General features: G+C 43.3%; 3 protein-coding genes across 3 annotated transcripts; 2 read left to right on the top strand and 1 right to left on the bottom strand.

The window, feature by feature from the left end:
• Positions 1-14531: 14531 nt before the first annotated feature.
• On the bottom strand, positions 14532-18729 carry LOC133921553 (probable methyltransferase PMT15). The gene is made up of 6 exons (XM_062366476.1): positions 17623-18729; positions 16307-16517; positions 15931-16228; positions 15434-15826; positions 15230-15307; positions 14532-15144 (listed from the first exon to the last, which is right to left on the bottom strand). Exons 1-6 carry the CDS (start codon positions 18352-18354, stop codon positions 14922-14924), a joined length of 1935 nt encoding a protein of 644 aa, XP_062222460.1. The 5' UTR covers positions 18355-18729; the 3' UTR covers positions 14532-14921.
• Positions 18730-46559: 27830 nt separating this feature from the next.
• On the top strand, positions 46560-52228 carry LOC133921552 (F-box protein PP2-A13-like). Its single transcript, XM_062366475.1, has 3 exons — positions 46560-47558; positions 47811-47931; positions 51465-52228. Exons 1-3 carry the CDS (start codon positions 47213-47215, stop codon positions 51967-51969), a joined length of 972 nt encoding a protein of 323 aa, XP_062222459.1. The 5' UTR covers positions 46560-47212; the 3' UTR covers positions 51970-52228.
• A 5504-nt stretch (positions 52229-57732) lies between these two features.
• LOC133921551 (lysophospholipid acyltransferase 1-like) lies at positions 57733-65046 on the top strand. The gene is made up of 8 exons (XM_062366474.1): positions 57733-58150; positions 61613-61668; positions 62232-62452; positions 62528-62924; positions 63507-63592; positions 63928-63991; positions 64109-64221; positions 64691-65046. The coding sequence occupies exons 1-8, from the start codon at positions 57849-57851 to the stop codon at positions 64829-64831; spliced, it is 1380 nt and encodes a 459-aa protein (XP_062222458.1). The 5' UTR covers positions 57733-57848; the 3' UTR covers positions 64832-65046.
• Positions 65047-72089: the final 7043 nt, after the last annotated feature.

The following is a 72089-nucleotide window of genomic DNA, read 5'->3' as shown; positions in this document are numbered from 1 at the left end:
CGGCCCGGGCACGATTTTGGCCCAGCAGCCCGGTCGGCCCAACGGGCCAAAATAAATACATAAATATATAGAATATATATATATATATAGAAAAAATATATAGAAAATAGATAAAAATAGATAAAAATAGCTACAAAATTAAAAATATATATATAAAATAGAAAATAATCGGGTATTTGCGTGCCGGGCCGTGCCCGTGCCGGCCCGACTCGACCGGGCCGTGCCGTGCCGTGCCGGCCCGTCGTGCCGCGCGCTCGGCCCAAGCACGGCCCGTGGCCTCGTGCCGTGTCGGCCCGGCCTGTCTCGACTCGGGCCATGCCGTGCCTGGGCCGTGCCTACAGTGCCGTGCCTTGGGCCGGCCCAGTAGGCACGGCCCATTTGGACGTTTTTAGAAATGAATGTCCCAGTTGGTGAAGCGAAAGGGGGCCCGAAGCCCATATCATAGTAGAACCACCCCTTCAGCCACCTGGTATACCACCGGCTGTTAATGAACTTTGTCAAAAACACGTCATGAAACTCCTACTATAGGAGCTAGAAGTTCATGCTGCCGAAGTTGAGGGCCTTCGTCACTCCCCCCTCCAAACGAGTCTACGGCTGGCAGCTTGCTACTTGAATGGTGTCAAAAAGCTCTGCTCGTCCTTTGAGGAGCGGCACGGCTAGGAAATCGAGGCCCATTTCTAAGAAGGAATCAAAGACCATGGTCTTGTGGCCCTGCAGGACCGGGATCACCCCTGCCAAAAATGCGAGCGACGATGCTGATTCCACCCGATGGGTGGCGGCGGTTGAGATTGCCGACACGATAATAAGATTCTTGGATGGCGTGCGGTCCCCCGTCGGGGAACTAGCTCTATCACGAGTGCCAGAGCGAGTCATGAGGTCCCTAGGATGCGACGAGAAGCGCTCATCGGTGATGGAGGCTGGGAGTGCTAGGCCCAAGGGCGCAGACACAAGGGCAAGAGCGGAAAGGAGCAAGGATGCCAGATAAGGATCCCGCCCTGCCAAGATCCCTACCTCATAGACCAGGGGAGGAGTTGTCATCACTTCGCTCACGGTCATGGGTAAGTAGAATCATTCTCCATGACCCTCCAACGCCGAGATGCCACGTGTGCCATTACCACCTGGTAAGACATGACCGCACCACTAACCACATGTTTCATTTAATACCCTATCTCGCATGTGATGTTGGGCATTCGGTTGAACCGTTGGATATGCACTTGAATGACTCTAAATAATTAAAAACCATGGGGCCCCCAGCGATGGAGCCAAGAATTGTCGGAGGCCATGCTTCGAGGACCGTGGGGCCAGCCGCTCCTCTAGCCACCCTCGTGAGGGACTTCTATTGAGGGGTCACATCAAGGACCATTAGTGCTATTAGGCTCTGCCAACCTAAATCTGAAGGCCACCATGATCAAAACCCATCCAGAGAACCCAGGCTTCAAGTTGCCACAAAGACCCAAGTGTCCGTGGCCAGCAGACCCCTGAAGGCCGCTAACCCTCAGAGGCTTGGGAGAGCGATGGGCCACTAGTAGGATTAGTGAGAAAGGGACCCACCAGCCACGTGGTATTTGCCACAAAGTGACTGACATTTAATAATGATGTGATTGGCGGCCGATCTAACACATTGGATAGGACCGGTGTCACAATAAACGGCTAGCCAAGTACTATAGCCGCTTGTCGTAACAGTCACTATCACTTGCTATAACAATGTTTAACGAGGCTTGCCCTAGGTCCCGAGTAGGTCTAATGGATGTAATACATGAATAAGCCATTGAAGTGAAACTCAAGAATGTGGATCAGGGGTGTCATTTATGACATCAATACCATAGGATAAAAATCTCTTGTACCGAGTTTGCTCTCTCTACCATTTTTACATTTCCGTATTTATATAGTTGCAATCTTCCCTTTGTATTTTTACTTTTCTAGAGTAGTTGGTTAGGAATGACTATAGGTTGTAAACTTTTTTAAATGGTAGAGTAGACATACTACATAAAGGTAGAGCATATTTAGATAGAAATTAATATATATTTATTTTGTAAAAATTTTAGAGCCAATAAGTTTTGAGTATTATAATCCACCTCCTCTTAAGATGTCACCAAAACTACAACTCCGTAGAAGTATGCTTGTACATTTATACTCTAAATAGCAATATAAATATATTGACTTATAGCCACCACGCTAAGAGATGAATTTTTCATTATTCAAGTATCTCTTTCTCTCCACATCTTTTCCAAACAAATCCCTCCAATAAATTATCTCTCGCTACACTTATTCGTTTAAGTCTTCTTCCACCCCTACAAGGATGCAACGCCTGACGAGCCAGTGACGTTGCAAGTGCAGTATTCTGATCCCGCCATTGCCGTTCTTAAAATGCATCATTGTTAATTAATGCCGGCCGAGAAGTTCAAACCACGGGTGTAGATTCTTGTAGATGTCGATGGAAACAGAAGGCCGGTAGAGTCATCGGTGGCAATCGCATGCTCCCCAACTACCAGATAATCGTAACAAAATGGATGAAATATATAGTTCAGATGACGACAGAGGATTCACTGCAACTACGGGGAAATCTTTGATCTTCGTCAAATGATTTGGCCGGCCACCGGATCGATGCCACTGTTGCATCTATATCCTCCCCACAAACAATTGCTAGATTACATTCAAACTAGTTGTGAACCAAGTTTACGCTCAGCTGGTTATGGTGCTTATGGTGGAATATGTTCATTCTGATTCGAGTCTTAGCCTCGACATATATACTCATATTTATAAAATAACTATATATATCTTAACGTTTTGTGGATATAAAGACCAAAAGTTATATTTCTTTTATTAAATAACTTGAGATGTCTAGCAAGCCTTGAGACCGTACGAGACAACTAACAACACATGGTGATCGGCACTCACTGGCATGCACAACCGGATGGTTGCACTATGTAACCATAGCCGATAGGTTGGTGCATGCCTTGGTGGAGACCGTGAGGGAAAATACAAGCTTATTGTTTGCTCGAAAAGAAAAATAGAAGCTTACCTTCATTTAGTGTGCTCAATGGGGGTTCTCTGCATTGACATGCGTGGAGCCTTATAAGCATCGAGTCTAGCTTAGTTGGTGAGACGTGTGAGTGTATGTTCCAACCTCTTAGGCTCATGCAGCATTTGGTTTGAATTTGAGTGCATAGCTTTTCTTTATAAGAAATTAGGCGGATTCGTTTTTTAATAGGGCATTAGTTTCACTAATAATTTGTCTTTTTCACATCTCGCACATACCATTGAGCTCATTGTCAATATTTTGATGAAATGTTTATAAACTGCTATCCATTACATCTGATTCCTTTTTTACACTTCAAAAAAAAAAAAACCGACTATGATTTTCACCAAATTAGAATTTTCCCACGATGACAAATTAAGGAGCCAGTTGCCCATGTGGTTTAGTTTACGTCTGCATATTATCTTGTATGTATTCTCCCCCGGCTAGACAGTTGAAGTGAGAATCTGCACATTATCTTGTATTTATTCTCCCCCGGCTAGACAGTTGAAGTGAGAATCTGCACATTATCTTGTATCGATCCTCCCTCGGCTCCGCAGCTTCCTCTGACCGGTTGCCCATATGATTTAGTTTAAGAACTTACGAGATCTCACGGCTAGATATATATGAGATAAACTAAGAGAATGTGGGTGTGCATATTTTACAATATGGGGGGATCATTCCGGGTTACACACAAATCTTGCAGATATTCTGCGTATCTGAACTCCAACCTGTCGCGGATCTCCCTGCGAATAAGATGGCTCAACGAAGTTAAATTCCTTTCATTGACTACAAAGCTTAAGGAAAGGCTCAGCGAAATGGAACGTGGCTATATTTCGTTCGGATCTGCTTGACACCATTACCTTTACATCTACCCTCCAAGTCGTAGGTAGCTACGTACCAAGTCGATAGCAGAGGCTGGAGTTCGTAGGCTAAGCTAGAACGCAACTACCGTACAACTTTCACCCCTCTCAACGCGGCAGCAGCCAGGCTACCTGCATGCATCCTCCCCCATCGTCTCGGAGATCCAGCTCGCACGGCTGCAAGCACACGCAATTAACAACATCTCTAACTATATTCTTTTCGTTTCATTCCATTTCCAATTTACCTCTTCATTTTCATTTCTTTTATTTTCTCTCATCTTTTAGAATCCTATTCTGAAGGAAATGACATTAGGAATCTTTTTGTGACAGAAATCGTGAAAAAAAATCGTTATAGTGATGAAAAAAAATGAAAAATCGCTTCGTAAAGGAATTCTGAACCCTGATGAAAATCGGTTGAAGATGGTCTAAACTAGCACTTAGATTAACCTCATGTTTGGATAGTTTTTTTCAGCTTTTCTCTGAAAAAGCCAGAAATTGTTCAAACGGCTAGTTTCTGACCTTATCTTCTGGTGACTTTTGACTAGCTGAGAAAGCAATTGTGGATAAAATAAATTAAAAATTGAGAAACATGTTCTGATTAACTTTTCTAGCTTCTGAGTGTGCTAAGAAACTAAAAGTTTATTATAAAAATTAACAACTAAAATTTAACAGCTACAATCACTTCCTCAGCTAGTCAGAAACTTCGAAGCTACAACCTATCTAAACGGGCCCTAAGTATCATGCCAAAAAACATAATCTACCTAGCTAGCTAGGCACTACCATGTGCCGCCATAGGAAAACCCACGCGCATATCAATTAATTCACTTATATAGGTTACCAACACACGATTTTGCAATTGATGAGGAGTCGGGAGAAAATTAAAAGAAAACGAAATTGTTGTTAGGAAACCTGGAAGTTTACAATAGAATTTGGGTCCACCTCGATCTCTAAAGATTTGACCTTCTAGGAATATGTCTCTATCTCTTGGAGATTAACTCTATCTCTTAGGGGTTTTTAACATTATATATATATGGCAGTACCCCTCATTATAAATACAGATGAATAAAGAATAGATATTTTTTTCCCTACATTGTGTCTCTCTTTTGCAATCGTTCTCTCGTAGAATCACTAGACTACACTCGGTAGCAGCAGTTTCTCAATACGTTATCAGCACGAGACTCTACCCGGATTGAAAGGATCGGATCATCTCGCTCGCAAGGATTGAAAGGTACGATATGTTCGGTATGTATACTCGCTGCTACTGTTTTCTTGCGTCAAATTAATCTGTATCGCATAAACAGTAGCAAATACGTATGAGCAGTAGCAAGTAAATAGAGAATATCGCATGAACATGTCACAGTATAGAATTGAATCATGAACAGTACTAGCGCAATGAACAGTAGCAGTGAGGTCAATCTGCACAACAGCGTGAGCACGGCTGGTGGGGCCTACAGCCATCACCTCGCCGTTGGTCGGTACCGGCGACCACCATCTCAGCATAGATCCATAAAGAAGAAAGGATTTGGAGCAGGGCGATGCATCGCAGACATGAAAACTGGCAACCTCCCAACTATGTCGCCGATCTGTTCTGCACCACCATGCTTCGACGGTCGAGTCGCCCGGATCCGGCGACTCCCTCGCCTTGCCGCGCCCGGCCCCGTCGCTCCCGCATGAGCGCCGCCACACACCATGCCTCCCACCACCGGCCCCACCACTCCCCCCGCTGCTCCCGCAGGAGCATCGGACAGCACGCCGTCGCCGTCCCGATTTATGGAGGCGCCACGGGCCGTACCAGTCCAATAATCAAAGAAATCTGGTAACAAGAAAAAGGAAAGGAAAAAAATTCCAAATTTTATGTTTAGACCCCTAGTTTTTCCTTAATTAAGCGCAAACCTAAAATTTTGTATTTAAGCCTCTGGTAGTTCTGAAAATTATCCAAAAACCATGTTTTTGCATAGAAATACCCCTGGAATTTGACTTTTGTATTTATTTTAGCATTTATGTAGTACTTAATTCTGTTATTATTGTTTCTATGCTATTAATTATTGTTTTACTATTTTAATTACCTGTTATGCGTTTAAATTCAGTAAAATTTGAATAACAACATAGAAAATATAAGAAAATTTGCACTAATACAATTTAGCAATATGATGCAACTTTACTAGTAGTAATGCTTACGTTATTAAATATGTAGATGGCTGCCATCACAAATAAAGAGTTCGCTGAGCTAAGTGCTGATGGCCGCAACGATCTCACTTGGGCATCGGATGTCCGGATTGTACTGGGAGCGAAAAGATTTCGCACTGCAATTGGCCTAGGAACAAGTAGTGCAATGGTTCTCACGGAGGATGAGAATGATAAGGCACTTCATTTTCTCTTCCACTATCTCTCTCCCACTTTAAAGGATGAGTATATGGCAATGACCAGCACTAAGACACTATAAGACGCACTGCAGGAGCATTTTGAGCGCCTTAAGTGCACCATCAAGCCTCTCGCAGAGCAAGAATGGGTCTGGCTCCATTTCTGTGACTTCAAGCATGTCAGAGAGTAAAACTCCGCGCTGCACCGTATTTGCACATTATTGTGTCTCTCTGGGAAAAAGATCACATAAGAGGAGAAAATTGAGAAGACTCTCTCAACTTTTCACCCGAATGCAGCAGAATTTGCACACAATCATCGCCAATCGAATTATAAGAAGTATTCTAAATTGATTGGTGTGTTGCAACTCTATGAAGTTCATGATGAAGTCATAAATAAGAATTTCTTATCCTAGCCGTAAGGGAAGAGCAGTGTCCTAGAAGTTGATCACAGCTCTTTCAAAGCGTGCAAGAACCACAATAAGAGGCAAGGGAAGGGAGGAAAGAAAGTGATGACAGATAAAGTCAAGTCTAGTGATGATAATGGGGGAAAAAAAAGAAGTCAAGCCATATGATGAGTAGAACCAAACATGCTATAAGTGCGGTGTTTGGGGCTATTGGTCTCGAATCTACAAAGCACCAAAATATGTTGTGAAAGCATACCGAAAAAAGAAGAAGGAGCAGCCAGAAGCACACCTCACCATTGCAGTGGGGATGAAAGTGGACAAAGCAACAGTAGTTGAAAGAGAAGCATCTCACATGGAAGTTAATGACGCTCCCACACTGGCAGTGAAAGACCTCCCAATAAAAGATGTGGAGGCCTCTACTTTACCCTCCTCCACTGTCATAGATGATGTCGTAATGGATGAAGCGGAAAAGAAAGCTATTGAAGATGAAGTGACCGGATATTTCGCAGACTCTATCTAGAATTAGAATAATTAGCCATTTACTTAGTTGCTGAATTTGGAAGGATTGAGTGAATAAATATAAGCTCTAGAAGAGCAATCTTAGTTACAAATATTTTTTTTGATAGTTAATAAAGCATTTAGCTTGTTGCTACTTTCTCACATGTGAATGATTGAATGTTTTATTTATAGAATATGTGTGACGCCCGTATAGAGGAAGTGTGTATTGTGGATAGTGAAACTACAAACATCATCTTAAGAGAAAAGGTGTATTTTTAGTCTATTAAAAATAGCTCTGAAAAGGTAATGACTGACACTGATAGTGATAAATGTATAGTAGGTTTTGGAAGAGCCACAATCATACTACCTATAGGAACTACTTTGCACATTGAAGAAGCATTGCTATACCCTGAATCTATAAGGAATCTCTTAAGTTTTAAAGACATTCGCGCTAACGGTTTCCATGTAGAAACTGGTGAAGAAGATGGTAGAGAGTACCTATACATCACTAAGCGTGATAGTGAAGTGAAAATACTAGAAAAACTTTTCTCCATGAGCAGTGGCTTGTACTATACTCGTATTAGGGCATATGAAGTGTTCACTATCTTGAAGATTGTGTTTTGTAGTACAAAATTATTCTTCCTATGGTATGATAGATTAGGTCACCCTGGTCTTAGAATGATGAGGAACATAATTACTAACTCACAAGGTCATGGCATAATGTGAAGAATTTCCCGAATCATGAAGATTTTGTATGCCCTACATGTGCTACCGGGAAATTAATAATAAGACTGTCTATCATGAAGGTACAAGATGAAATCCCTGCATTCCTAGACCAAATCTAGGGGATATTTGTGGTCATATGTATGTCTATTATCTACCCACAACCACGCATTTGCAAAGTTGATCCTGCAGGTCATATAAATCAAGAATAATTTTTTGGATCATTGAGTGAAGTCCATTAGAATGGACAATGCTAGAGAATTTACTTCTAAAGCGTTTCATGATTATTGCATTGGTATGGAAATTAAAGTTGAACATTATGTATCGCATGTCGACACTCATAATGGACTAGCCAAAGCGCTGATAAAGAGAATAAAGTTCATTACTAGACTGTTGTTGCAGCACTGTAATTTTCCTGGGAACATGCAGTCTTACATGTTGGGAACATGCAGTCTTACATGCGGCAGTCCTCATTAATTATAGACCATCCTCCTACAACATTCATTCACCTATGCAACTAGTACAAGGGGTAATTCTGAAGATTTTTCATTTACGCAAATTTGGATGTATAGTTTATGTGCCAATACCGTCACCACAACGAACCGCTATGGGACATTTGTGGAAAGTTAGAATATATGTCGTTTATGAGACTGCATCTATAATCCGATCTTTAGAACCAACAACTAGAAATCTGCATATGGCCTGCTTCGTTGACTGCATTTTTGATTAAAATAATTTTTCGTCATTAGGGGGAGGAAATATACCCTTGGATGAAAAATATCGAGAAATTATATAGCAGGCTAAAGTAATTGCAGCACATGATCCTCGCACGAGTGAAGCAAATGATGAAGTATAGAAAATCATTAATTTGAAGAAATTAGCAAGCAACTGCCTAATCATTTTTGTGATTTGAAGAGCGTGACTAAGTCGCATGTGCGTGCACACAATGCACCGGAGAGGGTGGAAGAACCAATAGAAGGTATCACTCATCTTGTCCTAGGAGCTCCGAAAAACAATAAAAGGACAATAAATTCGGTTTCTCAAGTCCCAAATAGCCAGAGATGTCTAACAAAAGTGGAAAATAAGAGCTTACCACAGCCGATCACAAGAGTGTCCCAAAAGAAAAAGAAGAGCCAGTTGAGACTTGGCGATGGTATGAAACCTCAAGAAGTAGGTGTTGGGTATCGGGCATTCTATGCTAGCCTAAAATAAAAAATTTCTACCGCATTCAACCAGGAAACTATGCTAGTAGGAGATCATAGATCGTTACCTCTCGACGCACAGTGCAGCGCAAGAAGAGTTAGAGTAGACCAATCCAACGTCAGGCGTGTCAAACTCCTCGAGCAGCTTCTCGATCAGATCCGTGACCAGCCCAGCATAGGTGGTCATGCTCCCCGACCAAATCCGAACAGGTGGTTGTGCTTCTCGACCAATTCTTCAGCCAGCTCCCGATCAGGTCTGTCACGTCCTCGACCAGTTTTGAGTGGTCATATCATGCTATCCGACTAGATCCGAGCCGTCATGTTGTGCTTCACAATCAGACTAGGAAGACTGACATAAGGCAATAATAGCTGAATTGTTGTCCCTGAACAAAAGAGAAGTTTTTAGGCCAGTATGTCGCAAACCTCCTCACATCAAACCAGTAGGATACAAGTCATTTTTGTTCATAAGAGGAATGAAAGAAATAAAATTGTGAGGTAAAAAGTATGACTAGTGGCATAAGGTTTCACTCAATGACCAAGCGTTAATTATGAAGAAACATATTCCCTCGTGATGGGTGGTATTAACTTTAGATATTTAATCTCAATGACAGTCAACCTGGAGTAGAAAATGAAATTGATGAATGTTGTTATCGCATATCTTTATGGGAGCCTAGATTCAGATATTTATATGCAGGTACCTGAAGAAATACTATTGCCAAATTAGGATAGAGAAAATAGACACCTTTATAGCGTATAGTTGAAGAAGTCGCTATATGGGTTGAAACAATCGGGTAGAATGTAGGACAATCATTTGAGTGAATTTCTTGAAAAACGAGGCTACCCAAATAGCACAGATTGTCCCTGTGTATTTATAAGAAGATCCCAGAATGGATTTTGCATAATATCTATATATATAGATAATCTGAATATCATCGGTACAGAAGAAGAAATAGAAGAATCAAGTTCATAATTGAAGTTTGAATTCAAAATGAAAGATTTGGGTAAAACCAAATTTTGCTTGTGCCTGCAACTAAAGCATGTGGCAGATGGAATCTTTATACATCAATCAAACTACACTCCGAAGGTGTTAGAGTCGTTTGGTTTTAAAAAATTATTTCCCGCTAAAACACCTATGGTCGAAAGATCATTGCAAGCAGATTAAGATCTCTATAGACCTAAAGAAGAGATGGAGGAAGTATTGGGACCATAATTCTCATACTTAAGTGCAATAGGTGTGCTAATGTATCTAGCTAATTGCACTAGGTCAAACATAGCATTTGCAGTAAACCTACTTGCACGATACAATACAGAGCCTATTAAAAGGTATTGAAAGGGCTTGAAGGATATTCTGTGCTACTTGCAAGGTAGCAAAGATCTGGGACTGTTCTACAGAAAGAATCAAGACCTAAGTCTTGTTGAATACACAGATGCTAGGTACCTATCAGACCCACATACAACAAAATTACATACTAACTATATTTTTCTATGTGGTGAAACTGCAATTTCCTAGAAATCATCAAAGGAAAGTCTTATATCTACTTCAACAAACCATTCAAAAATAATAGCTTTATATGAAGTTATATGGGAATGCGGCTTAGAAGAGTGATTAATCATATCCAGCAATCATGTGGTTTGAACACTACTAACACCCCTACCATTATCTATGAAGATAATGCTGCATGTGGCACACATGTGCAATCGGGATATGTGAAAAGCAATTTAACGAAGCATATCAACCATAAGTTCTTTTATACTCATGAATTGCATAAGATGCATGAAATAAAGGTAATGCATACCAAGTTATGTGAAAATCTTGTAGATTTAAATTCACCAAGTCTCTCACTGCATCTACTTTTGAAAGATGTGTTCGTGGTATTGGGATAATGAGGTTTAGAGAGTTGCACATTTTAGGGGAAGAATTTTCACATAATACTGATATGAAGAACTAAATCTTAGTCAAGAAGATTAAGTGCCTAAAGTTAATTATGAAGATTATATGAAGCATTTTGGATGAATTATACTCTTTTTCACTTAGATGAGTTTTCCTGAAGTTTCTAATGTTAAAGTTTTTAATGAGACAATTTTTATGACCATGTCGCAAGCTATATACTCTTTCTTCTAACTTTTTTCCACTGGGTTTTTGAGGAGTTTTGGTAAGACATATGACTTTTGCGAGAAGTGCCTAAAGGAGTGTTAGAAAACCTGAAAATTTACAATAGAATTTGGGTCCGTCTCGATTTCTAAAGATTTGATCTTCTAGGAATATATCTCTATCCCTTGAGATTGATTCTATCTCTGAAGTATTTTGACACAATATATATGGGATAACACTTTTCATTATAAATACAGATGAATAAATAATAAATAATATTTTATCTACATTATGTCTCTTTTACTATTATTCTCTTCTGTAACCACTTAACTACGCTAGGTAATAGCAGTTTCTCAACAATTGTGTCCTTGAGCCAAATATCACCGGTCTTACGCTATCTCCTTGCTTAGCCGCGTCGGTAAGTTCCAGTCAAACAATCAAAGTCAGCCCATCTGTTCGTAGGTTGTTGCCGGTCAACAACGTACTCAGCTCGTGTACTGTGTAAATATATACGTGCAGTGCACTTCAAACGACCAACGTGCGTACGCCGTGGAGGGTTAAGATTGCAGTGCAGCATACAAAGGCATCTCCATGAAAGGGCATCGCAAGAATTCATTGTGGGAGAAACCGGGCCAAACAACACCAGAGACAAACAGGGGCAGACTCAGGAGATGCCTAGTGAGGGAACAGTCCTCCCTCAAAATCTTGTTTTTATTAAGTGGACTTTAATGGATTTATACTTTTTTTCATAAAGTTACAAAGCTCAGTCAATCATTAGTGTACTCTCGCTCAATTTTTCAACTAGTTCCGTCCCTGAAGACATCGATAGCTGGCATGCACGTACAGCACACTACAAGCATCAAACTTTTTTACTTACTAGTCAGTAGCAAACATGACTGGATACTGGATACTGGATACTGTGTGCTGCTCGGCGTACATTGTCACCTAAAAGTTAATGCTTGCCGATACGCCAGGCTGGGCTAAGCACGCAATGACAAGACGACATCTCTGAACTTCTGAAGACACGTACTGAAACTGTTGAGTTAGTAAAAAAAAAAAAGTTTGGAGCTTGCAATGGCTCAAGTGACAGTGTGACACAGCACACGCATATAAGGGACCATACAGACTGATTATTCATGCTGGTAGAACATAATTAGATTGCCAGAGTTGTCACTTGTGACATGTAGCTAAGACTAGCAGACAGCTGATCTTTGTTGAATTGCTAGTGTATCAGTCTATCAGACCACCCTGCAACATGCCAACACATGCACCATCCAAAAGTTAATCTGCCAGGATAGTCTCTCCATGCACCAGCAGTCAGTCCAGTGTCAAGTTGCTCAACCCATGGATGCATGCAAGGTGTATTCTACGCTATGGCATTCGGCATTGTGGGCACTGCCGAGTCTGGGCTTACAAGTGACAGTATATAAAGTAGAAAGATGACAAAAGATGTCCAAGCTGCTTTTAGATTTCTGGTCTCATGATCCGTGCGCAAGGTGGCACTAAACATATATACACTTGAGAGGGATTGATATATATTTGGTTGGGTTTTGTTGCAAGATTCGTCAAAGGGAACCTCGGATGTGCTTGCTAGTGAACCAGCCCCGAGAACACGAAAACTAACACATGGTCGCATGCAACTTACATTTAGATACGTACATGTTGTTATTCTTTTCCCTCATTTGACTAGCTAGGGAGATGCCTAATGCCTTGGATTCTTTCACCCATTACCTAGATTATTTGATCGATCAACGCATATTATTGAGCATGCGACCAGGCATTATACACCAAACAATGTTCAGTTGTGCACTCATGAAACAACTAGTAGGATAACTTTAGGCAACGAAGCCATGCACAACTGCAGACACTGGGCATCGGTTTGCCGAACAAAGCATAAAATTCATGCATGGACAGGGCCGTAACGACATAGATGTAGGCAATTGATCATGGTGGAAGGAAATTCTACGAGATCTTTCATAAAAAATTCCTATAAGATCTTGATCCATACTTTTTTTTTTAACCAACGGCTGGTACATGCAACTAAGAGAAAGAAAATGAATATGTGATATGCACAAAATAGGATATTTCTGTGAGACCGGATTATAGAATTTTCTTCCATTGATCATGGCTAAAACTTTTGGAGGTTGTCAAGTGACAAGTTAGCTAGCATGCATCTTTTACAAGATACTGTCCCCTTTGTCCTTTCTCTGAATGCTCAGGGTCTGACAAGTAAATGCTAGTGTTCCAAAGATCGGAATCATCAGCCTGTTTAATTGAGGAAAATAAAAGACCAAGTGAGAACTTGGATCTTAACAAAGGCAAGGAGATCAGGCGACTTGTTAGATCGGACTAGTCGTGTTTTCTTTGTTGATACGATGTAATTTCTCCCCGCTAAGCGTTCGCAGGGCTTTTCACTTTATAAACAACTCTCTTTTGCTCTCCTGCTGTATAATTTAAGAGGCATCCCTCTTGCTTCAGTTCAAAAAAAAAGTGTCTGACAAGTGACGAGTGCAAATTGCGAGGCCGCATGATCTGCAAGGGATGGATTGACTTGATCACACGGATCATCGTTCACGGTTGGTTCGTCGAGAGATTGGTCAATTCATACCTCGGACGCATCGTTCGTCTCACAGCTCGAAGCAAGCAGGAACAAGTGCAACTTGCAGGTGAGTGATGCCAGTAGTAGTCTGCAGGTAGTCACTCACTTTGTGCAATTTGCAAGTTAGCCACTCTTTGAGTAGTAATTATCCTACTGGAGTTTTTTTTCTTGGCTGAAGAAATATTTTTTCCATTTGACCTTCCCCTTCGACTTCGCAAAATGGTCACTTTTTCTCGGTGTTTCGGCACTGGATGGTCTGCCGGACTCGTCAATTTAGTGGGCGAGCTATTTGCCAACCCAGTGACTTTACAAACTAACAGACATACATGGGCCGAATTTGAGAAACGAGATAACAGCTTTCCCATTTACTAAGGCTACATGAGCCTGAGAAAACCGGCCCAGTAACTTCACCTCAACCACACGACGTTCCAGCGTCACTGCAGGTAACCAACAATGACTGAATAAATTAACCTGTTCATATACTACTGCTAAACCTACTACTAGTATAATCTTGTGTAGATCTTGGAATCATCTGCTAGTGTTCCAGCTCTATAAAGTAGCAACAGGCGAGTTCAGCTATAAGCAGTTGGATGTTTCTTCGTACGATCCAAAACATGATGAATGGGGAAAAGGATCTGAGATGAGATCTGTTAAGAGGGCCTACTGTCCTGTCAATGTGTCTGTACCAATTCAATTCGTGGCCCAGGTACCCGTCACTACGGTTGAGATATCTGTGTTTTTTTCCTGCTTCCTATTCACAATTTGGGGCCAGAGTAGGAGAGTAGTGACCTTTCATATCATAAATAGATCTGGAATATCGAATCCAGTACAGGGTACAGGTTACGAAAAAGGATTATAGAGCAGAATTGTAGTTGCATGAACCCGGGTTCTGCTCATCCGGGATGACTTACAACAGTAACTTCTATTTACCACTTGGCACAATTCGGCAATTTCAAGTAAAAAAAAAAAACTTTGCAGGGGCCAGGGGTTTTACCCTTCCTTCCATTTCCCCGTTTTACACCTTGGAGATAAAATTTCCTATCTGAGGATCACCATTTACTGTCCCAAAAGGACTGTAAAGAACGTAATCAAGAAGCTAGAAGATGGTGATCCAATCATGAAAAATGTGCGTATCAACATACAGAAATTTACTTCACATTCCTGCTACTGGTCTTGGTCCTGGGCAGTCCAGTACGTCTTTACAACCAGGAGGACCTTCTCCCTGACGAGCGGGCCGTCTTCGTGGTCGACGATCTGGCTGTCCCACCTCATCCCGTCCGCTAAGCTCTTGACCTTCACCAGAATGTCCACGTCGTCTCTGATGATCACCGTGCCCTCCGGCCTCAGGATCCGGTCTATCTCCAGCAGAATGCTCTCCATCTCGCACCTTGCAAAGCAAAGCAGAGGTGAAAATTGTCAGGCCAGATATGCACTGCCACTGTCTCTCTGATGCAGGTTTGGTTGTTGGTTACCTGTTCTTGTACAGGGTGAACACCGAGTCCGCGTGGATGAGATCGTAGGTCCGGGGGTAGGTAGACATGCCCTCGCACCTGCGGTTAAACGCAGTGAGATCGTAGGTCCGTTGACAGCCCAATCATGCCACCGACACACCGTTGCCATTCAATCACCGCCACTGATCATTGAAAGGACCATTCATGCATGCGCAGCGAACTCACCAGTCCTGGTAGCTTCCGATGAGCCCGCGCTCGTAGATGGCCCCGAGCGTGCTCGTGTTCCCCACGGTCGGGACCATGTTCATGACCCACAAGGGGTCGTCCGCCAGCGCGGCCGCGAAGCCGCCGAGGCGGGCGTTCATGTCGAGCACGTTGCGGTACCGCCCTTTCTGCTCGAACTGGCTGATCACCGACTTGTAGTGCCGGACCCGCTTCCGCCACAGCTCGGTGTCCTGAATGAACGCTTTGGCCGTGACGCCCCTGATGCTGCCGCTGGAGACCCTGGGCGGCACGGCGGTCAGCCTCTGCGGCCATTTCTTCACCGCGCCGCCGGCGACGTCGTTTGCATCGGAAACCTCCGGGAGCGGCGTTATGCAGGCCTCCATCTTATCGTACCTGCGTACGTGCAAATCATAATCGATTACAGCTACGCATGTACACAACCTGTATATTGACTTAAACACAGGATAATGACTTTTGATGTATGGTATTGCAATTACCATGCTGCGTCGGGATTCTTATGGGAGCAGAAAGGCGGGGACTTGGCAGCCTTGCGGGAGGCCTTGCAGTTGATGTGGTTGGTGGGTTTCTGCCAGACCGCGATGTCGCCGGTTTCCTTGACCTTCGTCCAGCATAGGCTCCTGGCGACGGCCTCGATAGCCTGCTGCTCGGCGTTGAGGTCCTCCTTGGTCCTCTCCCATCCCTTCCAGTACTTCTTCCAGTTGATCGGCGGTCCGGACAGGATCCAGTACCCTCCGGGCCGCAGCACGCGGTCGACCTCGATCAAGTACAGTCCATCTGCACGTCGGCACGTATTCCTGCGCGTCAGAGGTTTCTCACTGGATGTGTGTTCAAACAGAGAGAGGGAGGCTGTACCGTAGAGTTGCCAGGGGATGAGGCAGCGGGAGCAGTGAGCCATGTCGAAGGCGCGCGCCGGGTAGGTGAGGCGGTTGGACGCGAGCACGCCGATCATGGCGGGCACGCCGCGCTCCAGCGCGAACTGCACCTGCGCCTCGTGGGAGTCCCGCGGCGCGAACGACATGGCCAGGATGTCCCGCGACAGCAGGTACGCGCCCCAGCTCGCCACCTGCACGGCGTACGTGCGGAATAATCGCACAAATTAACAACCAGATGACCAGTACACGGGATGTTCCATGGTAAAAAGAAAAGGTGGATTTTTATTTTCCGTGCATTACCTAGCAGCATATCGTCATTTGTGCATGTGAAGACAGAATGCTACTTTACAAGTACGATTGGGCACTCGCGCATATGCACTACCATGCAAATGTATAGTCAGCGTTAACATGACTGAGAATGAATCTACATCACATTTGAACGTTGTAGGCAGCTGTAGTTAAAACGGTTTAAATGGGCTGTAGCTAGTGAGTCAGCCTGGAGGCAAAACCTAGGCATGGGGCACGGCACAGATGGGCATATCCTGTCCCGACACACCTGACTTGGATATTTTCTATTATATATATATTATTTAATTTTCTAATTATTTTAATCTATTTTCTATATTTTTTATCTCATTTTTCTATATTTTTAATCTTACTTTTATCTATTTCTATATTTTTTAAATTTTATAGCTCTTTATTTTTTATTTTTTGGTTAGCCGTGCACCGCCTAGCCAACTAGGACGTCGTGCCGCAATCATGCCTAGGCTGACATGGCACAACCCGTGCTGTCCCAGCTCGACAGGCTCATTTGGACACCTCTAGCTATAGTCATCTAGCAGGTACTTACTATACAATCTTGAAAAAAAAAAATTACTGTAGAATCAAGTGAGCAGCCTCGAATGTAGGTGACCACCAGTTTTCCATTTTACTTATGTAACCTCGGATAAAGAAAAAAATTACTTAAATTTATTTTAGACAATTGCATAATAGTACATTCACATATCAGTTCTTTAGGGAAAAGCAAAATTTCCCCGATCCAACTCGACCCTATCTTGTCAAATGACAAATATGTAGTCAAACACACATTGCTTAATTCGGTTATGTCCTAAATGCGTCGTCCTCAATCTGATTGAGTTAACGAAACCATCTAGATCGATTTTGACCTCCCAGTTGGCCATGAGTAACCGATTTGTCATCCAATCTCGCCAGCGCTAGTTGCAATCTAGTACCATCGTTCTAAAAAAATAGTTGCATTCTACGGATCCTAATTAGTTGAGCAAGAGGCATACGTACCCCGCAGCCGGTGTCGAGCGCGGTGCGGATGGAGCCGTCGTGGAGCGGGATGAGCTTCCCAATGTCGTCGATGTACGCGTCGGCGCCGTGCGGGAACATGGTCCCGCCGCCGGGGAACCGCAGCTTGTCGCCGTCGACGCGGATCCAGTTCTGCACCGCCTTCTCGACGGTGAGCTCCTTGTGCGGCACGTTGGCGAACCAGGCGACGTCGCGGCTGGCGGGCCACGGGAACGGGGTCCGGTACCCGGCCGGCGCCGGGACGAGGCACCGCAGGCGCTCCCGCCCCGCGAGGCAGTGCCGCTCCCGGTACACCAGCCGGTCCCGCGGGTACCGCAGCGACCGCGCCACGTCCTCGCACGGCGTGTACTCGGAGTACTTGGCGGCGCACGCGCGGTACCTCGGCGGCGCCGCCGAGGAGGAACCGGACGAGGTGTCGGCGGTGAGCGTCTCGTCCGCGGCCGCCGTGTGGTGCGAGGAGAAGTCGAGGGAGGGGGAGCGAGCGGAGGGGGTCCTCTTCTTCAGGGGTGTCTTGGTGGTGCAGGAGACGGCGGTAGTGGCGATGGAGACGCCGGGGGACTGGGAAGGGGAGGCGAAGAAGCCGCCGTGGTGCCAGACGCCGAGGAGGTAGGAGGCGCAGCAGAGGAGGGCGACGACGACGAATGGCAGGAAGGTGGAGCGCCGGGCGGCGGAGGGCGGGATGTGCAGCTTCGTGGCCGCCGTGCGGACCCCCATGGCGTCTGACTCTCGCTCTGCCTCTGCTGCTGCAGTGCTGCTCCTCCCAGTGGGCTTACAGAGCGTGCTCTCTCTGGCACGGGGCAGTGTGGAAGTGTGGGTTTTAGGTACCGAGGCGGGGACGAGTGTGAATGGTGCATTTGATTTGGCTAATGGCGGTACCAGTGCTAAATTGGGCGATTAGGCTGACGTACGTTGGGTGTTTTGGGCCAACATAACATAGGATTTGCTTACACGGAAGAAAGTGTTTACGTAGGCAAATTACTTTGACCATGCATGCCTAGTGCTCAGCGTGGTGCTCTCTACTCTTGTCAGCCGGAGTGGAGAGGTCCAGCTGAGTACAACGTTACTGCCACTCCGTACTTCGCAGGGCGACATGAGCATGGAGTCAACAGACCGCAAAAGGAGTAGAGGTATGCCTTATATGCGTAGATGTACCTTTAAAGCTGCATCGTGTTTGCACTACCATTGGATTCTCTTTTCTGTCTCTATTGAAGAATGTTAAGCTTAAGCCCGTGGCGCCATTGAATCTCGGTGCTCATGTGACATGCCGCATCTTCCTCACGTTTTGCTGTTTATCTTTACTGACCACTTCATATAAAAAAGGAGGGTGACGCTAGTTTGAAAACATTCCTTGAGGTGAGGTGTAAACAATGGCTAAATGAATATCTATGTAAGAGTAGCACGGGCACGCATATGCGTACGCATCCTTTACATACTAGAGAGATGGTAGGGTTCTAGACCTCAGTGTGCTAGTGTATCTATAACCTAACCCCGGAGATAATCACATCTAAGGATAAATCCAGGCGGAGGTCGCACCGTCGGCGACCGTGCCAATGAGCTATCGCTGGATCTCTGTTTGGTTTGATTTTGATCCTGGGATAGCAGAGAAACGATGCTGGATGCACGTGGGTTGGCCTGGTTCGCGAGGAGCAACACTGCAGCAGCACTCTGTTCCAGCCCTGCACCCACTGAACGGTACTACTACTGTGTATCACTGTGCGCTGCCGTGCATATCTAGGTGCCTGGAGGTTTGGATCTACGAGCTCTTTTTACTGCTCCACTATCGTACTATCTCTGGAAAGGCAATAGCCCCACAGTAATCATTGAGCCGATGCGCATCACGTAGCTCGACTGGAACCCAAATGCCAGGAAACCGGTGGACCGTTCTCAGTCACCTACTAGCTCGAGGTCTCACGGGCATCACCATCCCTTGCCATCTCCCTTCAGGTGCCCATTTGGAGCAAAACAGAGGCCATCCTTATCTGTTGCATTCAGTTGCCCACTGGTGTTGCTTGTTCCTTGCTGCTCGATTCAGCAAACACGGTAACGACTAACGAGAGCCATTAGTAGTTTAGGTAACCAGTTCCACATGAACCTGACCTTGAACCGTCCTGGGCTTAAGAAGCACGTGCACCGTGCACGGCGCCCCATGACCGGAAGAGGTCAAAATGGAAGTCCTGCCTGCCGCGGAACGCTGTCGGCACAATATTTTACTACACTCATTCGTTCATTCCTTCCATCTTCGACTTGAGCCGTTCGGACGAGACGAAGTGATATCCGCCGACCGATTTTTCTGCGCGACAGCCCGTCATGTGGCGAGCGGCTGACATCGAGTTCTGGCCCAAACGCTACCGAACGTGGAAATTAGCATAGCCCAGTGAGCAGGAGATTGGTGGAGGTATGGGCCCTCAGGAGGAAGGATAGAAACGAAAGCGAGGCAGGCGCCCACCGCTCCGGGTTCCGCGCACGCAGCCGAGCACAGGTTGTATCCTTTATCGGAAGGACGTCGTGTACAGGTTGTATTTTCAACGAGTGACAGCAGCTTATTTTTACAATTTTTCAAACGAGGACGTACTTTTGTATTTTTATTTTTGAAATATAAAAATAAAAAAGCTCGAGCTTTTTTAAAAATTTGAAAAAAATCACTAATATTTTTCTTACATGATTGACTAATTTCTAAAATTATTTCCAGCCCTAGGTTATATGGTGAAAAAGTGAGTTCTTTTGTAATGCTTTGTTTATATGTTTTTTTATTATTTCATCTGTTATTCTACTTTTAATTCAATTTAAATTAAAAAAAATTCAAACATATACAAAATTTAGTAGTTGGAAATATATCCATTGTAAATTTTTTTATGTATAGGATGGAAATATTTTTTTATTTATAGGATGGAAATATTTTTTATTTATAGGATGGAAATAATTTTACAAAATTTCATGTGATATTTTTTTCACCATATAACCAATGATTTGAAATAATTTTAGAAATAGTCCATCATATAAAAAAAATATTAGTGATTTTTTTTCAAATTTTTGAAATTTTATTTGACTCTAACAATTGTTAGAAGTTATAAAAATAGACTTTTTTAATTTTAGTTTACATTCTAGTGAGGTTTTTGGATGAATCCAACTAAAATGGGTTGTACTTAGATTATGAAACATTTAAAAAAAATTAGAATTTTTAAAGCAACAGAAAACTACTATTTTGAATAGAGCATACGAGAGAGGAAATAGAGTCATAAATATTAATTTTGACAAGTGTTTATATGATAGCTAACCGCGCTTTCAAAAGACGGTAAGAGTTCACGTTGCCACAGTGATAGAGTTAGATTGCTTGCCACTCACTCAAAGACGGTAAGATTTAGCCGGCTCATAAGAGGACAGTAGACGACGTCTATTTTTACAAATATTTCTACTATAAATTTATTTATTTAATATTTTAAGTTAGAAAATATATTAAAAAAACTCCCCACTTTCCTTTCTATCCTCCCCCATGAGGGCCCAAAGAACACTTACCCACCTAGCGGCTGCAGTTCTTTGCTGAGGCCCATCTGTTGGTCTCAACAACGCGCCGAGGCGGCCGAAGCCCGATACCCCGCCGCGGCCCAAAGCTCCGAACGTTCGTGGAGAACTGGACTGGAGGGGCAGGAGAAAGATTCATTGCTTCGTCCAGCAAATCAGTGCCCAACGGCTACGCATGCGCTCGAATGCTCGATCGCTGGCATGCATGCTGGCCGGGTGCCGCCGAAGTCCAGACTTCCAGTGCTCCAGTCCGAATGTCCTGAACTCCACTTTGTCCTCTGAGCACTGCTTGTGTAATCTGTAATGGCTCAACTGCCAAAACTGGTGACCAATTATGCGTGCATCTGCCCTTGATCAATAATCATGTACAGAAGGGTCCTTCCGTTATTATGGATTGTTTTTATGTGGTTTTCACCAATTGCACTAGCTCCATCATATGTATGTGCTACATTTATGATGTAATTAGTTGTCCGTATGAATAAATCCTGACTCGATATATATCTATAATATTAGAGAAAAATATGTTTGGTTGTTCGTTTACACTGTTTCAGTCTAACTCGACGGATGTAAAGTCATGTTTGGTTGTTTGTATCATAGCCATTATGACCTTGCCCGTGCATATATTCCTGTGGAGAGGATTGTTTGGTTGCCTATATGTATTGTTTCTTCCTGTATTTACGGATACAATTATACGGTTGGAGTCTAGTCCTGTGGATACGCTTGAATCGAGCTTCTATATAGAGCCTAATCCGGTGGATGCATTGCATCTGCTACAGCGACGTAATGGGCACACTCGTCAGTCTCTGGTGCAGAGTCACTGCATCCGCCCATACAGACAACCAAACAGCTTCACATAGTTATTACATCCATTCAGTTTACTTCTATTCACCCAGGATATACGTTGTAACTCTATAAAAACTCATATTAGCAACCAAACGCACCCTAAATATACGCCCGCAACCTGTCCGCCCGGTACTTTATCCGCTCATGTAGATGGATTCATTTATCAATGTTACAAAATCACTTTATACAAGTAAACAATCAGAATATCAGTTTGTATATCTGCTCATGCGATCTCAGATTCAATCAACCAAACAGAAACTTATCTTAACTTGTTCAGACAAATATAATTAACTAAATACTCTTCTTTACAGTAAATATGACTTTGTTTAACCTACTTCCCCCAGCCTGCATATATGATCTATACGGATAACACCTATGCTCACAATCAATTACACCTTTAATTATTTGATTATTTCTCCTCTAGTCACATCAAGAAATAGATTGCAGACGCGGACATTGTAGTTAAATGACAGAATTGCAAATTCTTTGCCGAAAGAAAGAAAGTTATCAGTGTGTCTGCTTACAACTGCTCATCCATTTGACTTCCATGTTCAGTTCCAGAAGTTCCCATTTTTTTCCCCCTTAATTTTCTTTTATCTGTGAGACTGTGATCGCTTCCCTCTTAACGGTCAAACTTGAACTACGTTTGAAGCAAATAAATTAAGATATCTCATGCATCACAAGACTTTTGATGGCGCAAGCAAAAGTTTCCCAGTTCTGGGTTTGGAGCGTGCTAAGATTATGATATTAGAGCGTGAGAAACGTGTTTGCTTTTCTTGTATTCTTGTTTGATCCTAATTGAGATCTCGTTCTTGTTTGGTCCTAACGAAGGTATCGTTCTTTCCCATTCGAGTCTTAATCTACTGTGGTCCAGACCGTCATCACCCAACACATGGTGACATTTTGTTGTCTTCGTGGGTATGCTCGTAACATAAAGCCACCTTATTGCTGTCTATTGTCGTTTCCCTGTACGAAGGGTCACAATGACAACAACCCAATGTTAGCAAAAATCCAAAAATAGACAACAAACGTCATCTATTACTCAAAATAGACAATATATCAACATATTTATAAATCTAGCACCTATATTTAACATCTTAAATATAAAAAATCGATTCAAGTATGTGAGGCATCGAAAAACAATAGATCGGACCTGTATTCGGCACTTGAGGAGCCGAATATGGTGAACAGTGCCGTATTTGACACCTCATATGCCAAATATAGGTCGGTCGTGCTGTTTCGTCGCTCACGTCGCGTCTTGTCGTATGTCATTTCGGGGCTGAATAAAGTACAATAGCACAACTTTGTTTCATTATAGCACGATAAAGAAAGAAACTTGATGAGTAAGTGTGTGTCATATCATGCCATCTCTGTGCACAAAGTGCAGTATCTACTGATGATAGTGGGGCTGAATAGAGTGTAGTAGCACAATTTTGTTTTATGAGGGCACGAGCGAATAAATAAAGAAAAGAACTGGATGAGTGAGTTTGTGTAAATTTGTTTGAACTTAATCTTGTCGATATTTTATTATTCATTTAATGTATTTGTATAGGTAATTTTTTAGTGAAGTAACGTTGGGAGGATACAAATTCTAATTTGTCGAACAATAATAGTTATGAAGTACGATTATCATATAACTCGGTATAGATATTACATATGCTGATAAACACTACATAGGATATGAGATTTTTTGTCGCTATGCAAATAGACTCTAACCATAAAAAGATGACGACAAGGAATGTTGGTATGTATAATACGCCTAAACACTAACTTAATAGTGTATCGTTGCTAAACCAAACATGCCTTAGGGAATGAAAATAGACCGAATTACAATAGATGCTTTCTACCGAGTGCACTTAGGATATTTAACCTTTTGCAAGGCATCGGGCCCTCCGCTTTAGCGTGGCGGGCCCTCTCCCACTTCCTTTCCCTCTCTGCTTCGCGTGCCTCAGCCGTGGCACGCTCTTTCGCAGCGTTCCTCAGACGCTCCTCCTCCTGACACTTGAGCCATAGTTCCTCCTATTGTTGCTCATACTCCCGACGTTCGTACGATTCTCTCCTCAACCGCATGCTTATGTCGACACACCGCTTTTGGTGCGTAGTTTACTCCATATCTAGCCATTCCATGAAGTCAAAGAGAGGTGGAGAAAACTGGATAAATAAAAATAAGAGGGGGATTAGTAAGATAGTGCATGAAATCGTACAAAAAATATCACATTAGTGATATACGTCACTATACCAGTGGGTACTCGTACGGTCCATATCGAGGCTTGTAGTACTAGTAGTTTGCACACATGAAGATGCGTAGGCCATAGGTATAGGAGATGTCCTGGGACTCACGAAGCTTACAAGGGTCACCGCAAAAGCACATCGGTGGTTTGACACCCTGGGGATGAAAATCCTTCAATGTTTCTTAGGTGGGCTTGGTGGAGCTGAGGGAGACATTGCAATTGAGAGAGCTGAGGAAGAAGTGACCTATCCACGGATGAGGGTGAAATTATTTATGGTGGCTGGGGCTGTTGCATGGAGTGAGTGCATGGGCTTGGCTTGAATAGGATTCCCAATGAAAACTGAAAAACTTATAGCATTGATGCTTGACAAAGATTCCCTATAAAAGCTGTTGTTTGGTGCAGCTATTGCATTCTGCAGAAGTTCAACAATGAGTTATTATTGCCTCTACATGGAGGCATAGAATCCTATGAAAGCTGTTAACTTTGAGTGAGTGTAGAAGTAACATATATCCTTTTGATCTTAATACAAAGTCAAAGCTTGTTTAAGCATTCATCCTAAAACAAGCATAGCCCGAGGTTGAACAGTTCATACAATCACATGGTTGATGCTAGAGCTGCAATTAATGTTAGTCTCCGAGGTATTGATGATACAACCCCAGTATATGCCAATCCCCGAGGTGCTCGTACTACAACATTAGTCATAAGACTAGCATAAATATTGACGTGTCTAAAGTCTGAGTTCACAAATACTTTTCATATGTTGGAAATAATTGTGCTTGGATAGTACGTTAATATAATAAACTTATCATCACATTGATTAGATATAAAGTTCACAAATAGTTCATAACATAGTACGTAAATATAAGACACTAACCATATACCTATCGAACTAAACTAATGAAATAGAAAGGTAAACAAAATAAATAGTCATGCCTGGTATTTGCATAGTACATAGTACATAGATGTTGAATACCTACATCATCTCAAGATGACGGAGAAAAGTGATGACTAAAATTAGTGAAAGAATGCCAGCTATGTCAGTCAATGCTATCAGAGTAAGATGGTTGTCGTCTTCGAGATGGTAATAGAAAGTTGTAAGGATAGGTACCAGCAAATCCACCATTATTTTTAGGGTCATCAATGTCCTTCAAAGATGGAGGCCTTGGAGGGAGGAGTCATTGTGGCATGAAATCATCGTCGTCGTCGTCGTCATCTTGAGCTATCACGGTAGTAGCACGTTCTGTTTCCTTGTCGATTATATGCCATCTCGATGTGGTGCGTGAACATCCTCTTACGGTGATCATTGAATATTCTCCTGTATTGCTGCTGGAATGTTGAGGCATTTAGGGCATGAAATCATCATCCTCATCATTTTTTGGATGAGTAGTCGAGGGCGCCCATATACTCCTTAGGTTCGCTGATCGTCATCGTCTACGACAAACCTCGTCGAAGAGCATATACATCACCAAGAAGTTTGTAATGTCTTTGTTGATCAACTTTGCGTCTTCCGGGAACACCTAACGTAAAAGAGGAGCATTTGAATCAATAGAAAAAAAAGTAGGGTGAGCACATAGGAAATTACGAACCTAAATATGGGATGTATACCGGTTGGGCAACATCACTATCGTTCTTTGCCTCTGAGAGAAAACTAGAACAGAAGGATGGTCGGTCAGTTTGTGAACCCTGAGATACGTTTGACGCTGCTCGTGCAAGAGGGCTCTAAGGTCCTCGGTGGTTACATGTTGGAGCGGAATGGTTAACGCAGAACAGAAGGATATTGTACGCAATTTGGCCATAACTTAGATTAGTTTGTTTTCCTTGAAGGGATCATTCTTCCCTTCGTGCACAACTTGCAAGGAGGCATTAAGTGCGATATGGATTGTTGTAGGTGTTTATGGAAAGCTTGTACTCAAAGATCCTGCTATAAAATTATTGATCCTTCATTGCAACGTTATGCCTCTACACCAAAGCACGAATCCCTGATTATTTAAGAAATATTAAATAAGTATTAAATATCATAATTAATATGTAACAAAGTTTAATAAATAACTAACAAATAAAGTTATATGCTAGAATTATTTGACAAATAATACATAAATTAAAAATAATTAAATTAATGATATAGTGAATAATATATAATAGGAATGACGACGATAATAAAATAAAAAATGTATGCATCATTAACAAGTACAAGTGCACCGAATAACTGCACTGATGACTCAACGACACCGACACCGACACCGCACGCAATCCCCATGGTGTGTGGCCCTTATCCCAGTGGCCTGCGCTGGCCCCTGCCACGTGTTCCCTTACTCGTCATCATCACTGTCCTGCCTTGTGGAACCCCCAGTGAACGTGTATCTCACCCTGCTAACTTTGCCCTACATACCATGAAGAAGGATCCTCATGCGATAGTGTGTACACCCCTAGAACGTGCTCTGACGAAGTCCGATGAGCTGAAGGCTCGCCCTGCTGGTACCACTATGAATCCCCAGGTGCATCGAGATATTGGAGGTACTGTGCCCTGAGAATCTCAATGAAGCTTGCAGCCTGCATTGCAGTAGCCCAGTCAAGATCATGCATGCCGCTCCGGTCAGGCGTCTGCTACATGCAGTCAACGACTTCCTTGTGACGGGTCAATGCTGCAGGTGGAGGTGTTAGCATAGTCTGAGGAGGTTATGTCCACTGCGGGGTCTGTAAACCCAGTGTACACTATTTGAGCGCAGGAGCCTGCGTGTACTCCTAGCGATGCTCCGAAGCCAAAGGTGCCTCTTGCGATTGTGCCTGAGTGGGTTCATTATGGGCACTGGACGAGCGCCTGCTATGGGAGGCACATGACAGATCCATAGCTGGTAGGTCATACCCCCTCCAACGTGGTGCACAACCATCTAGACCACGTATAACGGACATGAAGCGGGACCCTCTCGTCCTCATGTAGTCCTAGAGAGGGTTTGATCCCTCTGCGTTGATTACCCACTTGTTTCCCCACAAGCTTGCTCTGCATGCGTATGCATATCATACGTCTCTTCGGTTTGTATAAGATGAGGGTCATGTCAGTAATACAGAGGTTTAACCAATCAAAATTGTTATAAGGACCGTATCACCTATCACAACATGAAGAAGGCGGGCACGATTCTCAGGGAAGGGTCTGGGGTTGGCTCTACAAGTCCACTGAGTAAGGTGGTACGCGTGCGCGGACGGTACCATGAAAGATACTCCCAGTATGTGGCGTCGTCGTAATATTCAGCAAGAACGACGACATCCATCGCGGCTGACTCCTTCCACCTCTGTAGGTGCTCGGTATTCATGGATGCCTAGTCTCGCATGCCTTCACCCCCCTGTGCGCTCCTCCTATACGTGACATAAACAGTTATAATTTATTAACACAGATTACCGAATATACTTATGCTACCTACAATAACACACTTACTCATACGCCCGATCAGTCCCACATAGCATCACCTGTCGGTACCCGAACTGCCTTTGTACACACTCAGGATAATATACTTCCATGTTGTTCATATACAACAAGAAGCATCTGGTCATCTATAAGTCTGAGTCACACCGACAATATGATGCGATGAGCCCTTCAGTCATAATTTCAGCCACTTATGCTATACGCCATGGATCCCACTCCACAAGATCGACGCTAAGAACGTCTAAATCACTGATCACCCGGGAGTAGCTACCATGGTCTTGCTGTTGACTCAATCTCAGCCTGGCATGCATCCACCAATACCCATTGTAGGTCTCATGTCATCTGCAATTCTATCAGAGATGGGGACTGGATAGTAACTCTTGAGCACCGAGACCGACAAAAAGAGAGGTACTCCTAGCTCCATAGCTATAAGAGGTGTAGGCAACCTGTAACTAATCCCCCCTTCTTTGATCGCTGGGTTGCATCACACAATCTTTTGTACGTGGTAGCTAGCACAGCAGATCCCCAATTGTAAGATGTCAGCTCAAAAGGATGTGATGTGAGTTGATTCGCTAACCATACAATATGGAGGACGACATAATCATCTGTCGTGTTGTAGAACATGATGTCTCTCAGCAGAACGTACAAGTACACCTTATAGTGATATAAAACTATAGCTTTATCGGCATCCGGTGGACATGAATCAAACTGTGGTAGCCCATAAATCTAGGACATGGAGAGACTAACACCTTTCTTGTCCTATTGCATACCAAACCCACAATATACAGATAGTCAATGAAGATTGAATAATACTACAATATTTTAAGTGCATTACATAACAAATAATCACTTACCCTCAATATAACCCTTCCACTACTCATTTGTTGATCGTGAAACTACTAACAGGACATCCCTGATTGGCAGCCCAGTCAGCATGACCATATCTCTCAATGTTACAACCATCTCTCCAAAAGAAATATGGAACATGTGCGTCTCAGTAGGCCACCAGTTGATTAGACCTGTGAGCAGTAGCTCCTCAATTAGCGAGAGAGATGTCTTGCCACCATCTATCATGGAAGCTCTGGCCATCATGAGAACGAAAGATAGTAGTTCTACCCGTGTGAGTAGCTTATGGAATCGAGAGTCTAATTCTTTAATCATGTGGACATTTTGAACTCAAAATGAAAACAACTGTAAAAGGTATCTAGTACATGAGTTTCTCAGTACCATGTTTTTTAAAAACTACGACATTCAAACATGCCTTTAATCTTTTGTTGTGTCATTCCGCAAAACTAAGTAAGATAGAAGCAGCATACAATTTCATACCAAGGACTGTACTAAGCAATGCACATTAATTAGATTTGGATCTATTTAACTTTTTCATACCAATTTCCTGCTCTCAAAACCTTGTGAGAGTTCATGAAAAAATCAAGACGTATCGGCATTCACCATGATCATTTTGCAAATTATATCTTCCACATCTGAACGATAGTTTATTAGGGCCAGACCATCGCTAAATGCATGTGGAGTAAAATTCCAAATAAATCAAAATTTATCCCCCAAGTACAGGAAACAAATCAATCATGCAGATTTCCTTTTTTCTGAGTGGATCAATTATATAGACTTTCAGTTCCATGCATACCTCATTTTGGAGAAGATGCCGAGTTGACCAGAAGTGGGATCATGAGCCTCGGCAGGGTCAAGGAGGATGACAACGTCGCCATTGATAGACAATACAGGTGCACGGTAAGGGCCCGATGCACTGCCGCCATCATTCACTGAAGCAAGCACATCCATCGTCAAGCTCTCCATGAGCTCAACGTCTCAACCCCTCTGGCAAATGTGAGGCTTGTGCCTCCCAAAGTTTGCCTCTGGCTCCAGCCTGGTGCAAAGAGACTCAATGCCTCAATCCATCATAGGATCCAGCCCGTAGCGGCCTCGACCTCCCCTCATCGCCAAAGCATTCCCAAGCATGGCGGCGGCAAGGAGTTGAGGAGGCTCGGGGGGCATAGCGGCGGTGAGGGCAAGGGCGAGGGCGTCATTGTGGTGAGAGCAAGGGGAGCAGGGGTAGAGCGTGGTGGTGGGGAGGGAGGGAGGGATCCGAAAAAGGGATGGTCCTCTACAAGAGGGGATCAGGGAGCGAGGGAGCAAGGGCCGCGTGAGAGGATGTGGAGGGCGGAAGATCGGGTATTTTTGTTTGGAAGAAAGTGGGAGGCCGATTTTTCAGTTTAGAAGAGAGGCTGGTTTTTTTAGTTCATTAAGGTGGAAGGACAGAAAGATATATCAACATATGATGAAAGAAAAGTTATATATTTTTTAAATAGTAAAGATTAATATATATTTATGTCACGATGGACAGCAAGGATCCTTCTCCGTTCTTCCATGTTATCACGTTGACTAAAATGGGTAGAACACGCTCGCTCGTGCAGTTTTCATCTCTGTTTTCCTGCACAAGAACGCTACGGGATGTGTCCAGCCTGTAGCTGCCAACTGTGCACTGTCCTTTCCCTCACATCTCAGCACCAGCTGAATTATATATTCACCGCGTGAACCGCGCGCGCGTCTGATTCCACGGTTCCATTTCATGGATGATGGATGGAGAAACGCTGGGCCGGCCTCCTGTCGAAGTTGTCGATCATGAATTCATGACTGGGGCGAGCCACGCTGTGAGTACGTGGACGGAATAATCTATGGAACCCTTTGCGGCAAACACATCGATCCGACGTGGTCCACATGACTAACATAATAGTGTACATATAGCACGAGTAGTAGTTGTTTGTTAGCAGCGTTAAAAAATCCGAGTAGCGAACCGAGTGATTTGCTACGCAGTTTCCAAGTCAGCATGTGTGATGTCAACTTGTCCTTGAAGAAGCAAGCGTACCGTCTTTTAGATTCAACGAGTCGGTAGCACCAGCAGTCGTACTATTTCCTTTTTTATAACCGAGAAACGCTTTGCCCAGCTAGCTTTATTAGAAAGATCCAGCGCTTAACTAGCAATCCAGTGGTTGGTTTGGCGGTTCGCAAAGTGGATTAATGCCGATTCAGTGGCAGACACCAGGCCACGCTGCAACCCTTTTTCTCCCTTCCTTGCAGGGGCTTACACATCTAATGAAGCTTAGCCAAGCTTTCGGTTACTCCTAGTCTCCTACCTTCTTCCTCGAGCAGCTGTTGCGTCCAACCTTCGGTTGTTCGGCTGATGGGTCTGTGAGAACAATTCACACGATGAATCCACATTCAGAAGCTAGATACTGGCTTGGAATGTGCCGAAAGATCTGGAGTTGAGAGAACAGGAGAAAGCTGGGATTGGCCCTTGTGGAGAAACGAGCAGTGTTTGGTAGAGTGCAAGCGAAGGGACACTTGTGGCGAACGAGTCCGTCTGAGGCATCGAGTTTTTTTATTTATAAATATTTTTTTATTTAAAAAATTACAAATCTATATGCATGTCGCTGTTGGATGTGCGATGAGAATATTTTACCTTTCCAACGAGCAACATATTTAAAAATTAAACAAAGAAGACAAACACTATCAAAATAGTAATGAAAATTTCTAAAAATATTTTTGTTGGATCAAGAGTGATGATCAGAGGGGGTGAATAATCACCTCAACAAATTTCTTACGAAATTGATTGTCTTATCCTATTTGAACATCCAACACACCTCTATAAAAGAATCACATCAGAACACAACACAAAAACGCAGTAGAAAAACTACACATACATAGAAATTCTGAAAACTTCAAAGAAAAATCAAAAACCAAACTAGAATATTAAAAAAAAAATCTCATGGTTAGAATCGAACACTAGTTACATAGCAAATCAATCCATAACTCATCCCCACACAAAAGTTGAATCTTAAGAAAAGATTACTCAAGGAATGTCGTTATCTACAAAGATGTTCTCGCTCATCTCCTAATCACCTGCACACTTAAAGACAGAACTAGCACAGGGGTTGACTAATCAAAAGTCATATAACAGGATTCCATGACGGTATTAATGAAATTGTAAACATTGTAAGCATGACTATGAAGAGAATATACTAATAAAATACTATCATAAAATCACGTCTCGAACTTGTCAAGATTGATACGCTTTAGAATGAAGCAACAACACCCAAAAACTCTCAAACCTTTGGCTTCCTCCCAAAGTGCAACTCATAAGAAGTCAAATTCAAGATCAAATGCAAGAAAATCCGATTTGAGATGTAGCACACTGTGCTAATAGCCTCAGCCAAAAACATTCTAAGAGTCCTATGCTCATCGAGCATTGTTTTAGCCATCTCAACCAAAGTCCTGTTCTTTCTCTCAACCACGCCATTCTGCTAAGAAATGCGTGGGGCAAAAGACTGAAACTCAATGCCATGCTCAAGACAGAAAGTATAAAAAAGATAGTTCTTGAACTCGATGCTATTATTACTGTGAATTACTTTTAATGCACTAGGAAGTTTCTCGAACAATCTCAAAGCTAAACTCTGAAAGTGTGAGAACACTCCATCCTTCCTCACAAGAAAGAAGGCCCAAGAGTAGCGAGAGAAATCATTAATAATGACATGAACAAATCACTTCCCACTCGTCGAACGAACCGAAGAATGACCAACATTGCCCATACGGAGAAGTTCTCGTGGTCGTTCAATCATAACTAGATTAATTGATGGATGAGAGGCAACAACCATCTTGCCATATCGACAAGGAGCACAAACAAGATTCTTCTCAATCTTGAGCTTAGACAATCCTCGGACTAAGCCTAGGACACTCAAACGAGTAAATAAATCAAAACTCATGTGCCCTAATCTTCTATGCTATAATCAGAACTCAGAAGAAGGTTGAGCAATCAAACAACGAGAAGAACCAAGAGACTCAGAAAAACAGCTCCAAAAACTCTCCTAACTTAAAAAATCTTGCAAATCAAAGTGCTAGAGGTATCAAGAACTCGAGAAGTATCATGTTCGAAATACACTTTCAAGTCCTCATCCAACAACTGAGATACACAGAGAAGGTTATATCCTAAATGCTCTACCAAAGCTACATCCTTGAGAGTGAAACTCTCATTCACCCTTACTATACCTTTGGCATTCATCTTTTCTTTCCAATCATCCCCGAATGTGATGTACTCGTGTCGCTTCACGGGTGTGAGGCTGGACAACTATGATCAATCTTCGGTCATGTGGTGCAAACAACCAGAGTCAATGAGCCACTTGTTCTCTAGGCCTTCGCCTACCACCTATATATGAGAAGAATAATAGGTGGATGACTCAGTACTGAGGTTAATTAAAAACCTCTTAGGAATCTAGTATTGGGTCATCCACCTTGAAGTGGTAAAAGCAGGTGTAGGTAAAACATGTCTAGTCCACTGAGAGTGAGTACCATGATGAGGAAAATATGGTCCCTCAAAGCGCTGTGACTCAAAGCCTCTTACATGTTGATCAAAACCATATGAGTCATGACAGAATTCACACCGAAAAATATCTCTAGAAAGAGACTGAAAAGCGCTAGAGACTCGTGGTGGAAGCGAGAAAAAGGCTCATCTACACCAACAGAGGGGCGGTACATGTCCCAATTGCTCCACTCCCACTCAAGCCGCTCATCTTTCCTACAATGAAAGCTAAACTCAACCAAGTGATCCTCTCTCTAGCAGTATATAGGCTCTCTCATCTTAGGCTGTAGAACTCTCTTGGGCTGTGGTGCAGGTTTTTTCTTTGTAGGATGACATATGAGTTTCTTGATGGATTGTGTTGTGATATTGATTTTGGGCTTCTCAGCTTCTAAGGTAGTAGGTGTGGTGAATACAGTCTTACTCTCTATATTGTAAGCCACCCTCTCAAAATCCAACCTATGAGCCAAATCCACCTTGTCAGCACATATCTTGGTCTTGGCCAAGATCAAATTCATTTTCTCTTTGCCCTCTGAGCACTTCTCCACCAAAGAAAGGAAATACTTATTCTCAGACAAAAGCTTTTGAACTTGCCCTCTAACCTAGCTGAGTTTGTCCTAAAAGATGGTGCAGGTGGAACAATTTAGCTACACATCATTAGAATTCCCAGCACTCTCCAATCTAGACTCTAGCTCCTTCAGGCGCTTGTCTTTCAGTTCAACATCCTGTGCAAGCAAAGGGTAATTCTTACAAACACCTAAGAGAGTGTACATCATGAAGCTCGGCAAGTTCAACCATGATAATCAAGAAACTCTCACACTCCTCAACGTCGGGCCTAAACCTAAGCAATACAAGTTTAGTAGAGACAGACTCATACTTAGATCTAAGATCCTTCAACTCTCACACAACTTTCTTAAGTAACCTATCCTGGCTAACGAGAGTATCATTTAAGGTATTAACTTGGATAGAAAGGTAGTCGTAAGAAGGCAATACCCCAGAAGGATCCAGCTAAGATCGCTGTCATCATTGTTGTCGTCTGCCATGAAGCAGAGGCCAGTGAAGTTATTGGCCTTCTTCTTGTTCTTTACTTGCGGTTCATCCTCATCTGAGCTCTCCTCCTCGCTGGAAAAGGTGTTGAGGTTGCTGAGAGCTGCCACGAACACTCTAGAAGTCACCTTGGTCACCTTCTTGGCCATCTTGTTGTGATTCTTCTTAAATAAGAGCTTCTTGTTCTTCTTCTTGTACTTGTTGTTGTCGTGGTCGCCATCCTCCCTCTTCTTGAGCTTGGGGCAGTCCGCCTTAAAGTGGGTTGTGTCACCACACTTAAAGCAAACATGAGAACCACCCCTCATTTGGTCTCGGTGATTGTTGTAGAAGCGGGTGAATATTTTTACGATCAGCGCAAGATCCTCATCATTCAACGTGTCCACCTACTCCTTTATGACAGAAATCAAGGAAGACAAAGCAAATCACTCAATGAAGTGTTAGCACAAGAAAAACCAACTACAGACTAATTTCCACCACCAGGTCCAAAAACCAACGCCATGTTCTGAGACAGAGGATTTTCGAGACCGATTCGAGCTGTCTTGGCTATCTTGATGGACTTGAGCTTGCTGAAGAGCTCATCAAAAGTCATCGTGTCGTAACTTGGAGATTTTTAAATGCTCGAGATCTACATTTCCCATATGCCACGGTCAAGAGCATAGAGAAGCTTAATCGCTCTCTCATGGTTAGAATAGGGCAAAATACCAATTGATCGAAGATTTCTAACAATCCCATCAAAGCGAGCAAACATCATATCCAAAGACTCTCTGGGGCCTTGCACAAACATTTGGTATTCTTAGTTATATGTGCTTTAGCGTCTGGCCTTAATATGATTAGTGCCTTCATGAAAGACACTCAGAGTATTTTAGATCTGTAAAACTCATTCCGACTCAAGCTAGTGAACAAAATATTTTTGGCCTTGTTGTTGACCTTATACTGTTTAATTTGAACCTGAGTCATGCGAGTAGCAAGGATCTCAGAGTTGGAATCAACTACTTCTCATATTGCACTTTCTTGGTTTAGAAAATAAGCCTCCATGTGCACATTCAGTATCACAACCATCAAATAGTGGGATCTTCCCACTTCACTCCACGTCGCCTGCGGATCACAAAACCGTTTAAGGTCAATAAGTGATCAAACCGGCTCTGATACTAATTGTTGGATCGAGAGTGATGACTAGAGGAGGGGTGAATAGGTGCCTTAAAAATTTCTTTCAAAATTAATGGCTTTCTCCTTTTGAACACCCAACGCATCTCTACAAGAGAATCACAAAAGAGCACAACACAAATACGCAATCGAAAAACTACACCTACCTAGAAATTCCGAAAACTCTGGAGAAAGATCAAAAACCAAACTAGAAGATTCAACAAAAAATGGGTCTCATGGTTGGAACCGAACACTAGGTTCCATAGCAAATCAATCCATGACTCATGCTCACAGAAAGGTTGAATCTTGAAAAAAGATCACTCAAGGATCCAGAGATGAACACCGGGTGAATAAGATCTCCAAGATAATGGTCTAAAGGCAAAAGAATTCAAGACCATATCACATATGCATGTGTATATAATTTGATGCCTTTAGCATTAAGAAGAACAACCTCCCAAGGTGTTAAAAATTTAGCTCAAAAAGTAAAACGAAAATCAACACCGAAGAGGAAAAATTTACACACAAGGCAAGGGAACCAAGAGATGGAAACTAGAATGAGGGGATCTCAAGCATATGAAACAAAATAAATTTCATTACTCAAAGAGGTCAACCCTATATTAGACGGATTATAAAGATTTTCATCTCAAAACTCCCACTTATTACATAAGCTAAGCACCTGTCCTTATCTCCTCTAAAACCCTAGCACAATGGTCTCATATGGGTGGCATAAGATGCTCAAATGGCTCGTTCCTCCTCTCCTATAGTCATACCCCTCTATTTATAAGCTTAGAAAACTTGATCCTAAAGTTTTCTAATTTTTTTCCAAAATACCACTCTCTTGTAGTATATTCCTACCTACCACCGAGGGTATTTTGGTCTATTTTTTCTTTATTCATTGGACGTCCTCAGTGCCTTTATGACTTAGATTCGCCTCGACGCAAGCTTTACGATGATGTAATGTACTCATACAGTCCTCCCACAATTTTGAGACCAAACCGTAAAACCCTAGTATTTTTTTCAAAGCGTGACTAGCCGCCACTTGCTTTCACCTGAAGCAAGCGCTTCGATGATGACACGTGTCCTCCATCTTACGATTTTGACCATCGGCAAGTCCCTCCCGCTCCTAATCCCTCATATCGTCTTGTCACTTGCACCGGCATCCCTATCGCTTGACTTTGTCAACACGTCATCTTTATCCTCCGTTTCATGCTTTGTTTGATCTTTATGTGTACAATTAGGATCACCCTTGACTCCGTTCGACCCTCCTTGATCGTCTGGCACCAAGCACCCGCTTAGCCCAGATCACCCGCCATCGATCGCTAAGTTCCATCCATCACCTGCACATCTTGAAATAAGCAAACACATTTGTCCATACTCCAAAACATCTCTAGGTTAGCATAAAATCAAAAACTTCGACTCAGAACACATCCTGCAGAAAACATGAACATCGGATGTTCCGATGTGTTCTGTTACTGAACACTGGACCATCCAATGAGTGTAACACTATCTGTTCTAGGAAAATTTTACTCTCTGCAAGAAAAGGTCCAGTGAAAGCTTCTTATGATCTCATATACATTACCGGATAATCCCGCGTGTGCCAATCCACCGAACCACCCTTCTGCAACCTGTTTGCAATAAAAGTTCCAGTGCATTCTCCGGTGTTCACAATCTCAACACCGGACTATTTGGCGTATATAATCAAACTTGATGCTCAAAATCTCCTCTCTATAGAAAATATTCCGGCGCTCTCAAAGTCCATCACCAGACTATTCGGTGTTTGCTTCTATTTCTACTTTATCACTGAAAATGCTCTCGTGCTCACTTCACCATAACAACAGACTATCCAGTGTGGTACACCGAATACTCTGGTGAGGCATAATTTGATGGATTTTGAAACAGTCCGCTCCAATTCAGAATTTGGTTGGCTATAAATAAGATCTCTCACACACAAGCTCATGCCAACTAAAATCATTTCAAATCTAACATTGTCAATAACTCATTACATATAAATCAATGTATATTTCTTCTTGGTTTCTCAATTTTATAGTGTAGATGATGCAATCATCTAGTTCTCCATAATTTTTTTTTAAAAAAATATGACATGCAAGATGAGAATAAAGAAGATAAATTTTAGGGATCCTTAATTTTGTCTTTTCTTCTTCTTATTGTATAAGTAATTGTTTGAGTTGAAATTTTGTGAGGCGCTAAATTACAGCATCATCTACATGACTATTTTTTTTCAAAAACTTTCATAACAATTTCGATAGCATTTTGAATTTTGAAGTATTTTTAAACATATTATCCATCCACCGGACAATAAATTAAAAATGTTACGTTTCAATATTCTTAAAATTAAAGACACTATCAAAATAATTATAAAAAATTCCGAAAAAAATTATAGTGCAGAAAATGCTATCATCTAACTCTGTATAAATTTTAAAGATCCTGAACAGTAAACAGTGCGCCTGGACTGGAAAACTAAAGATTTTATATGATATGGTACTCTAGGAACAAAATCGCTTTCAGTTCCTCTGTTCCTGCCCGACTACTGGACGCGAATAATGGTCCTACGTTCCACTTAGAGTTTTCATGTCTAAACGATGGTCCTACGCGCCAGACAAATCTGTTGCTTTTGCACACGCGCCACGTACTCAGCAGACTGAACATGCGTGCCTGGAAAAACGAGCGGCGCAGCGGCCTCTCAGAGCAAGGCGACGTTCATTACCTAACCCTAATTGGCGGCAGCAAACACGTTCTGGCCAAACCATTGGCTGGTTCGTCCAGCTCTGAGATCGGTTAGTTTATTTCGATCAATCCCAACGTTTTTCTTGTTACGAAATTGGTAGTTTTACAATCGAGTGTGCGTTATCTTGATCTCTTAAACAATTTGATTTTATTTTTTAAGTTTTTATACTATATATACAGAACAAAATCCTTAATTATAAATATAAATGAATAAAGAATAAATAAATTTTTCTATATTTTATCTTATTTGTAATTATTCTCTCGAAAGATTATTGAACTATACCTGGTAGCAGCAGTTTTTTAACATGTTATCAGCAATAAAACTCTGCTGGAGATCAAGCTAGCAAAACGAATCTGTTTGTGACCGATCTGCATTGCATCGACATCGTCGTCAAACGGGCAGGTTATGACCTAACCTATATACCCTACGCAACACGAATCTGTTCACAAGAATTGAAAGGTACGACCGATTTAGTACGTGTTCTTGCAACTATTATTTTGCTTTGGATCTATACATCTGTGTGAATAGTATGAACAATATACGAACAGTATCATAAATAGCACATCGCGATGAATAGCATAGCAGAACACTAGCGTGAATTGCACAGCCATGAAAAAGATGTAGAACTTGTAGGGCCCACAGCCGCCACCATGCCGCCGGTCGAAATCTGGTGGCCGTCCCTTTGCACAGAACGCGCTAGCTCGATGGCCACCACCACAGATCTAGAAAAAAAAGAAAGATGTCGCTCGAAGCAGCGCCACCGCCCTTATGCCGCCCTGATGGCAACGCTGCTCTGCATTGAGCCACCACGCTTCACCTCAACGGACTGCCTATAGCACGACCACCTCGCCTAGGCCTCGCCACGCCAGCAAACAGACTGGATCCAGTGGCCGAACCGCCTAGATCCGGCGCTGCACTAGAGTCACCACCCGAAGCGCATCACCTCTCCCGCACCACCACGCTTCGATGGCCGAATTGCCCAGATCGAGCGACCCCTCACCTCGCGCCCAGCTGACGTGTTGACGCCCCGATCCAGCACGCACACGACGCCCGAAGCGGTGCCACTGCACCCCTTAGAGGACTACCCTACCACCCGTCATGCACGCCACTGCACCGTACGAAGTGGCACCGTCACGGGCCATATCGCTTCTTGGACCACGCGTCATCACCCGAAGCTGAGCTACTGGGACACCCGTCACCATCGCTTGGCTGCGCCAGAAGCGCATCCTCACTGGTGCACCGACCGATGGGTAGCGTCGGAAGCACATGACACGATGGACACCATAGCGCTTCTGGCAACCAAGCCTCTCGATTGGGCCGTCAGTCTTAGTGGCGGCTAGGGTTTCCAAACCCTAGCCAACCCTTGAATAGAAGGCGTGTGGGCTAAATGTGCTGGGTCAGCCCAAGATAGCAGGCTGGCCCAATGAAGGAAGTAAAACGGGGAAATAGATAAATAAAAGAAAATATGAAATTTTGCTTTTAGCCCCCTTGATTTTTCTTTAATTGAGCGCATCCCTTGTACTTTTTTGCATTTAGGTTCCTGGTTGTTCTAAAAAATATATAGGGGCTTTGATTTTGCATATTAGGCGCTATAGTTTCTGAAAATTACGCAAATCCTAAAGTTTTGCGTATAAACCCTAGGACTTTGAAGAAAACCCTAAAAGTACCTTTTCTTGCATAAAAGTACCTCTAGAATCTAAATTTTGTATCTGTTTTAGCAATTATACAGTATTTATTTTTATGTTATTGTTACTGTTTAAATTATCCGTTATGCTTTTAAATTCAGTAATAGTATAGAAAATATCAAAAAAAAATTACAGCAATCCTATTTGGCTATACAATGCAACCTTACCGGTAGTAATGCTTGTGTCATCAAAATATGTAGATGGCTGGCATCACGAACAAGGAGTTCGTTATGCTAAGTGCAGATGACTATAACTATCTTACTTGGGTGTCGGATGTCCGAATTGTACTAGGAGCGAAAAAAACTCCGGGCTGCCATTGGCCTAGGAACAAGCAGTGTAATAGTCCCCACGGAGGATGAGAATGATCAGACACTTCATTTTCTCCACCATCATCTCTCCCCCACTTTGAAGGATGAGTACATGATAATGACCAACGGATAAGACACTATAGAACACACTGCAGGAGTGCTTGAAGCATATTAAGTACACCATCAAGCCTCTTGAAGAGCAAGAATGGGTCAAGCTTTATTTCTGTGACTACAAGCATGATAGAGTACAACTCTGCGCTGCACCGCATTTGCATATTTTTGTGTCTCTGTGGGAAAGAGATCTCGGAAGAGAAGAAAATTAAGAAGACTCTCTCCACTTTCCACCCGAATGCAACAGAATCCGCACGCAATCACCATCAATCAAAATACAAGAAGTATTCAAGACTGATTGACGTGTTGTAACTTAATGAAGTTCACGACGAAGTCATAAGCAAGAACTTCTTATCCCAGTCGCAAGGAAAGAGCAGTGGCCTTGAAGTCAATCATATCTCTATATCTCTTTCACAGCACGCAATAACCGCAATAAAAAGCGGGGAAAGGGAGGAAGGAAAGTGGTGACAGACAAGGTCAATCCTGGTGATGATAATGACAAGACAATGAAATAAGTCAAACCATATGGTGAGCAAAACCAGAATCTATAAAGCACCAAAGCATGCTGTGAAAGCATACTGGAAGAAGTAGAAAGAGCAACCAGAAACACACCTCACCATTGGGGATCGAGGTGAACAAAGTAGCCACAATTGAAAGTGTAGCATCTCACATGGAAGTTGATAATGCTCCCACATTGGTAGTAAAAGACCTCCCAATAAAGAATATATAGTCCTCTACTTTGCCCTCCTTCACTGTCATAGAAGATGTCATGAAGAATGAAGTGGAAAAGAAAGCCATTGAAAAAGAAGTGGCCGGATATTTCGCAAACTCTATCTAGGATTAGAGTAATCAATTATTTATTTTATTACTAGATTTAGAAAGATTGAATGAATAAATGAAAGCTCTAGAAGAGCAAACTTTAATGCAAACAATATTTTTTGGGTGTTTATACAATATGTGCGGCGCCCGTATAGAGGAAGTATGTATTGTGGATAGTGGAACCACAAACACTATCTTAAGAGAAAAGGGTGTATTTTCAGTCTATTAGAAATAGCTTTGAAAATGTGATGACTGTCACTAGTAGTGACAATTGCATCTAGAAGAGTCATAGTCATACTACCTATGGGAGCTACTTTGCACATTAAAGAAGTATTGTTGTACCCCAAATCTACAAAAAATCTCTTAAGTTTTAAAAATATTCACGCTAACAGTTTCCATGTAGAAATTGGTGAAGAAGATGGTAGGGAGCACATACATATCACTAAGCGTGTTAGTGAAGTAAGAATACTAGAAAAACTTCTCTCTATGAGCAGTGGCTTGTACTACATTCGCATTAAAGCACTTAAAGTGTTCACTATCTTGAAGACTGTGTTTTGTAGTACAGAATTATTCTTCCTATGGCATGACAGATTTTGTCACCCTGATTTTAGAATGATGATAACTCACAAGGTCATGGCATAAATGTATATAATTTTCTGAATCATGAAGATTTTGTATGTCCTGCATGTGCTACTGGGAAAAGAATAATAAGACTGTCTACCTTGAAGGTACAAGATGAAATACATGCATTCCTGGACCGAATCTAGAGGGATATTTGTGGTCCTATTCTACTGCTTTCTGGATCATTCTGGTACTTTATGATATTGATAGACACATCATTGAAGTAGTTATATGTAAGTCTATTATCTACTCATAACCACGCCTTTGCAAAATTGATCTCGGAGATCATACAAATCAGAAATAATTTTCCTTACCATTGAGTGAAATCCATTAGAATAGACAACGCTGGAGAATTTACTTCTAAAGAGTTCGATAATTATTGCACTGGTATGAGAATTAAAGTTGAATACTCTGTACCACACGTCCACACTCGGAATGGACTAGCCGAAGCACCAATAAAAGAATAAAAAAAATATTATTAGACCTTTATTGCAACATTATAATTTGGCTACTACATATTAGGGACATGCAGTCTTACATACAGAAGCTCTTATTTATAGACCATCTTCCTGTAACATCCATTCACCTAAGAAAATAGTGCAATGGGTAATTATGAACATTCTCATTTACACAAATTTGGATGTATGGTTTATGTGCCAAGACCACCACCATAATGAACCGCTATTGGACCTTGCATATGGTTCGCTTCTCTGACTACATATTTGATGAAAATATTTTTCCGTTATTAGGGGGAGAAAATATACCTTTGGATGAAGAATGCCAAGAAATTATTTGGCAGACCGAAGGAATTGCGACACATGACCTACGCACTAGTGAAGCAAATGATGAAGTATAGAAAATTATCGTTTTGCAGAAATTAGCAAACGAGCTGTCTGATCATTTTTGTGATTTGAAGAGCGTAACTAAGTCGTATGTGTCTACACACAATGCATTAGAGAGGGTGAAAATACCAAAAAAGTACCCCCCTCATCTTGTCCTAGAAGATCCAAAAAATAATAAAAGGACAAGAAATTCAGTTTCTCAAGTCCAAGTAGGCGGAGATGTCTAGCGAAAGTTACAAATAAGAGCTTACCACAGTCAAACATAAAAATACCCCAAAGAAAGAAGAAGGGGGCCAATTGAGACTTAACGATGGTATGTAATCTAAGGAAATATGCATACTAGATTTGAATCTTCACATGCAGGAAGAAATCAACGAAAATACGCGCGCTGAAATTGGTGCTGGTAAATTAAAGGACCTTGCTCCAACAGTAAGAAATGATGAAGAACAAGATGAAGAAGAACCTAAAAGTGCAACCAATGATGAAATAGCAATGAATTATGTGAATTCCAGGGAATCCTGAAACAGAGCAATCATAATAGTTGACACATACTTCATAAATAAAATTGTCATAGTTATAGATTATGACCCTGAGCATGCTTCACTCACTGAATGTAGAATAAGGTTGGATTGGAAAGACTGGCAGAAGACAATAACAACTGAACTGATGTCCCTGGAGAAAAGAGAGGTTTTTAGGTTAGTATGCCGCACACCTCCTCACATTAAACCAGTAGAATATAAGTGGATTTTTTTAAGAGAAATGAAAGGAATGAAATTGTGAGGTACAAAGCACAACTAGTTACACAAGGTTTCACTCAACAACTAGACATTGATTATGAAGAAACCTATTCCCCGATGATGGGTGATATTACCTTTAGTTATTTATCCAGTTGATAGTCAACATGGAGTTGAAAAGGAAATTGATGTATTTGTGATCGTATATCTTTATTAGAGTCTTGATTCAAACATTTGTTTGAAGGTACCTGAAGGAATACCATTACCGAATTATTATAGAAGAAATAAAATATCTTTATAATATATAATTGAAAAAATCGCTATATGGGTTGAAACATTCAGGTCCCAGAATGGATTTTTGTATATGAAGATGATCTGAATATCATCGTTACAGAAGAAGAAATTGAAGAAGCAAACTTGTACTTGAAGTCTGAATTTGAAATGAAATATTTGGGTAAAACTAAATTTTGCTTGGGCCTACAGGTAGAACATGTGGCAGATGGACAAAGAAAACTACACTAGAAGGTGTTAAAGCAGCTTGGTTTTGAAAAATCATTTCACGCCAAAACTCCTATGGTCGGAAGGTCATTGAAAGCAGATCAAGATCCCTATAGACCTAGAGAAAAGGAGGAGGAAGTATTAGGACCAGAATTCTCATACTTAAGTGTAATAGGTGCGCTCTGGCTAATTGCACTATGTCAAACATAGCGTTTGTAGTAAACCTACTTGCATAATACAGTATAGAGCCCACTAAAAGATATTGGAAAATCTTAAAGGATATTTTACGTTACTTGTAAGGTAGCAAAGATCTGGATCTGTTCTACAGAAAAATCAAGACTTAAGTCTGGTTGAATACGCAAATCCTGAGTATCTGTCAGACCCGCATATAATAAAATTACAGACTAACTATGTTTTTCTATGTAGTGTACTTGTAATTTTCTGAAATCATCAAAGCAAAGTCTTGTATCTACTTCGATGAACCACTAGGAAATAATAAATTTATATGAAGTACACGGGAATACACATGGCTTATAAGAGTGATCAATAATATCCAGCAGTCATGTGTTTAAACAATACTAACACCTTTGCCATTTTCTATGAGATAATGCTGCATGTGTTGCACAAGTACAATCAAGATATCTGAAAAACAACTTAACAAAGCATATCAACTCTAAATTCTTTTATGCTCATGAATTATATAAAATGAATAAAATAAAGGTAATGCATACCAAGTCATGTGAGAATCTTGTAGATTTATTCACTAAGTCTTTCCCTGCATATAGTTTTGAAAGATATGTTCGTGGTATTGGGATAATAAGGCTTAGAGAGTTGCATATTTTAGGGGAGAATTTTCACATAATACCGATATGAAGAATTAAATCTTAGTCAAGAAGATTAAGTACCAAAAAGTTAATCATGAAGATTATACGAAGCATTTTGGTGGATTGTACTCTTTTTCCCTTAGATGAGTCTTTCTGAAGTTTCTTATATTAAGGTTTTTAATGAGGCAATTTGTGTGAATATATCACGAGCTATGTACTTTTTCTTCTAATTTTGTTCACTGATTTTTTATAGAGTTTTGATGAGACATGCGAATTTCGTGAGAAGTGACTAACGAGGAGTGTAGGAAATTCTCGATCTCTTGAAAGATTCGATTATATCTTTATGGTTTTTGATACTATATATAGTGGCATAACCCCTTATTATAAACACAGATGAATAAAAAATAAATAATGTTTTCCCTATATTATATATTTTTATAATTATTTTTTCAAAAGATCACTAGATTATACCTGATAGCAACGTTTCTCAACATTCTTTACCAAACCGGCATGCTTGATTCTTGTTTTTTTATATCGTTGAGTGGTTACTTCAGGGTAGCATGTCACCATGTCTGTCGAGGCCCGGTAAGCTTGTGTGTTAGTTCAACATTTTGTGAAACCAAGTGTGTTCATTTAACATCAAAGTCCGTGTTGTTGAGGTTCAAAGGCCAGGTCATATACGGGCATCGAGTAATCAGGAGCGAAATTGCCCAACCATTTAAGAACAGGGTAGTAACTGAAGCTACCATGGTAATCCATCCGATTTTAAATGTAAGTTAATTTAGACATGTGCACATGGATTAAGGTAAGCAGTGCAAAGGCCTTATTGCCTTTCGATAAATTATCATTATTAAGTTTGCTGGCTTGTTTATTCTGTGGTTAGGTGTATTTATATAGGGTCAAAGCATCAAAAGTAGAGATAAAAATGTGCATTAAAATGTTGACTTATATTTGATCAATTATGAGAAGAGTTAGATGTACTTATATTTGGGATGGAGGGAGAACCATCCCTAATCATGCACATTTGCTACATGTTAAATATATGAGTGCAATTTCTTACACCATGCCGCCAAAGAGGAGATGGTTACGGGTTTTGGGATAGAGTTTTAAAGGTTTATTTGGTTTAAAGGAGGCTCGCAGCATCAATTAGATTGACAATAATGGTGTCGTGCTGGTGTAGCGAGGTAACAGTGTCACTGTCGTCTAAGCCATGGGTAGCAGGAGGGTGATGGCGGTGACAACGGTGAAAGACTCAAATGAACGGCAAGGTTAATAAGACGATAGTGAATTTGGATGATGGTAATGCTGCGGGACACAGGAAGTGGGCGAGGGGAAGCACTTGTTGGTGCACGAAAATAGAGAAAGAAGAGAAGATGAGATGGTGGAAAGGACGCAGAGTAGTCGACTAAAAATCTGTTGATTTCACTAGCCTTATGTATAGTCCCTTAATACTGGTAGGAGTGTTAACTATGCTCGGTTGCTATCATTTTGTGGTCGACTCTGCTTTTGATATGCACTAGATCCGTATTTGGGTAGTGGCTCTTCTGTTGCTGAGAAGTTTTGAATTGTAATGTACTCTTTTTCATCTGTCTAAGGTTCTGTTGTTTCAGATTGTAAAAGCTGAATTGTGATCAAAATCTAAAAGTTACAACAAACAGCTCGATTGCAAAAGTGGATTATAATCATAATCTAAAAGCTGAAATAAACAGCTAGTTGTAAAAGCTGGATTGTTACAATCCAACATTTAGATTGTAACAATCCAGCAATTCGTCTTCCACCAAATTGTAACAATACACAATCCAGTTTTTACAAATCTAGATTTTACAATTCAGTTTCTACAATCCACAATCTACAAGCTGTTTTTCACTATCTACAGCTAAAACAAACCGATCCTAAGGCTGTGTTTGGAAGAATTTTCGAGAAGCAACACAAGTACTACAAATACTGTAGGAATCCTTTAAATTTCCGGCCTTCTAAGAGCTATCCAAGAGCAATGTGTTGGCATTAATCCACGTCTACTCCAGACAGATCACCTCACAAGAAAACACGGGTATTTCAATAGCCTTGCACATGAATCCACTATTTCCAACATTATCCAGTGCTATTGTATCGTTAACCAAGCAAGGAGTATTTTATACGGTCAGTAGGTGCGTAACCTACTTGGTCTGTATCTACAGCAGCAGGCACGGGGAGGAGAGGACCGAGTCGTCGTCTTCTTTAAAAGGCCCTCTGAAAAATCTCCTCGTTTTCCTCCCAACGCATTCCCATTCCATCCCAGGAAAAGATTGTCGCAGGATGCAATACGCCTCTCCATTTGAGGTCGAGTTTTTGATCGTTTTGGGCTCGATTCTCAGCAAAGTTCAGTTTTTAGCTCAACTTAAGGTCAAGCTGGTGGGGATTGGAGCATTCGGGGCTGCGTTTTTGCTCTCTCTGAGGAAAAAAAAAAAAACGCGAGCTTCTTGATCGAATCGGCGGTGCTTTGGGTCCAATTTGAGAATCATTCATCTCACTACACACGAGAGCTTCTTGCCTTGTTCAGTTGAGCACGCCTGCATAGAAGGCCAATCGGTGGTTCCTTGGCTCCAATAGTCCAATTCTTCGGTTCTTATCTTCAAGGGCGGTGCGAATCTGAGGTTCTTCTCGAATCGGTTCTTATGTTTCGAACGGATTGGGATTAGTACCGTCCCGGCGGTGAGCTATTCTTTGAATCTCCTTAAAACCTCGATCTTTGCCTCAGAAGAACCGACCCTATTGCCTGAAGAGCGCGGCCTTAACGTCCCCAATTCAATCCACTTACAAGGCGGCAATTGGGTCGTAGATGGGGGCGGGGTCGAGCACCTTGGGCGCGGACGGGGAGTGCGGGGAGACGTCCCTCGGCGACATGCCGGAGAGCTGCGTGGCGGCGGTCCTGCTCTACCTCGACCCGCCGGAGATCTGCCAAGTTGCCCGCCTAAACCGCGCCTTCCGCGACGCCGCCTCCGCGGACTGCGTTTGGGCAGGCAAGCTCCCCGCCAACTACCGCTACCTCGCGGCCCTCGCCGCGGCCGCCGATGACGAGTGCCATGGCGATGGAGATGCCAATGACAAGCGCTTCTTCCTTTCGGCGACCAAGAAGGAGATTTACGCGCGGTTGTGCCGACCCACCTTCTTTGATTCAGGCAAAAGGTATCTCATTTGATCTTTACTCTTTTGTACTATGCTTGTTTGCTAGTGCTGATCTGCTAAATCGTGTCACAACACATATGAATGCGATAACTAATTTTTCATGCGATAACTAATTTTTCGATGTGGAGGTCAATTTACTGGGAAGTAGGGAGATAATTCGACTACTTTTGGGTTGGATGCGGTTCTGTTCTTAGCCTTCCGTTTGCTTGAATTGTTTGTTGTGATTAAATGGCATTCATGTTGTCATTTGCAGGAATTCTGGATTCAGAAGAATAAGGGAGGTCTTTGCATGTGTATATCATCAAAGGTGATGACGATCACAGGTATAGATGATCGGAGGTACTGGAGCCACCTTCCCACTGAGAAATCAAGGTACTTCTCTCTTTGAGACATTTGTTTTGTATAGATTTTCTCTTTAACTTACGAATCCCATTATAATTTTCGTTGCTCAAACCATTTCAGCATCTCACTTTTGGTTTCGGGTTTACAGCGCTATCGTTAAGAGTTATTGCATGCAGGCTTCTTTCTTAGCCCCCCAAAAAATCAAATTAAAAATCCTTCTCACTCTTCTTATTCCATTGATATTTTTATGCCCCACTGTGCACGGTTGTGAGTTGTGACATTAACCATATAAATGTTCATGCTCACATACATTAATTTTAAAATTTGAAAGTGATATGACTGTTCTTTACTCTTTTGTATGATTGTAAACTATAATTCCTGTTGGTTAAGTTAACAAGTTTCTGGTATACTTGGCTGACAAGGAAGACCTTTCTTCCCAATTCGTTGGTGCATTGTTTTCCTGCATGTTGATCAGGCCAGCCATGAGAAAGTGCATAGTTAACCTTATGGTGCAAAATGTTGCAAGTTTTGTAAGCTAATTGATTGCACTAGTTGTCCTTGGGGCTTGGGGTTGTAATTCATGGAAATGAAGATGATTTTCTTTTACCTAAATTCTAAACATTATTAGGCTTCTCTAAATGTCTAAGCAAGTGGATGTTTCAGTTGATCATTTGAGTGTATTGTATTGTCATGCATTCCTCTATGCTCCCCTGAAACGAAAATGCAGAAGTTTCTGCGGAATGAGTTGTTGGAAAAAAAGATTTAGTTGAATTTAAATAGATATTGATACGATCATGAGACTTGACAAATGGAGTTCTTCTATTCTATATATGTGGAATATAGAAAGGTATAATACAATAGTTTGCATGAACCCATTCGTAAACATAGTTCTGAATGTGCAATTTCCATTTGGTAGAGCATAGAGGAAAGGAATTTGAAAATCATTTGATATAAAATATCGAAACCATTAATTATGATTTATGATCCTTAGTTTAGTATATGGCTAGAGCAAATAATTTCAGTGGCATAAAAATGCGTTTGTGCTTTCCTTTTGTCTAAAACCACTCTTATTGCAGCCTCATACTTTCCGCTGATTTCTTCTTTCCATTACATTTTTCTACCTGACCTGCCTACTAAATGCCGTTTTTATTGAGCGTGACTGTGTTAGACGATATAAGGTTTAGCAATATAAGGTTTCTTGCATGTAGGAAAATCACACCGCTTTAGCAATATAAGATTTCTAATATGGAGCACCTTATTGCAAGAATTGGCTAAATTGATATGAGGTGCTTGTTTTTTTTATTAGGGTACAACAGATGACGTACACGATCCACACACACCACACTCATGCCCCAAGCACGCACACGCGTGCGCGTTCTAAACACACGCTAAACTTGAGCACGCGCATTCTACTTAACATGCACGGATGTGTGTATCCTAGCCCGAAACCCATCTCAGGAGCAATTAGGAGTTAAAACCCCCTGGTGAGCATCTGCACCGAAGCCATGCTTCGAACGCGGACAAGCTCGGTCGCACACCTGGCGACTTTGCCAAACGAGCTACGGCTCGTTCTTGAGGTGCTTGCTTTTGATTGTGGCTGCATTTTCTAATCTGCTCAATATATTAATAACAAATGAAATACACTTTACACACTGCATATATGTTATTTCCTGTTGTGGAGAGTATCTTCGGCGGTAGAAGAATCAAATTAGATAGTGTTTGTTAGTTTAAGTTAGTTTGGTTGGATTCATTAGTTAGAGATAAGATTTATTATACGGTTTAGTTAGAGATAAGATTATTAGATGAATTGTTAGATGTCGATTCTATTTAAAGAGCTAAGGATAATCAGCATTATAAGCAATGAATTAACAAATTTAGTCCACTTAAATTAGCCGCTCCGCCAGCTTCCGATCCAGTCAACCAGTCCATATCATCTTTGTATCAGACCTATCGATCCTCTGTCATCTCCTTCGTAACAGATCGGTTCCGTCGCCTTCGTTGCCGTCTCCCCGTCCTCCTGGCCAGTCGACGCTCGCCTGCCCCCAACGACACTCGTCCGGCTGCCGGCCAACCTCTCCGCGCGCCTGCCCCGCTTGATGCCGTCCGCCCCTGCCGGATCTCCCAGCCCCGGCCTCCCTCACGCTGGTGTGCCCGCGCCGCCTCAGCCTTGTCCCGCGCCGGTGCATCTAGCGCCGCACTGGGCCACTCTGCCCCCGCCGGATCCGCCTGTTATTGAGGCTCCTTTGGCTCGCCTCGAATCCGTCGGGATCCGCCGGCTTTGGGGGCGCCAACGATCCCCGCCACCGGCTGGCCGCCTGCCCCCATCCACCGTGTGCCCTTCTGCCGGGTTCCGTCACCGCCTTGCTTCCCGCTCTGGGTCGTGCAGCACGCCGTAAGATAGCTGGTTGTGCCGTTCTGAAGCAGCCAGATCTGGCAGCAACTGCAATGACTGGGAGCGATGCCGCGTCGAGCGTCAGTGGTGTTGCGACTTGCGACTACCTTCCGCCCTCGGCCGGCTGAGGTCGTCACGTGCGTACGGTGAAGCAGCGACCAGCGCTCTTAGCCAGATTCAAGTCCTGAGGTAGCCTCCCGAAGTTCGCCAACTTCCTCTGACTGTTTCGTCGTTCACGTGCGACACAGTCCAGAACCGGAGCACAAACACCAAGGCACCAATTCCACCGTATGTTCATATCAGAAATGGGCAATTCGGTGACCATGGCCTGACATCACGTCCAAGCTCGACCGGATTCTGCTCGCTGTGGACTGCCACAATAATGAGATCTCCCATCTCCAGGCCCAATTATTCTCCCTCACCCTGGCTATCGAGAAGCTCGCGCGCGAGGCTGGAGGCTATGGCATGGGCGATGCGCATGCATATCAACATCCGCAACAACCATCCCATCCATCATGGACAATCAGGTTGTGCTTCCCCACGTTGGCGCCAAGACCCACATCGATAGCTCACCGCCGAGGACCTATGCACATTTGTCGGGACGACTATGGTGTTTGCCTCGCCATTGGCTAACGATATACCGTCAACGGTTCGATGTCCTGATGACAACTGCAGCCAACACCATCGTCATCCTGACCGTGACACTTCAATGCTTGCTTGCCACCCTCGCGTCCATTTGGAATGAACATGGTCTTCAGCCGTGGCCTCCGCCTAGCAGCTCGAGGACGAGCTGGGGGGCGGGGATGCAGTGTTATGGAGAGTATCTTCGGCAGGATGAGAATCAAATTAGATAGAGGTAGAGTTTGTTAGTTTAAGTTAGTTTGGTTGGATTCATTAGTTGGAGATAATATTTGTTATTCGGTTTAGTTAGAGATAAGATTGTTAGATGAATTGTTAGGTGTCGACTCTGTTTAAAGAGCTGAGGATAACCGACATTGTCAAGCAATGAATTAACAAGTTTAGTCCACGTAAATTAGCTACTCAGAGCCTCCTTGAGAGGGTGAGTATGCTCCGCCAGTTATCCCTTCCGATGCAGTCAACCTGTCCATATCACTTTTGCAGATTTGTGGTGAATGTTTGATTGATGAGTTGCTTCTTTGTGGTACTTCAGATTCCATACGGTTGCCTATCTTCAGCAAATTTGGTGGCTTGAGGTGGATGGGGAGCTTGAGTTCTGCTTCCCTGCTGGCTCCTATAGTGTTTATTTCCATCTTCACATGGGCCGACCCTATAGGCGCATGGGTCGTCGGCTTTGTGCAACCGAGCACGTGCACGGGTGGGATGTCACACCCACACGTTTCCAGCTCTTAACCTCTGATGAGCAGCAAGCAACATCAGAATATTACCTACATGAACAAGGAGGCTGGAAGCTTTACTATGTTGGTGATTTTGACATATCAAACTCCGATGAGCTGGTCAAACTTAAGTTCTCAATGATGCAGATCGATTGCACCCACACAAAAGGTGGCTTGTGCGTTGATTCAGTTTTTATATATCCTGAAGGGTACAAGCCTGAGAAGGCAAACATAGTCCGCAACTCCGCATGTAATTCTGCAGACTCGGTCGTATATCTCCAGCAAGCTGAAAGAGGAGGCAGTTCAAATTGGAATGGCTAGCCTTTTTTCTGGCCATTCTTACCTGAAAGCCCATTGTATGTTCTTTTTTTCCTTTCATCCTGAGAGTTTTGCATGAATCTAAGGTTTTTCCTGTATTCTTTGTAGTGTTAGTTAAACAGGTAGAGAATAGGGGAGTTTTAGAGAGTTTTAGAAACAGGTGAAGTGAGACTTGAGTGCCCAGTAGAAGTTTAAAAGAGGCGGCTGATGCCATCTGCATCTGTAATTTTCGTTGGTACAATCTACAATGATGTTTTGGTCTCTTCGCTTGCTCCTATGGCTAAAGCTGATCTTTGTCTTTTAATCACTGGTGTCTTCAGGGCCCAAAATCGATTTTGTGCAGACTGATGCTTGGGTCCAACTTCAGCTCTGTTTCTTCTGTTCAAATAAATGAAAAAGCTTATTGTATCCAGTGGCAAATCTAGAGCCGAGAAGTAGGGCTTTCTCTACTCATCTTCTTCCTCTTTGTACCTAAAAATTATAGGAGGGCTGCCAAGGAGTAGGGCCCCACCCCCCGGATCCGCCCATGATTGTATCCGATATGTTGCTAACGCAATTTGAAGCTTTTGAATATCGAAATGCGTCTTTGGGGTCTTGCAGATCTTGGCAATTCCAGTTACAGATGAACACCCTTTTAGGTATCACAAAAATTTAGCTACTACTTGCAGCTGTAATGTCGCTTCCTATTATCGATCATTGGAAGCCACAGCGGGGGCTTGGTACGTCTCCACCGCCGAAGTCTTTGCGGTGTGGGCTGCAGCTAGACCGGGGCTCGGCAGAAGCCCAGGTAGTCCGGCCTTGCTCTGCATTTGTACCTCTCTTGGGCCTTTAGGTCGGGACAACAAAGGACTAGACAGGCCAGCCCAACCCACCTCCGTTTGCACGAACGTTCTTTCGGGACAGCCCGGTTCCTCTTTGTTGATCGTGCTTGGCTCCTGCCGTGTTTACTCGTCAAACAAGACTAGTACAGCCGTGTGAACGTCATAGACAAGTATCCAATGTCAGGCCGAACCTAGTCCACACGAAAGTAAATTAAATCCTGAATAGACAACTAGTACTACTAATCTATGACAGTACCCCGGAGCGTGTTTGTGGTCGAACGCGAACGTAACCTCACGCCAGCCATGTGAAGTGAAGGATGACCGCAGGTCCAAATCTTGCACCCAGAAGCTGCCTCGTAAATAACACGTAAGGCAAGGGCAGGAAACAATGCCCGAAACTGCAGAACTGTCACCACTGGTAACGCCGCATCGTTTCGGCGAGAGGTAGCTAACGGTTTCTCAGATTTAAGTGTGTCCAAGATACATGTCAGTTAGTTATTAGAACGTCCACATCATATTTTGGTCTATGTGGTAGAGAGTTAAAGCGAGGAAAGAAAAAAAAAATCTATAATCAGTCTATAGCGTATTTTGAGGATGTATGTAGATTTTTAATAACCTATTACATGAGACCTATATTATTTTTTTTACGTCTAGACCCATATTAAATTAGGGGAAATGATAGAGCTAATTCATTTAAAGAGTTATTTATTGTGCTACCTATAAATATTATGGACAATGTTTTATAGCTATTAGCTTACTGTATTGTTGTATACGCTTCTCAGCAACCGAGCCTGCCGAACTTCTACGCCAGTCGCCGGGACAAGCCGTCCTTGTTCCCAGCGAGCAGTACCGCCTTTTTCTGTTTCCCCGTCCGCGATCAAGAGCGGAAAGGAGGAGATGGTCCCGGTGAAAACTTTTGCTGCACCGGCTGTCGCCCCGTATCGTTCCAGCTCACGGCTCTCCCTCCCCGTGCCGTGATCACTGTGCCGTTCGGGCCCGCCTCCAGAGTTGCTGGATTGAGGGGCGCGGGCCATTCCGTGCTCCGCGCTTGCAGTTGCTGCGCTGCGTGCGCCGGGCGCAGTTAACTGGGGTGGCCCCGAGCGCCGCGAGTCAAGCTGCGATTCCAGGTAGGAACGCCGCGCCGGGCATTGAATCGCCTCGCCGCCGGATCTGATCGCACCTCTGACCCCGCAGCCGCGCGGGTCCCTGTCCTCCAGGCTAGATTGCCCATGCGCTTCGGGCCTCCGGGCGTTCCCCCGTGCGCTGCGGCAGGCGACCGACCGTTCATGCACGATTCGGCAAATGCCCCTTCGAGTCTCGCAAAATTCGCGAGTCTCTTCTCGGACGGTACGCTCCTTTCTTCTATGTTAGTAGCAAGTAGGCAAGTAGCATCTTGGAAGTGACCCCGATGCTTAACTGGGGGACATATCCGTGGAAAGTTATGTCTGATGCGAGAGGCGCATGCAAAGTTTGTTCGGATTTGAGATGTCCCATCTTCCAGCGTTTAGATGTTGAAAGCTACCAGCTCTGCCCCGTACGGGCTACGGTGATACAGGCATCGTCTACCTCTTATTAGAACGGTCGTGAAAGTGACCTGTTACCTCCCGTCGATGTTTCCGATGACCCGTGTTTGGTTCATGGATGTTTATTCCTGGAGATCGTAGATGCTGGTACCATGTACGTATTGATACTGTCGTTCCAGTCAGGACGAGCCAACTTCGTGAACTGGAAGTCTGGAACGATTTGGCAGACGCACGTACACACCATGACTGCGTCCGTAGCAAGGTTCCATTTACCGATCGGAGCTCGGTTACCGAGCTCCGGCGGTAACCGAAAATGCGCGATAACCGCGGTTATCGGTCAAAAATTCAAAAAAATTCAGAGAAAATTCATTCGGCAAATTTTAAATTTTTACAAAAAAAAATCATGTTTTTGCCCTCTCGGTAACCGAGCGGTTTGAGTCGGTTACCGAGCGATTTTCTCGCATTTTTGATTCGGTCGGTTACCGAGCGGTTTGGGTCGGTAACCGCTCGGTTTTCTCGATTTATCGAGCGGTTTTATCGAATTTCAGCGCAGTTCAACAAAAAACCTAAAAAATGGTTCAATCTTGTAAAATCAATAACTAATTCATCCGAGCTTCAAATCAAGTGAAACAAATTTTTTTGGCTTTCTTGTAACATGATCTACATGATAAAAGTATTTATACTCACAAAAAAGTTCAAAATTTTCTGTGAGAAATTTTATTTGTTAAACCAAGGTAAATGCATAGTTTACTCTTTGCTAATCCAAAAATCATGAAACTAATTTTGTTAGTCTTCTTACATGATCCTATATCTTATAAAAATATATAAACTCATGAATTAGTTATTGTAACATGCATGATTGTGTAAATGTGTTGCGACTAGATTAATTCATAACTGACCTATCACACCTTAAAAATTAGTGAAACCACTTTCATTAGCTTATTTATATTATGATTTACGTAGAAAAAATAATAGTAGACATGAAAAAATTAATTACAGTGATGTTTCTTAACATATTCACTTTATGCTTGTGAACTTTGTAAAAATTATAGAGAATTTAATAAAACTCTAAATAAAGTGAAATCAATTTTAAAGATTCTCTTAAAATACGTTTTATACAAGAAAAATATGTGTTTGCATGTTACACTTTTCCTTGACGTGAGTTAATAATTGAGCCGCGCGCTTCAATTTTTTTCATTTTTTTCAAACTTTCTCCCTATAGAATATAATGCAAACGACATTATTTTTGAAATTTTTTTCACAGAAGTTCTTAGAATTATGTCTAGTTTTTTTAAGATTTTTTTTGAATTTTTTAAATTCAAATTTCGGTTACCGAGCGGTTTTTGAAACCGGACCGGACCGGAAAGGTCGGTAACTGCGATTTTTGAGCGGTTACCGACGGTTTTTTAACCCTGTCCATAGACCATAGCATGCACGTACTTGAATTGCGGAGGGGGTGAGCAATCTCTGGGAACATAGGTACACACTTTCTTATTTAAGATGTATTCACATGTGCGCAAAGGTTGGCAACTAAATACGGAATCGTACAACCGCGACCTAGCTTCTGCTTTTGCTGTACAGGTTTACTGGGGACCAATACAAAATTGCACTTGGGCGTGTAATACAGACCATCTTGTCTAAATTCATGTGAAAATTGTCGTACATATATTTTCAAATAGAATATTATTATATGTGGCAGAGCATAAAAGTTTAGAATAAACCTGTGCGTATACGATCGTTTTCCTGTTAATTTCGTACTAGCAGCTCAATGGAAAAATTGAAGCATGCTTGGGAGTATGTGGAATTCACTTGTAACCGGTGATAAGGACATGATTGCCGCGCATTCCCGTTGGGTGGACCATGCTTTTAAGTCAAGAGTTACCAATTAATCATGGCAAATGGCACGGCACCTCAGCGAGTAATCTTCAATATAAGTTTATATTGACATGATCTCACATTTGAGGGTATTGCATTTTTCTCTAATACATTATTGCCAATTAATCAAAAGTAGAGGGACCTTTCTATAAAACAACCTCCAACATGTAGGGATGAAAACGGAACGGGAAAATCCCGTCCCGTTCCGGTACCGTATCCCGTTTTTTCCCGACCGTTTTCGTATTTTCGGTTCTTATTCGAAAACGGGACGAAAACGGTATAGGTCTGGCGAAAACGGTACCGAAAACGGTTTGAGCTATTTTCGTCCGTTTTGTTATTTTCCCGTTTTTATACGGGATATTCCCGTTTTCCTCCCGTTTTTCCTTCGCGGGATAAAGCCTGAATACATCAATCCTAACCCACTAAGGCCCATGTACTGACGGCCTGTTAGCTAGAAAGAAGCAAGGCAAGATATTCTTATTTACCTATTGTTTTATTTAACTTCTCTGTTTCACAGTATATATCTGGTAATCTTTTGCTAACAAATCAATTAGGTGAAGTAACTAGAAAATGATTAATAATTGGGTCATGTTTACCCTTATTAATAGATACTTTAATGGTTAACCACTCATTCTCTCTCACACAGCCTTGGAAGCATGGCCCGTGGTTGGAAAAAATGCAATGGCTACTCTTTATTTCGTAGTAGACTTGCATTGCAAAAGGATAATCCCCAAGAAAATATACATGTACTAAAACAGATGGAGTGTTATCATCACATTGTTTTCTGACTTAAGGTCTTAAGGACTCAGCTATGTTGTTCAGATTCAGGCATTGCAAGCTGAAGCACACATGCCTAACAATCCTCTTTTCTTTTATTAAGAGAAAAGGATATCTTATTTATTATGCTAATAGCATATCTGTGCCTACTTGTATATGATCCCATTGGCAGAAACTCTTATGAATCCAGTGTGCTTACTGGCTTCGGCAAGACTGCAAACCTTGCTCTTTGCGTTGGTGGTGTTGATTTTTCTTTTTAATTAGTTCAGTTGAATTAATCTAAATATCAAGAGATGGATATGATGAATGATGCTGATGAGTGATGGGCTGTCGGCTACGTGAAAAAATATTTGCCTATGTGTTTTGCACTTTTGCTATCCTATATTCCTATTAGGCTATTATTGTGACTATGTTGTATCGGTATGTGAATTTATCTATTTATGACTCATATGTCATTATGTGAACGAACACGGTTGAATGTGGTGTACTAGTGTGACAGTATTCAAACATCTAGTGTATGAAAATTGATCGGTTATGTCCGGTTTGAATTATCGGTTCCCGACCGATACCGACGTGTTTCCGTTCGGATTAATTCGTTTTCGACATCCCGACATTTCCGAGTTCGTACCTGTTTCCGACTTTCCCGTTTTCGATTCCGTTTTCGAGATAAAATGTGAAAGTGAAAACGGTTAGAGGATTTTTCTGACCGTTCCCGTCCGTTTTCAACCCTACCAACATGTCTGCCGCATCCATATACACACGCCAGCCGGAGCTCGCATCCGAACGCAAACAAATCGCTCGCGAGCATTCTCCTCCGTATTCTATCGCCCGCATCTGGCCGCCTCCCCCCGCGGCGGCGGCGGCGGCGGCGGCGACGACGACGACGATGGGGCTGGAGATGGAGTCGATGGCGGCGTCGATCGGCGTGTCGGTGCCCGTGCTCCGCTTCCTGCTCTGCTTCGTGGCCACCATCCCGACGGGCCTCCTGTGGCGCGCGGTGCCCGGCGCCACGGGCCGCAACCTGTACGCGGGTTTTACGGGCGCCGCTCTCTCCTACGTCTGCTTCGGGGCCGCGTCCAACCTCCTCTTCGTCGTGCCCATGGCGCTCGGCTACCTCGCCATGCTCCTCTTCCGCCGCCGCGCCGGGCTCATCACCTTCCTCGGCGCCTTCGGCTTCCTCATCGCATGGTGAAACCCTCCCTCCCACCCTTTGTCTCCAGTGGGTTAATTATCAGGGCTTAGTTTCCGGTGAGTAGGAGCAGCGAATGCATACTTGTATGTTGAAATTTGAGTAGAACCGAGCAGGAAAATTACAAGCGCCTCTAGTTTATTTGGATGAGAACCAGCGCAATTGTGGACGGGGCATGAGTGTCGTGGCGCGAGCATTGGAATGCCTATTACTCGAGCTAATTGAACGATTTTGACATCTTTTTCTGAGGGTCTTGTGGTCCTAGTTGAAGTAAGATTGTGAAGGAGGAGAACTGGGTCCTTGCATAGTTGCATTAACTCCACACCAATTTGCCTCTATGCCTGCAGACTTTTCAATAGGTGATCTCTTATTGTTTCCAATGAATAGGTACAAATAGGTCGACCATTATTCTCTTGTAGTTTAGTGAACTGCAAAATGTGGCAGTAGCTTACAATAAAAGTTCATAACTGCTGCATGGATTGCATTTTTCGATTGTTTTCTTGTAGCATCTATACCCTGTCTCAAGTTTTAACTAGATATAACTCATCATCTGTAGTTTTGTTTCAGACACAAGCCAAATATGAAATTTAACTATGGAAGCTAAGTACTGTAATGTGGGGTGTAGAGCCCTATGCATCCCTGCTGGTAGTGTATGGATTTTAAGAGCAAGGTGACTGCTCCGAGGTCTTTTGAGTTGAGATTAGTGTCCTACCAGAAAATTTTGTAGCTATTTTTATACCCAGCTTTTTTCTATTGGACCTCTGAGCTTTTTTGTCAGCTGTGTGTGATTTAAGCTGTATATGACTCCAAACAGTTCATGAGCAATTTGTCCAAACAATTTTATGTTGAGGTCTCATCTGCAGTTTCCTTGCAGCAAGTCTTATAATTACGACCATCCTGTGTTAGTTCTTTATTTTGGATTGCATGGCTTTGATCTATCAGTTAATGTAAATTACTGCCCAGACATCATTTGTTTGTGTTTATGCCTCCACATCCGTCTACTCAGTGAAACGTGTGAAGCACACAACAGATGTAAAGCCGGACCTTTTCATCTGCACTGCTTGGGGTTTTTACTATTGCTTCGACCCTTATTAGTCACCAGCTCCAATGTTTTGTTCTGTGTGTGAGGTCTAGTTTGGTTTTCTATTGGTACTACTAAATAGATTGGTACTAAATAGTAATACCGGGATTCTATTTACGATCCATTGCAAGGAGGAATTGATGAATACGCCCAAAATTGTAATACCACTATGTTTCGATAAAACAAAGAGAAAGATAAGAAAGAGTTAACGTGACATCAAATTTGTAATACCACAATTTTGGATCATCCGAGGATTCTCCTATTTTGACATATGACCAAAGAAACTGCTCCAACAATATGCAAGCACAATTTGTTTATTTGGATGTTTCTCAGTTGTAGTGCCTATCTTGGTGTTCAAGCTAGGGATATCATGAATACGCTAGGAACCTTGACAGGCACTGCGAGATGATGTTGTTTTTACCTCGTGTTGTGAGATGAGATTGTGCATGGTAGGCGCAACAAGATGCAACATTGCAAAAAGGCCAAGGTGACATAAAAACGCAGGAGCATGGTGCATTGGAAAAAGAGAATGGCTTGAACATATACCTATCCTACATATTTTAGTTTGAAGTAAGTCACAATTTTGAGATTACCATCCAAATATACAGGGTGGCGTTTTTTGGTCCGTCGTAACAAACTATTCATTCATAACCTGAGTAATTCAAAGCCGCCCAAAATTGTCCTGTCCTATTAATTAGGATTGGACGAATCAATTCTAGATTTTTGATTTTTTTTTCAAGACAACAACCTAGGATCGATACTGGTGTTGTTTTATCCATTGAATGATATTTTTCTGTAACTTGGTTAATCCAAACCCACTCGTTAGTTATACTGTAGGGACTTTTACTACAGTTCCTACCCAAAAATAGAAAAAGTTCGAATACCATTTAATGAAGTTTGAGTCCGTGGGCACATGCTAATCCCAATTTCATTGTCATCAATAGACGCTCCCTTGTCCTTGGTTTTTTATGAAAATTGCGCTTAACCAATAGTTTCTGTTAACTTGGATCATAAATTTGATATTTGGGTTATTTTCTAGTTAGAAGTGTGAATCTGGATTTACGATCACGAACCAGACCAAAACCGCCGGCTGGCTGTCCCGAGAAACCAGGCAGTTTTGAGCCATTGTTTTTGGTTTTGAAGATTTCATGGGCCAAGCATATATAATAAGTAACATTGTGGACTTTGCATCTAATATGGACTTCTAATACTTTTTTGGGGGGGGGGGGGGTGTTAAAACTGATGCCGCCTCCTCTAATTCAATTATTTTCCCGTGTGGTGCTGAATACTATGCTACCCTATTAATGGGCCTACTATTGCCATAAGTTTCGTGTCATCCAACTACGGTCCAAAAAACAAAGACGGGATAATATGGCAGGTCCTCATGCATTCTGTCGCCACGTTAACCTTTATTTAACCAAGTACGATTTAATTCCTGTTTTACTCCTTACTGAAACAGGCTAGTTATGGACTATATCAATAGCCCCTCTCCATTTTGATGGCATGGCCTGTGTCAAACAAGGCACCATATAGTGATTATCTATAATCCAAATTGAGACCTTAAATACGTCATAGAATACCTTTTGTTTCTTTCCCTTGGCAACCTCTGCCCTATTTCATCAAGATAACAGAAAATATGAAACATGCACATTGCGTCCTGTGTCACAAGCAATGTGTGCGATTGGTGAACATCCTCTATTGGTTGGTGTAAGTTTAGAGCTTTCAACATATCATTTGTTTTTTGAGCTTAGTTTCTGTGTGGATGTAATCCCACCCTCTATTCACACTCTTAATGATGTAGATGCATGATTTTTTCTTATGAAATTAAGTTGCTTGCCTGCTTGTTAATACTATGTCCAACTTCTAGATAGACAAACTTATGCTAATCGCCAGTATCTCAAATATCATTTCCCCCTTTTACACCAACTTAGGAATTAGGCCAACTTATCTGCGTATCTTGAGAGTATGGTCTGAATATCTATCCATTTTTATGTCCAACCTTGCTTCGACATGTTTACTTGCATTGGAAGTATAAATTAGTTATTTATTATTGATTAGTCTTCTCTTTTTTCATATTTTGTTAGTTACTGTCTCCCTTAAAAAAAATGTTCCCTTGTATGCAACATTTTGAAAAGCGAGATGAATCGGTCTACTGAGGTTGGAGCTGTAAGAAAGCATAACCAGTTTTGTGTTCAGAAGGGGCTTCTTGTACGGGCGCATTTAGTTTTAAGCCTATATTTTATTAAACAAAGGCTTGGCCATGACATAATTATGCTGGGACTGTATTTGAATTTAGATAATGTTTGACATGAAAGTGTCGACTATATTGCATAATAATTAACATATTCAAAAGTTCTTACTGTTTTGTTCTTATTACTAGTCATGTGTACTACATGAGCGGAGATGCATGGAAGGAGGGAGGCATTGATGCAACTGGTATGTCATATATATATATAATGTGCAAACAAGTAGGTTTTTTTAGGATTTCTATCCATTTCTTTCTATTGTGCTGCTGATAGTTGACAGTGTTGCATTAGAATTTTGTTATCATCATGTAGTGATAACAATGCCTTCGTTTTTATAAAAGACAAGGAATAATTCATAACCGAATGAAGGCAAGTACAGATCCTTCATTTAGGTCAATCAACTTGTCTTCTATGTTTTATCTACAACGTTGAGAACGTGCAAATCGCACGGTGGTAAGACCTCCATGTGTGAGGCTACCAACCAGGGCTCAAACCCTGGTTCTCGCAAAAAAAGACCCCTCATTGTGTGTTCCCCGTTGTCATGGCGCGGTCGCTTAGCGATAGTGTGCGGGTTGTAGCTGGCTTTCGGGGCCTTTTCTTGACATTAATGCAATACCTTCGGGATGTCTCTCCCCTTGGGTCGAGTTTTTTTTTTTTAATCTACAAGGTTTTGTTTGCGACATCTCTCTGTTAGAAAAATACCAAGCCCTGTTATAGTGTCTTTCCAGAATTCAATTTGTCTGTGCAATGCAGGTGCTTTAATGGTTTTAACACTGAAAGTCATTTCATGCGCAATAAACTACAGTGATGGCCTCTTGAAGGAAGAAGGTCTACGTGATGCTCAGAAAAAGTACCGATTGACTAAGCTTCCTTCTCTAGTTGAATATTTTGGCTACTGCCTCTGCTGTGGCAGCCACTTTGCTGGACCGGTATATGAGATGAAAGATTATCTTGAATGGACTGAAAGGAAAGGAGTAAGTGGCCTTCATCTACTCTGTGTGGGTTATGCTATCTTTTGCCTTTTCCTGATATTCGTTAATCTTCTGCAGATATGGGCTAGCCCAACTCCTTCACCATTGTTACCTACTTTGCGTGCTCTAGTTCAGGCTGGTATATGCATGGGGTTATATTTGTATCTGTCACCTAAATTTCCACTCTCACAGTTTAGTGAGCCCCTATATTATGAATGGGGTTTCTGGCACCGGCTCTTCTATCAGTACATGTCAGGCTTTACTGCTCGTTGGAAATATTACTTTATATGGTCAGTTTCAGAAGCTGCAATTATTATATCTGGTCTGGGCTTTACTGGCTGGTCGGATTCTTCTCCTCCAAAAGCCAAATGGGATCGTGCAAAAAATGTTGATGTCTTAGGTGTCGAATTAGCTGGAAGTGCAGTTCAATTGCCCCTTGTGTGGAATATTCAAGTGAGCACATGGCTACGATACTGTAAGTTCCGTCTCTTGATAAAGTTCATTAACATCACCAACCTTGTTAACTTGCTCTGTTGGATGATAAAATGCTCTTTTTTTAACTCAATTTAATCTATCAGTATGGAAGTGCTTTTAGGGCTTCCCCCAAAGAGTAGAAATCATAATTTCAAAGCAATTGAGAGTCTAATTTGCAACCAACTTCTATCCATTATTGTCTTTACCACTTCCATGATTTGCGCAACTTGGTTTGGGAGAGCACATAAACACTTCTACATCTGTGGCTGTTGTTTTTTCTTTGATTTTTTTTTTGTGACATTTGATTTGACAGTGTAACTGAAAAAAAGCCTGTGGTCGCCAGACTATTTCAAAATTTGTACATGTAAAATACGCACTCACATGTATTAGTATGTGTTGAACTCAATATTGACTTCTTGGGAATAATGTTCCACTCTAGATGTGGGTATGCACTAAGTGTATGGCACAGTTGAAACGGTGCACTTATATTTCTATAATGAACTGAGTATCATTCATTCAGAGTAGTATATATTATTCATTGCATAAGACTAACTTGTATTGTATGGCTCCGCAACTGTTTCAGATGTGTATGAGAGGCTAATTCAGAAAGGAAAGAAACCTGGTTTCCTTCAGTTGTTGGGCACACAGACAGTTAGTGCCATCTGGCATGTGAGTTATATATCTTCCCTCTCCTATGTATTTAGTTCATGGTGATTGTAGCTTGTACATTTTATCATGTAGTAGAGCAGCCTGATGTTAGTTGGACCAAATGTTTCTAATGAAGCTAGAATATTACTTTAGGAAATTAGATCTGCTATTGTCCTGGTGCCTTAGTAGAGGCTGCATGTGGAAATTGCAAATTGCCCTTTGCCCGTTGATCATGAACTTGTTAGACACTTCAACATATTAAAAAATAATGTTATTTTTACCCCACCAAGCTTTTGTCACTGCATAAATTTATCCACACGGATTTGTCCTTTCATCTGATTTTTTTCATTCTACAGGGACTGTATCCTGGATATATCATATTCTTTGTTCAATCAGCATTGATGATAAATGGTTCACGAGGTAACTCTCTATCTCTTTATTGTTGGGCTTGTTGCTGCTAAGCTCATTTCCTGAGGTGTATTTTGTTAAAATGCTATTTGAACTTGTGATTTGATTTTGACTTATCTTTCAATACAGTTATATACAGATGGCAACAAGCTGCGAGCAATTCAGTCCTCTGCAGTATCCTGGCTTTGCTAAATTTTGCGTATACTCTTCTGGTGCTTAATTACTCATGCATTGGCTTCCAGGTCAGCTTCAATCCTTTGAATCAGGCTCTGTTTTTCCTTATATCATATTGTAACACGTTAGTGCTTCTCTAAATGATTTCTCAAAGATTCCTGCAAAAAATTTGACTTCATGTTGGTCCTTACCTTCGATGACATATATTTTTGAAGTAACATTGTAGGCTTCATTTTACCATCATTGTAACAACCGACCAGAATCAAAACCAGAATGTTTTCTGAGTATCTTTGGTGTCATACTACTATATCCTTTGGATGATGAGATGATTATTAGCTCAGTGGGCAAGAAGTATATTTTAAGAAATGCACGACAATGATAACACAATATTAATAATGCTGTTTTTCACGTAGGTTAAGTTTCCTTGTGTCTTTCTGCAGAAACTTTGGACCTACTCCCTCCAGAATGATCTTTCTCACTATCTTTTGTGTAACACAGCGTGGTACTTACTATGGTGTGTATCTTTGTCTTCTGAAGGTACTGAGCTTCAAGGAAACCTTGGCATCCTACCAGAGCGTATATTATGTTGGCACGATTGTTCCCATTGTATGTGTCCTGCTGGGCTATGTCATCAAGCCAGCAAGGCCTCTGAAACCGAAGACTCGGAAGGCAGAGTGAGGGATATATACCGACGTGATCATGACATAGAAGAACGACGGAGAAGCTTTGACGACGATAACGACAAGCTAGTTTTCAGTTTATTTATGCCCTCTTCTTGAACACTATCAAATTTAGCACGAGGATAATGTGGTGGCCCCAGCTCTCATTCTTTGGAACTCCATTGTGATTGACCAATCATTAAAACGTGGCGCACCCATTGGGTTTTTCTTCTATTTAACGACTACAGTTTTCCTGATTACCAAAGGACTTTGGATTGATAAGCCTCTCGATACAGTTTTCCTGACAGTTGACTGTATTCAAAGCCATGTCTTTCAGGTCTCGACACCTTTCCACCTGGAGCCTGATGGAAGTGTGAATACGCATGGTCCTCGCACCCTCACATTCCATCGTGGTAGTTGTTACCGAGCTCCTAGAACCCAGCATCCGTGTTTTGACTCCACCATTGCATCTGCTCACTTTGAATGCAATTTTGGTGCGATGGTAGCTGAAGTTGACTCGTGGCCACCAACAGGTCATAGACAATGAACCAAGCCTTACGTGTCGGTCTCATACATGGTGCTTCTGCTGCCGCTGCGGTATACGCCTGCCTGGGTGGCCCGGTCCAAACTAACGTGCGGCAGAGGCGGTGGCAATGGTGTTGGTCGCGTCATACTCATCTAGTATGCTGGATTGCTGGGCCATTGCCAATCCTAGGGCTACATGGACTGCGTAAGCTGCAAATGCTTCTTTATTGGTGCTCTGCAGAGCGCGCACCGGACACCACAACGACTTGTAAAAGGAAAACGCGGTATGCTACAATACAATGGCGTTGATCTGGTCATGACCGTGACTGGCTTCTGGATTCCACTGAATCACTTATCCGTCATGCGCTAGCTCTGGTGCCACTCGAGCCTCGGCGTCTAGGACTCGAGATCGCCAAAAATGCTGAGCAGTGTACCAAGTCAGTCTTTTCTTTCCGGATAGAGAATGCGCGGGGTCCAACAGTACAGCTGACGGCGTCTCCGACACGATCAGGTTGAGATTGCAATTTCCAAGGCTGGTTAACTCCTCTTGACGTGAAAGTGAAACCCAGTCCACTTTTCCTCTCCACTGTTTCGATCAGGCTGCACTCACGCCCATGATTTCAATCAAAGTTTGCAACCACAGCTGAGCTTCAAAAAGAAGACCGATGTTTTCGAAGACCGATGTTTTCGTTGGTCTCTGATTGCGACGCAACTAGCAGCCTAGCACCATCGTCCGTCTCGCGCTCCGTGCCTCACACGCGCCGGTGCTCGCGGTCTTCCACCCGGTGACCCGGCCGCAGCATAGGAGGTGGGCGTACCAGCGACCAGAGCACGACGGCCACACGCAAGCGGGGCCGCTCGGCGTTCGCGCGCCCATGCCCTGGACGCGACACGTAGCAGCAGGCAGCCTTGCCGGCCGGGGACCCTGCAGACCGCCTCCGCTCCGGAGCATACATAATTACTCACTATTACTGGTAAGCGCAGAGCACAGTTTTATAAACGCGCCAGCATCAGCATGCATGGATGGCTGACGAGACAACTCTCAACGCATGATCTTTTTGACACAAACGGCCACTAGGCGAGCGAGTGCTTTTGCAGGGGGCCTCTGCTATTTGCTCAAGGGGCCAGCTAGCCTTATTAGCCATCACTAAGCGCTGCATGAGGTGCGTCGCGAAAGGCAACTCCATCGGACACTACGTGGCTATTCGGCCGTTCATTTTTTTCATATGATCCTTATCTATTTATTATTCTCTTATTTTTTATATTTTTTAAACTCTCTAATATGAATTTTAATGTAAATTGTTATGATAAACCACACGTCTGCATAACCCGATAGAATTTTCCCTTCCAAAACGCATCTACAGTTTGGTGTAACTGTAATGGTAAGCGCTGCAGCATGCTGGCGTGCATGCATGCAGAAAATCCCAGCTTTGCTAGACTCAGTAGGTACCACTGCAGAGTTTTCATTACTATAAAAACTATTTTTTTTATATTTAAAGTATTTTTTATAGGTGAGTCATATGACAAATTGTCTAACTAGTTGGTGATCCTCTTGTGGTTTTGGGTCGCATATGGAAACAAATTTCCACACGACAGCTGCCTGTGGTAATGGCACGATTTTCAGAGACGGAAGACGTAATAAACCGCATGTGTAAAAGGTCTGTCGAGGGTAAATCTCTGATAGTGATTTCGGGGTATGTTGAACAATGGGTACGTGATCTTTGTTCAGAATGCGTCTGCTAAATCTGGCTGTGTATGTGCAACTCAAGAACATCGGGGTTTATCCAAGTTCAGGTCCTCCTCAGGGTAATAGCCCTACATCCTGTATATTCTTTTTCTTGTGGTCTAAGCCGGTTACAGATGATGTTCTTGTCAAGCCTTCTTCTTGACCTCTTTCGCCTCTAGACCTCTCTTTCTTCTCTCCCATCCCCCTCTGAGAGCCTAGTACTCCTCCCTTTATATATCAGAGGGAGAGATGACTTACATGCGAGTTAAGATATAGATCCAGGCATAGCTAGAGCTTTCTACCTAGGCCCATCATTACTAAGAGAAGATGTATCCCATTTGCTCTACGGCGCCACAGAGCCTGTCCCATCGCTCCACCGCCTGTGTCATCCCGGTCGCCCGGACTGTTTTGTCCCGTCCCCACGCGCCACCTGCGCACCTGCAAAAACACTCCTGCCACGCCTGTCAAGCCATCCCGTAGTGTTTAATGCTACGGGACGGGTCACGATCACTTTGCGCCGACCATGCCATGGACGACCGAAAAGGGGACCTGGGGAAGGGAATTACTCAAGTGAAAAAAGCATTTATTGTGATTACATTGCTTAGACACATACCTATCCCGCGACCAGAGGAGAGTGGTCGCGGGGTTTGCTCCTGCGACTGGGGACTGGTCGCAGAGCTCGGTCGGAGAGCCAGGTTGAGTGGTCGCTGACTGGTCGCGCGGTTGCTGACTGGTCGTGCGGGAGGATCATAGTTTCGGACAAAATGTGGCATACGGTACCTGCTGATATCTTACCGGTATGGATCCGCCCGCGAGGGGACCCCACTATTCTTTACGCTGATAGTAGCCCCCAAGCTACTTCGCGGATGCAGTGGACAGAACAGTCTGTCAGATGACCGTGGCTGGACTTAGTCGAACCACTTGGGACCTAGGTGAACATGAGTTCACCCGGGGGGTGATCAGTGATATGGTCCATTCTTGTGGTCACCCTAGAAAATCGCATCCCGAGGGGAGGTTAACCGTCCATAGAAAAAGGATAGTGCGAGAGAGAAACCTTAATGGGCACTGGACTTTGAGGGAATTTTGGTTCCCCAGACGGATCCTCGGGAGACAAGGCAGTGGAACCGAGTCGATCCTATAAATGGGATGACAGAAAGCCCCAGGAATCTCTCTATCACCCAAGCTCTTGCGCTAGAGACCCTCGCCTCCAACCCCCATTAGAGCCTTTCAAACAACCACCACTGTATCCTCACGGCGCCGCGCACTGGAAAGGAGGTCGACTTCCCAAAGTCTAAGTGCACTGCTGCGAAGCTAAAGTAGATGTACAAGAATCGTCTGCTTCCACGCCGTTTGTCCTCCGGGTACCACCCTAGGGGAGATGTTCCTGCTCCTACCAGGGGGATATCATAAATCTTTGCTTCATTTTTCTTGGCCGGTCTCGTCCCCTCTTTCTTCGAGTTCTTCTACACCGTCATCTCCTTCTATAACATCTGTCATCTTCATCTAAATCCCAACTCTATCATCATACTGAGCATCTTTGCTCACATGTACGAGAACTTCATAGGGGTCGAGCCATGTCTCGATCTCTTCAGATTTTTCTATGTGGCTCGGCTGTAGCCAGGGCCGGCCACCAGGAGCTGCGGTTTCTGTCTCCGAGACGGTGTCGCTAGCTCCTACTGGGAGATGAACCTAAAATCGTCGTGGTCGGGCTGGAGGGAGGAGTGGTTCTACCTCACGACCGACGACTCCCTCGACAACCTTCGCGTGCCCGAAGCGCCGGCACGTCTTGCAGAGAGTTGGGCAAGCTCTCCCAGTTGATCGCCGAGCTACTATCCCTCGTCGACCTGGTCAGGGGGGCTAGCAACAGCTGGTCTTTCGGGATCAGATGTCTGTGCGCAACTTCATCAAGCGCCGGCTCTGCCCCTTATGGCGAAGGGCGCACCCAGCCTACCTGTATACTGGGAGCAACGATGATACCCGGGAGAGTTCCGTACGTAATGTTACAACCATCTCCTTGCCTCGGGAGGCTTGATCGAGTGGTGTTTTACCATTATTGTTTTCAAATCTTTCCGACGAGGTCATCGATTGGTGTGTTAGATTGTTGATGGTGGTGGCCGCCAAGAAAGGAGGCCCTCCGTGCATCCCTCTATGCGAGCTCCCTCCAGTGGATAGGGCGCATGTTAGGCTGGTATGTTTGATATTTTTCTGAATTCCCTATTCCAAGTTTTTTTCTTGGCCAAAGTTTTATTTTTCACGCTATCTTCAACATCTTCCCGAGGTCAATGCCCTAAGGCCAGTAATCGATGAGGTCGACGAGGCCCTTTGGGAGATCGACCAGGAAGCGTCTGCCCCTGCCCCGGACGTCCCTCATCCTGGTTGCGCTTTGCACCGAACTAGGTCGAGGGGCGACCAACCTCCACATAGTTTGATGGTGGTCGAGGGTGGTGGCCCCATGAGTGATGCCGGTTAGCAGGAGGCCGACCAGGCGCCCCGCGACTGGTCCAGGACCGACCTAGCGTCTTGCGGCCAGATCGGGACCGACCCGACGCCCCGTGGCCAATCCGGGACTGACCCGGTGCCCCGCGTCCGGTCCAGGACCAACCTGGCGCCCAGCGACCAGTCCGCGACCGACCCAGTGCCGCGCGACTAAATCCATCTTGGCCAAGCGCGGTTCGACTCTACCACTGGGGACCTAGCGTTTATACGACGCGGGAAGAGGGCGACGAAAGGATCGTTGGATGCGGGGGCGTCAAAACGTCCCTGCAAGACCCCAAGCACAGGCGGCCCACTCACGGGGTTGTCCTCTCCGACCGACCGATCTGGCAGGTTTGTGAGGTCCAAGCTCGTGCTCCATCCTCCGTCACAGATATAAGCTTTTCTGGGCAGTTGTAGATACTTTGAACTGCTCTTTTCTTCTTGATTCTGCAACTTTGCTGGTTTGTTGTAGGCCCTCGATGATCAACGTGACCACCCCCCCCCCGACGGTGCCCCGGCCTGATGCCCCTACGCCCCTGCCAGCGTTGGCTTTGCCCCTTGGCGCATCGACGGCGGCTCTAGGCCCCACGGGCTTGGTCGAGGAGTCTGTTTCGACTCCTAACTTGCTCTCGTGGGTCGGTCTTTTCCCGGCCACCATCTGCAAGCTGGTCGAAGAGAAGGAGATGACGACCAGCAGATGCACCGAGCTGGAGAAGCAGCTGACCAAGATGCAGAGGAGGTGCGGTGATCTCTCCTAAGAGAAAGCTGCGCTGGCCACCAAGCGCTCCCAGCTCAAGGTGGAAGAGCGCACTACCTTTAACGTCCTCCGGGAAGCCTTCGGAGCGCTGGCGGATCCACTGAGTAGCCTCAGGCTGGGGGTGATCGAGCCGAAGGATGGCCGCACTGCCCAAGCCTTGGCCTACACCCTTCGGGTCCTTGCAGAGCACTTCTCTGAGCTCCCTATCACCCTGGCGTTGAGGGGGGTAGAGGACATTTCGCAAGCGGTGAGGGCAACTATGGAGTATATCTTCCAGTGCTATCTGCAGTTGTGACCCTAACTTCAACTTGAACTTGGTCCAGGAAGGGGCCGCGGTTGTCGGACCAAAAGCCGAGGAGAGACTTCAGTGGGAGTGCCAGGGGGCAGTGGACTACATGATGTCCATCTTCCGGGTGGAGGCCACCGAGGAGTAAAAAACTCGATTGTAACCTTTGTTATGTAACATTTTTTGAATGGAGCACCCACACCTTTGTTTCTTGGCAAGATTGTGTCTTTGTGGTCGTAGAGTTCTCGAAGTCTTCGAGCCTTCTGCCCGAACCGACCTGCCGCCCATGCTGAATGGCCCCCCAACCCTCATCGAATCCCCAACCATATCTGTCGATCACCCTTCCGACAGGCAATCTTTGGAGGTGGCGGCTAGACGTGTGCGGGGGTCTGTGGCCGAGCAGGCGAGTACTTCGAGCGACCTTCAAGGTGCATTGCACCGACCACTCGCACTGCGTGATGGTCCTAGGTTACACTAGTAGGGTTCGACCGGTTGACACCGGTGTGGCTTACGCTTTGTTTTTTGACTAGCCTACCGGGAGGAGTTACTCGGGGCAAAGAGGAATCTGGAATAGGCAACCAGGGAAAGCGCCCAGTAGAGGGAGGAGTTCTACGACCGCATTCGCCGCTGCCAGGAAGATTTCTATGCGGTGCGAAAGGAACTTGGGCGGCTGACCAAGGAGAGCGATGAGCGGCGAGTGGTGTTCTACAACCAACTCAGCCGAGTTTTTACCCCTTTCGACTCATTGCTTCGGTCCGCTGGTGTCCAGGTCCGTCTGACCCCTGGGAACACCATGTTCGGTCATGTCGAGTGGTTTCTAGCAGCCTCTGAGGAGGCAGGTGGCCTTGAGTAGAGGATTCACGAGATCGTCGGAGACCATCTTTTCGAGGTCGGAGTCTCCGGCGCCTGCCTGGCCCTTGCCTGCGTCAGCGACTACTTCCCCGACGTGGACCTCTTGCTGGTAGTCGGTACTGGTTTTGAAGGTACTCGAATGACCACGGAGGAACTCAACGCCCGGGTTGATTCTTTTTCGTATGTCGTTCGTTCATGTCTTTGGACCATTCAATTCGACCCTCTAAGAGGTATTTTTGGGTCCTAGGAGGAATGTCGTAGGCTTGTCTGGAACCAACCCCCGGGCTTTGTAATGACTGGCATTTGGCCCTTATGTGGGTCTTCTCTATATTTGGATGATGAATAGCCTTCGAAGTGCCTGTATCGCTTAGGGAGGATCGCATTAAGCCGCTCGCGAGCAACATTCCTGGTGCTGAGGGAGACACTTAGCACGAAGAGCCTTTCGGTGGCGACCAGCGCTCGACCTGATTTAGCACTTGCAGCAATGTGGTCGTTAACCCTCGGGCACCTTTACCCTATCATCGTGCGAGCGGGTTAGCTTTGGATCTCGTCCCATCAATACGAGCGAGCGGGCTAAACAAATCTTGGAACTTTGCAGGAAACCGTGTTTGTCCATGGAGTCTTGCAACATAAAGAGCGTGATTACTTTAATTTGG

The sequence above is a fragment of the Phragmites australis genome, chromosome 6 (assembly GCF_958298935.1).
Source record: "Phragmites australis chromosome 6, lpPhrAust1.1, whole genome shotgun sequence".
NCBI lineage: Eukaryota > Viridiplantae > Streptophyta > Magnoliopsida > Poales > Poaceae > Phragmites > Phragmites australis.
This window is presented reverse-complemented; position numbering and strand designations above follow the sequence as displayed.

What these genes read in the sequence shown, in the direction of transcription:
- LOC133921553 (XM_062366476.1), bottom strand. Translation starts at nt 18,354, where the DNA reads ATGGGGGTCCGCACGGCGGCCACGAAGCTGCACATCCCGCCCTCCGCC. An exon ending in CATCCCCTGGCAACTCTACG is followed by an intron (nt 16,229 to 16,306) that starts GTACAGCCTCCC and finishes GCCGACGTGCAG; the next exon opens with ATGGACTGTACTTGATCGAG. An exon ending in AAGAATCCCGACGCAGCATG is followed by an intron (nt 15,827 to 15,930) that starts GTAATTGCAATA and finishes GCACGTACGCAG; the next exon opens with GTACGATAAGATGGAGGCCT.
- LOC133921552 (XM_062366475.1), top strand. Translation starts at nt 47,213, where the DNA reads ATGGGGGCGGGGTCGAGCACCTTGGGCGCGGACGGGGAGTGCGGGGAG. An exon ending in CTTCTTTGATTCAGGCAAAA is followed by an intron (nt 47,559 to 47,810) that starts GGTATCTCATTT and finishes GTTGTCATTTGC; the next exon opens with AGGAATTCTGGATTCAGAAG. An exon ending in CTTCCCACTGAGAAATCAAG is followed by an intron (nt 47,932 to 51,464) that starts GTACTTCTCTCT and finishes GTGGTACTTCAG; the next exon opens with ATTCCATACGGTTGCCTATC.
- LOC133921551 (XM_062366474.1), top strand. Translation starts at nt 57,849, where the DNA reads ATGGGGCTGGAGATGGAGTCGATGGCGGCGTCGATCGGCGTGTCGGTG. An exon ending in TTCGGCTTCCTCATCGCATG is followed by an intron (nt 58,151 to 61,612) that starts GTGAAACCCTCC and finishes TCTTATTACTAG; the next exon opens with TCATGTGTACTACATGAGCG. An exon ending in GAGCACATGGCTACGATACT is followed by an intron (nt 62,925 to 63,506) that starts GTAAGTTCCGTC and finishes CAACTGTTTCAG; the next exon opens with ATGTGTATGAGAGGCTAATT.